The following is a 61,448-nucleotide window of genomic DNA, read 5'->3' as shown; positions in this document are numbered from 1 at the left end:
GGGAAAAGGTCCTACAACAAGACCGAATCAAAGCTATCCAAGAGACGATAGCAGGATTTCTCCGCGACCAAGTGATCAATCCAAACGGCGAGTTTCACTTCAACGGCAACGAAACTCTTATACCAAACAACGATGATCATTTGTATCGTTTGTAGACATTGGGAGAACAAACTCTATGTATATATGTGTTACGAATTTTGTACATATAAAACTATATATATATAAAGCTTTTTACATATCTATTTAATTTTTGATGTGGTCTATTCATTTTATTATAGGCAAAGCTTAACTATTAAGCTTAGCCTATAATTTTCATTTATATATGCTTAATATGCGTGTAATATAAATATATTATTGTATCAGCAAAACATGTGTTGAAAAACCTATTATTATATATTATATATAAACAATAAACAGAACCGAAGAAGTGAACTAAAAAAAAAGAAAAAGAAACCCTTTAACACCGGTTGGTAACACCAACCGGTGTTAAAGGGTCCTGCAACGTGGCAGCCCTGGCAGGACCCTTTAACACCGGTTGGTGTTACCAACCGGTGTTAAAGAGGGGGCCTTTAGCCCCGGTTGGCCGAACCGGGACTAAAGGGTGGGCCTTTAGTCCCGGAAGGGCAGCACCGGCTCGGGAACCGGGGCAACAGGCCCTTCCCGACCGGTGCTAATGCCCGATCATGCAGCAGTGACCATACTTTTCTCGTAGGACAACAGGCCTAGGGCGTGTTTTCTTTCATATTTCTTCGTGTGCTAGGCTTGTTCTTTATAGTGTCTTAGATTTCTTGAAAGTCTTCTAGATCTTCTAAGTAGCTTCTAATGTCTTGCTTGAGGTGTTGATCACTCTGATCTTCATTCTGCTTATGTCCATGCCAACCATGCATCCATTTGAACTTAACCTTGTATACTAGAAAATATCTTTAGTCCAAATAGTCATGTTGTTACACCAAAGTCACATAATGGCCTATGAGAGGTGCCATTTTTCTTACACTATACTGGTGGCTTATGGGAGGCCCAATGTTAATAATATGGCGGCATTGGTAATGATGACTGTTTTATGGATCACTGATTGACTCATTTTTCTGTAGCGGTTCTTGCCTTTGGGACCTAAACTACATTGCAGCGATGCCTTCATTTTGAGTTGCTTGAAAATTACTTGGCGTCAATGGGTAATAGTTATTGATGATGATAAATCCAAGTGAAACTCTTGCGTATTGGGATAATAAAATATTTGCTTTATTTTAACTAGTGATTGTTGAGGAATCATTACTACTATCTTTGTTTCCTGTTGTTCTTACTTGTATTATGTAAACAAAGGAATAACTATTTGTTGCTGACATTCTGTGTTGTCAAATAGAGATAATAACTAGTTGGCTCAAGTCGTGACATCATCATATAGGCACATTGAAGTATATAGAGTTGTCTCACACACAAATCTGAGCTCTTATTTCTTTAATAACTATTGCTTGGAGCATACTTACATTTATATGGCAAATAATAATATTTCATTGGTAACTACTTAATTTAAGACCTATATCTCATATGTTATCCCAACCTTTAGTAGTTGGCCGCGTGGAATTGATAGCATCTTCTCACCATTCCTTGAATTTTTCCTTAGGAAGCTATATATATAGTTCACGATTATCTTCTTTAATAGATTTGAGTGCGGCTTGGCTACAACTTCAGTCTCCCCAAGAATATAAACTACACCATTGTCTACCTCACGTTCGACCATGTTTTGGTCTTCTTCAATCTTTATCATCTCCTCCACATTTAGTTTTCCTGTCTGTTATGAAAATAGGTATATAATTAACATACTACAGACCATTGAACATATGAGACATAGAAATTATATAGTAACAATAACTAGTAAATGACAAAACCATTCATGTATCGATGAATCACCTGGAGATGTGTTAGGATATTGCTCATACCAACTGGATGCATTGTGAGCTCTGAAAAGGACTGAATCGGTGTAAGCATTTCTTCGGCATAGATAGCATGTCCAGAGGGCTTCTCCCTAGAAAAACTGTCAATTCGAGTGCTATAATTGCTAATCCTCAATGGATCACCTAATGCATAGAGGTTGATGTCCCTGATATAGTATTGGAGGTACTCAACTAAGATTTTGACAAATTCAGTGGCCATTTCAAGCGTGTCAAGGTACCCATATCGGGCCACACAACGGAACACCATGAGCTCTTTAGGTTCTACTTGTCGGAATAGGAAACGCTCAGAGACATCGACATGTGGAATTGGCAAATGCTTCACAGTGATGAAGACAATCACTGAATGAATGGTAGGGATTTTCTCTATGAGGTGAGGAAATATTGGTGGTATGCCTTGCACTAGCTCAGTGTAGATGAGCCCAAAACCTGGAACCCTCTTTAGATCCTGATGCTCAAGGATATCCTTCACCTTATCACGTGATACAGTATGCTCAAGCTCATATTTGTAACGCTTCACATGCACATAGTGCCACACAATCATAATTGTCATAAGAACTGCTGACATGGCTAATGACAGGTAAGGCCCATGGATGAACTTATATAGAACTGCAGCTGTGTAGACCAATTCTGTGGACATGAAGACCATGAAGAAGATGACAATCCACCAAATGTTTACCTTCCATACAAGGAGCATCACTATTGTCATCAAGAATGTTGTGATGACCATCACAAGGACCACACAAATTTCTGTGCAAATATCCACAGTAGAAACACTGTAAGCAATATGGTTATATATGTTTATGTCTATCGATATGTGTTTGAATACTACCATATATTCATTAATGGAGTAATGGAAAAAAAAGAAATAAGGTCCCTTTTTTTTAGAATTCTTACCATGTGCCCTTGCAATGAAACCAGTTGTCTTGAAGCTTATTGTCACTAGGCAAGCAGATATGCATAGGAAGATGTTTACTTCAGGGATATACATTTGGCCCCAATAATGCCCTGATGTACGCAATATCTTGACCCGTGGGAAACAGTTAAGTGCTTGTAAATGTGACATGGTTGCGAAGGCACACGAGATCATAGCTTGACTTCCAATGACTGACGCAATGAGTGCGAGGATGAAAGTTGGCCAAAACAAAGAGCCTGAATCATACAGGAGCACATTCAGTTATTAGTTTTTATGGAAAAAATAAAACATACAGGTACTTTTCTTTGGTTACATTACATACTTGGAACCGAATTGAAGAAAACATTAGATATGTCAGGCATGTCCATGTGTTTCCTCAGGTATGCTGCTTGCCCAATATAGGTGAGCAATACTGATGGTAATAAGCCGAAGGTGGAGCTCAGCTGAAAGACAAAACAAGATGTTTCATTATTTTACTCATAATGATATGGGAACAGTTAAGTTAGATTACATACACTGGTATTAATAGTAATGAAAACTGGATGCATATAGTATTCAATGGCGTAAATAATTTTTATATTTCCTTCCTTTCCCCTCATAACAGCTGCCAAGTTGAAGTAGATAAAATAATTTAATGGAAATACGTTAACATACACCAAAAAGGTTCCGGTTTGACAGCATAACAACGCTTCTAGTTTTCCCATGTTTGCACAAAAAAAAATATTGTCAAATTGTTTCTACCTGGATCGATCTGATGCTGAAGTACCCGAGATCAGCAAAAAGAGCTTCTGTGCCTGTCAAACAAGTAAAATTGATTCCAACATGTTTCACAAATGCAAAATATTCTAATTATCATGGATATTAATTTAGTTTGCAACTATTTTATTACATTCTTTCCATCCCACTTCATGGTGTGTTTACATAAAAGTTGAACTCTTGGACAGCTGATATAGTTATTAACAAATCAGTACAAGGAAATAGCTACTCGTTAATATAATTGCGTGCAGTGGCCAGGTATCTTTTCTTGTAGAAACATTTAGCCATCACGAGAAGTAGCTTGCTCATGCATGCTGCTCGGTTTAGGCAGATTTTCTGTGGATCCGCGTGGAGGAAAACTAACAACATGAACCCTATAGAGCGAGGCTTTGAGTGGTTGAGTCTGGTTGTTTTGTTGTAAAAAACAAAGTACGCGTTTGTTTCAGCAACAAGCGCCATATGTTCAAGAGATTCTCTTGATAGCATTTGGGATTTTGCTCCAAGCATATATATATTGCATCGAGAAGTGACAAGATAATGTTTTGTTATTGCTCCTCAAAACAAAATTGAGCACAATTGCTGGTGTCTGTACCTGTGACGCAAAGTAGAATTTCACCCAATGAGACCCATCCTTTCTTTTTATTCCTCTGAAAATAGTCGACGATATATTTCGGGTTGAAAGCCCTCAAGGTACCAATATCATACATGATGACGTTGTAGATCCCAATACCTCCGATGAGGATAAGCCACACGGTAACGACTGGTGCAAATGTGTAGCCAATTTTGTCTGTCCCAAAGCGCTGGACAGAAAAGAGAGCTACTAGGATCCCAACTGTGATCCATACCTCAGCATCTGTTGACAATATCAGGAATTATATGTAGAGGTTAATAAGCCAATTTGCCAATGTACCGGGTAGATGATGTCAATATTTAGATGCATATATATTTTTCTTTTATATATTATACGTACTTCTTGTACAGTAGTGACTCAAGATCATGTGAACATATATTTAGATGCATGTTTTTCTTTTATATATTAATTTTATTAGAGTCTGTACATAACAATAGCAACAAAAGATACATACTGCATGTAAAACAGGCTTCTTGTTCAAAGTAAGAACAAAATAAAGAGAACAAGCTTTGTGGTTAAATAAGTCAGAGAGCTTATCTTGTGGACTAGTTTGATGGGCAATTAAATAAGTCAGAGCTTTATTACTTTGCTTGTGGTTAACTGACTGTGGGTGAAGTAGACATGCTGAAATTGGTGGTGCAAGACCGTACATATGTACATATAGAGGGATGACTATTTGGATCACTTGAATATCTAAGCCAATTGCGCATTCTATTATGACTTTTTTCTTCTGTTTTACTCCTAGTTAGCTATTTTACCTTTTGTGAGACGATGAGGTGCTTTCAACTTGAGACCATTGACCGCCGCTAGAACTGTGTGAAGCATGCATGCATGCAAACTCATGTTACGTTATGATGAAATAAACTATAAACAGAGAGACGACAGATGTTATAGATACAAAATAATATATATACCACGCTTACCTGAGATTGGAGGGTTTAGCATGCAGTCGCTGATGGCCAGCGCAGTGGCAAGGATGGTAAGGGAGAAGAGCAAAACCTTTGCTGCCTTGCTCGTCTCCAGGAGGTTCTTCATCCACTGAGCTCTCCTTCGCGTCGCTGACGGCTTTGCTTGATTCTTGTATCTTAGCACGAGCTCGTCCTCGTCCTGTTGATTTGGGATCAGGCAGATCTTGGCGTACCGCGAGATCAACGAGTACAGAGCAAACGTTCCACCTGGCGCAAATAACGTATGTAATTTGTGCAGCTTATAATTAGCTCCGTTTAATTTGCATGTGGAAGAAACTCATATATATATCACGATCACAAGATCATGGTTAATTAATGCAGTAGCTAGTAGCTATATTAGCTAGCATCGCACCATCACCCTCGTCGTTGGCGTAGAGCGCGATGAAGACGATCTTGATCATGGTGAAGAGGACGAAGCTGTAGATGACGATGGACAGCACGCCGAGGACGTCGTCCTCATGCTTGACGCCATACTTGAAGGTGTTGGCGTAGACGTAGAGCGGCGACGTGCCGAGGTCGGCGTACATGATGCCCACGCACTGGAATGCCAGCCGCAGCGTCCGAGCCCAGCTCTCCTGCCGTCCATGGTGATGGCCGGCGGCGTGGGCTGGCTTCGTGGCGTCGCGGTAGAGCGAGTCCTGCCGTAGCGGCCAGTTCACCGGCGGCAGCTCCAGCTCCAGGTCGCCGCTGTGTGCCACCATCTCTAGGCCACCTCCACCTCCGGCACCGGCTTGTTGTGCCATCTTTCCGCCGGCAGCGGCTTCCTCTTCCTATACTGCAGTAGTCAAGGGCAGTACAGGTACCTTTGTACGGCGGGGGAAAAAGGGCTAACCACTCTGCAGCGATCCTCAACCTAGCAGCACTACCCTGTAGCTGATTTAGGCTTTCCAGCTGCTCATGGATGTCACCTCGGGACACCTTTTATAGCCCAACTATGGTACGTATAGCCTGTGCAATTTGTGCTCTCTGTTTTTTTTTTCCTATCTTTGCGGCGTCGTCGTACGTAGCTTGGGAACTTTTCAATTTTCTGAAAGCTGGTCAAAAGGTTAACATTGTGTGAGTGGTAGAGACTAGAGAGAGAGAAAGGGTAATGTACGTACACCTGCGGTAAGGGTGTGTGAGAGTACAGTGGTGTATTTATCTAAGTATGACTTATTTTCAGAAAGTCAATGGTAAGCGGATAGAACTACTGGTCAACTATAAAAGGAAGTTTCGTTTTGTTGTTTTCAGTGATGCCACTGCCACATCATCAAGAGTGGTTTCATGTCCATGAAGAAAATCACATCTTCAAATGCATACTTTCAACTCAATTGTTTTATGTTACGGTCATATAGACATGGGATTGGAGGATTGTTGGATGAAATGAAAAGTTTGCTTTCAATGTTAGTGTGGAATAGTTTCCATATGTCGCAAAGAGTGTGTACATCCAATTGCATCCAGATGATGAATTCCCTCTCGCCTCTCTCATAAGGCCAGTCTCAATGTATGTTTCATGAGAGTGTCATGCACATTAAATAGGATGCCACATAAGCAAAATTGCTGACTTGGCAGGGTCATTAAATGAAGGAGTTTCATCAGATGAGAGAAGAGTTTCATCCCTATGAAACTCCTGTGGCTCGGTTACCTAGTTTATAGTCTTGGTAACTGTGTCATGAAACTATGCATTGAGACTGGCCTAAGTCTAGGATGCCTCTAGTTGAAGGAGCCGCTGCATTCACGAGCATGGGCCAGGGAGGAATGTGAGAGGTCCGTAGCGGACGGTATAGATTGTGAGAGAAGGGATAAGGATAATGTTCCTGAAAAAAAATGAAAGAAGAGAGATTTTGAAAGGTTGTTTTGGCTTCCAAGGCATGAACCAAAAAAAATAATGCATGCACAACGAAATTTTTGGCGCCACACAAATTACCGTGTCGAATTTGACGGAAAAAAATCATATATAGGACAACCTTGAGCCATTTTTCCTATGTGTTCTCCACCAAATTCTACAAGGATAGTTTTTTCCCTATGAGGTAAGTGAACTCACAGGTTAAAAACTGTGTTCCTTGTGAGTTCTTCTGCACTCCACACGAAAAATGTTCAGCATACAGGAAAAATGCAGTTTCTTGTATAGTGAGTCATGTCATATTGTCATTAGTTGCGTATATATCACCTCATTTAATGAGAATAAAAGCCTCCATTTTAGTGAACTTTCTTAAAGTAGCACTTAATCTTTATTTGTTTTGACATCAATTTTAGTGGTTAATTTAAAGAACTTGATTTTTTAAAAGATGTTTTAAATTTACAAGTGCAGAAACAACTTTGTCATGGCAGGCAGCGACGAAGCCAGCAGTGGGGCTAGGGGGGCTCCAGCCCCCCCCCCCACTACTGGAAACTCGTTCTTTGCTGAGGGCCTGAGGCTTTGCCGAGGGCCAAATCTCGGGCACTCGGCAAAGACCTTCTTTGCCGAGGGCCAGCCTTTGCCGAGGGCCTGACCCTCGGCAAAGAAAGGCCCTCGGGGTCGTGGCCCTCGGCAAAGACGCCCTCGGCAATTTTAGTGTGTTGGCTAACGGCAGCCGAGCCCCGTCAGCCTTTGCCGAGGGCCAACCGTCAGGCTCTCGGCAAAGGTTTTTAATTTTTTTTTTACAAAATTCTTTGCCGAGGGCCTTTCCTCTGGCCCTCGGCAAAGACCCCCTTTGCCGAGGGCCAAGCTTAGCCCTCGGCAAAGAATTTTTTTTTTGATTTTTGAGTCCAATTTTTTTTGGGCACAAATCACATTATTTTAAACACAAATTTAAAAATTGGCACAAATTTCACTTTTTTATATATATTTCTTGAATTTGTTTTAATTCGTCGTAATTTTCCCGCTGTTATAAATTTGAACTGCAGGTGCATGATATAATAAACTGTAGTCTTTCAAAAAATGTTATTCATGTTATTTGATGTGTGTGGAGTCCCTGCGCACAAACTGGAATCAAATTCCGCGCATCTTTTACGTGTGACATGATTAGCCACTTCTGAGAAAATTGATTTAAAATTATATTAAATCTATACGAGGTCTAAAAATCACGAAACTTTACGAGGTTTCATATTAACACATGTGTAGGCTATGGTAAAAAATTCAATCGTTTTCGAGTAAGTTGCGACGCCAGATGTCCAAAACCCAGACATCTCCACATTCATCAAGACACCCTTGTTTCATCAAGGTGGAGCCATTCATCAAGGAATTTGTTCTTGAATTCTGGCATCAATCAAGGGATCCTACCTCGCATGAACAAGACACCCTTGTTTCGGCAGGTGCAGGAGCAGGGAGGCCTGATTTCATTTCTTGGTTCATGTTGGGGAACAGCTGCATCCTTCCCCCTGGTAGCGTCGAAGGTTATCCTTCACCCAAGGAACCTCCGACGCCTGAAGCGTCGAAGGATATCCTTCACTGGAAAATACTAATGTTGACGACTCATCTGGTCGTGCTAAGTGTGTGCAGGGACTGAGACACCGGCGGAGGCCCACAAGCAAGGAAAGGGGGGAACCTCCGACCTTTCCGGGTCCGAGGATGGCGAGAACGCGGCCAGGCCGAAGACCTCCGACTCGACTAGGCTAAGGAGGAACCCCCGGGGTGGCCGGGACGAGCAACCTCCGGCCCGGCCAGGCTGAGGAACCTCCGACACCGAAGTGTCGGAGGATCCGCGATTGGGCGGAGGATCCAAGCCTCCGACCGACTGAAGCCCCAGACAGAGGATAAACGAAGGGCTTGCAATGTGAAATTACACAGGTGACTTAGGGTCAGTAGACTGTGATGTAAGAATATGCTGGAATATCCTCCCACCGTCACGGGGTATTTATGTAAATGTCGTTATGTCGGTTTCCGGGCCCTATATAAGGGGCGCGATGCCGTCGTTAATGGAGAGAGGGAGCATTCACTGTTTTCACCTACCGTTGAGCCTACTGTCCGTTGGAGCTCAAACCTCTCACGGCACCGAGTGAGAAGGTTCACGTTTCACCGTACTGCTGGGGAGTGCGGAGAGCATTTTCCCAACATTGGCGCCCACCGTGGGGCTCCGAAGTACAACCTGCGATGGCTGGAAAGAGAACAAGCACCACAAGACCTCGGGCAGAGCCCTCCAGGAGAGGAAGGCCGAGGAGGGCCGCGCGGAGCACGTACGCGACCATGGAGGGAGAAGGTTCTGAGAACGAGCAGCCGGAAACACGCCGGGAACCTCCTCCCGCCGCAGACCCGGCGCAACCCACGGCCGCGCAAGAGCTCCAGCAGCTGCAAACACAATTGCAGAACCTTCAGCAAGAGCGAGACCGGATCGCTGCTGCCTACGCCGCCAGCCAAGAGGCAGCGGTAGCCGCGACGCAAGCGGCCGAGATCAGGCAGCAGCTTTCACTCCTGCAGGCAGAAATCCTTAGCATGCAACCTCCAGCTCAGCCGACAATTCAGCCCGCTGTTCCGAACAGCGCCGGCCCAACATTAGATGTGCAACCGGCAAACTACGGTGGCATGCTGCGGGGCACGTTGGACCTTCGTTCCCCTTTGTCCGAAGGATTGCAGACCTCGCCTTGGCCGACAACCTACAAACCTATCACGCTCCCTAAATTCAGCGGAAAGGCCGATCCGCGCCAATTCCTGATGAGTTTCGAGGCAGCCGTGGCCTCAGCTGGAGGGAACGAGACTGTGATGGCAAAATCCTTCGTGATCGCAGCCGAGGGAGATGCCTTGGCATGGTATTCGATGCTGAGACCCGGGTCGATCTATTCATGGGAGAACCTTCGAGACAAGATTTTAGCGAATTTCCAGGGATTCGCAGTTGAATCACTAACCTCCACGGACCTGTTCCAGTGTCGCCAAAGTCAGGGAGAGGCACTGCGGGAGTACTTCCAAAGGTTCGTCCAGACTAAGGCGAGAGCACCCGGCGTGCCGGAGGAGGTTGCCATTGAAGCAGCCATCAAGGGTCTTCGCATAGGGCCCTTCGCGGCTCATTTGGCCAGAGAAAAGCCAGCATCCATGCACGAGCTGTACCACGAGTTTGAGAAGTATTGCAGGTCAGACAACGACTACCGCAAAAGGTTGGAAGACCAAAACTCTCAGAAGAGGCAGAGCAATGATAGAAACTCACAGAAGAAGAACCTCAGCCAGGATGAACGCCGGCCACAGCGAGAGGCTGGTGGACAGATGATGAATATCGAGCAACCGAAAAATGACAGGTCGGAAAATAACCGTCCACCAGCGGAAGCGCGAAGCTCGGAACGCATACCCAATCAAGCCGGAAGAGGGGGTCGAAATGCGGGATGGCGAAAAAATCAAAGTCAGCGACCACGGAAACAATATTGTTTCTTCCATGGAGAGGAGAAGGGTCACTCCACCAGAGATTGCCCAGATGCAAAAGAAACTCAGGAGAGGATCAAGAGCAGGTCGGCTCCGCAACCTCCGATACCAGTTGCCCAACCACGGGAAGTAAATCACACATTCCCTCAAACCTTCTACCATTCATACGTCGGAGGTTTAAGCCAGCAGCACCCAACTCCACTTCAGCCCAGCGCGCTAGCCTCCGCTTACTATCCCAGCTTCCTACCAGCTTGGCGCCCAGCCCAGCAAACCGCGGACCACAACCTTCCACCAAACTATGTTCCTCCACGACCTCCACATATCACGTACATCGAAACCCCGCAACCCCACCAGCAGTCACTACCTCCTCCCCCAAACCAGCTACAGCTACTCCAAGCCCCACCACCACCAAAAACCGAACCCCACCCTGATAATCAGATCGGCCCTCATACACCCCTGCCCACGATTGGAATGATCTTACCAATAGCTGGAGGGTCCTCAATGGAGTTCCAGACAAAGAAACAGAAGAAGGATCACCTCCGGCTCGTCAACAACGTTGCAGTTCAAGGGCCAGTGAGATGCACTGATTGGTCCAGAACCCCAATAACCTTCACCGAGGAAGATCTAAGATTGGAAAGCTACCCTCACACAGACGCCTTGGTCATAACAACAAATGTCGCGGGTTGGGGAGTAAGCAGGATCTTAGTGGATTCAGGGAGTTCCGCAGACATAATATTTGCTGGAACTTTTGACCAAATGAAGCTCAGTAGAAGCCAACTCCAACCCTCGGAGTCACCTTTGATCGGGTTCGGAGGAAAGCAGATACATGCTCTGGGGAAGGTCGCCTTGCCCGTATCCTTCGGCACAACGGAGAACGCAAGAACAGAGTACGTCACCTTCGATGTGGTAGACTTGCACTACCCATATAATGCCATATTCGGGCGAGGATTCTTGAACAAGTTCAATGCGGCCGCTCATATGGGATACCTGTGCATGAAAATCCCGGCTCTGCACAGAGTGATAACGGTTCACGGAAGTCAAAAGGAGGCAAGGAACATAGAGAAAGCAATCTACAAGTCCTTCCGGAACATAAACTCCGTAGACTCTACGCAGCATGAAGCTTCCCAGCCACCAGACATGCCAAGGGGGAAAACAGACCTGGCTGATCAGGAGGAAACGAAATGTGTCCCTCTGTAGGAAGCTGTTCCAGATAAGAAGGTCACCATCTCCGCCACCCTCGGTAGAGAGGAGGAACTCGAATTGCTAGACGTGTTGCAAAAGAACCAAGATATCTTCGCTTGGAGTGCCGCTGACCTACAAGGAGTCAGCAGAGACATAATAGAGCATTCGCTGGACATTGATCCGAGGATGAGGCCGAAGAAGGAGAGACAGAGAAAAATGTCTGAAGAAAGAACCTTAGCCGCGAAGGCAGAGGTACAAAGACTCCTGGACGCAAAGGTCATCAGAGAAGTCATATACCCAGAATGGTTGGCAAATGTGGTCTTGGTCCCCAAGAAAAATGGCAAAATGAGAATGTGCATAGATTTTACGGATCTCAACAAGGCTTGTGTCAAAGACTCCTTCCCCTTGCCAAGAATAGATACCTCTGTGGACAAAGCAGCTGGTTGTCAGAGATTCTCACTGCTGGACTGTTTCTCTGGTTACCACCAAATTTGGCTCAAAAAAGAAGACGAAGGAAAGGCAAGCTTCACAACCCCATTCGGCACGTATTGCTACACCAGAATGCCAGAAGGTCTCAAAAACGCTGGAGCAACCTTCTCCAGAATGATGGGGAAGGTTCTAGGAAGTCAGCTACAGAGAAACATCATAGCCTACGTCGACGATGTTGTCGTCATGAGCAAGCGCAAGGAAGATCATATCAAGGACCTGTAGGAAACCTTCGTCAATCTTAGATCTGCCGGGCTGAAACTTAACCCGGAGAAGTGTGTGTTCGGGGTCAGCAAGGGAAAAATGCTGGGATATATCATCAGCTCCGAAGGAATTAGAGCTAACCCAGACAAAACAAAAGCAATCATGTCAATGGCAGAACCTTCAAACAAGAAAGAAGTGCAAAGGCTGACTGGCCGAATAGCAGCCCTCAACAGATTCATCTCAAGATCGGCAGAACGGAGCCTCCCATTCTTCAAAGTGTTGAGAGGAGAAGGTAAAACAGAATGGGGTCCGGAACAATCAGAGGCCTTCAGGCATCTCAAAAATTACATTGCAACCAACCTGGTGATGACAGTGCCTGAGCCAGACACCCCACTACTACTGTATGTGGCTGCCTCCGATCACGCTGTCAGTGGTGTCCTGGTGCACGAGACAAGCGACAGTAAGGGAACGGTGCAAAGACCCGTTTACTACGTATCTGAAGCTCTGTCAGGAGCAAAGCTGAACTACACGGAGATAGAAAAAATCGCGTACGCGGTCCTGTGTGCATCGAGGAAGCTCAAGCATTACTTCCAAAGCCATGAGATTAAAGTGCCCACTTCACAGCCATTGGGTGATATCCTTAGGAACAAAGAGGCTTCCAGACGTATAGGAAAATGGGCGGCCGAACTATCACAGTTTGATATCACCTATGTCCCCAGAACCTCCATCAAATCTCAAGCCCTGGCTGACTTCATGGCAGATTGGACACCTTCGAACAAAAACGAGGAGAAGGTAATCGATCAGCCGTGGACGCTGTATACAGATGGCGCCTGGGGTCAAGCGGGAGCAGGAGCAGCAGCCGTTCTAATCGCACCATCTGGACTCAAACTAAAGTTTGCTATACGACTCGAATTCAAAGCAACAAACAACATAGCCGAGTATGAAGGTCTCATCCTCGGGCTGAACAAAGCTAAGGCTTCGGGAGCAAAAACCCTACTCATCAAAACAGACTCCCAGGTGGTGGCAGGGCAAGTGGAGAAGGAATACCTAGCACACAACCCGGAGCTAGCAAGGTATCTGGCCGTCGTAAGAGGCCTGGAGAGAAGGTTCAAGGGATTCACTCTGCAGTACATTCCAAGAGCCGAAAACTACGAGGCAGACGAGCTAGCGAAAGCAGCAGCCAACAACACCCCCTTGCCAGAAGGAACCTTCCACCAGATTGTTGCAACACCCGCAACCGAATCGTTGCCAAAAGCCTTTCGCTCAGTCCTGCTGACAGAAAGCGAAGATTGGAGGCAGGCAATAGCTGATTGCCTCAAAGGCGAGACAACTGTAGATGACGAAGCAACAGCCAAGAGGATGGAGGCAAGAGCAAGGAATTACATCTCCATTGACGGGATCCTGTACAAGAAAGGCGTAGTCCAACCTTTGCTGAGATGCATATCACAAAGCGAGGGCAGAGAACTCCTACAAGAGATACACTCCGGGATGTGCGGGTCTCACATTGGACCTCGCGCGTTGTCTGCTAAAGCATTAAGACAAGGCTTCTACTGGCCAACTCACATTAAAGATGCTGAAGAAATAGTGAAGACATGCAAAGCCTGCCAAACCTTCTCACCAATTCAGTCAGGACCTTCAGCACTAACTCAGCTCATACCAGCATCATGGCCGTTGCAGAGATGGGGAATGGACCTGGTAGGACCAATGCCAACTGCCCAGGGGGGAAACAAATTCGCAGTCGTGGCCATCGAATACTTCACAAGATGGATCGAAGCTAAGCCACTGGCAACCATAACCTCTGAAACAATCAGAAAATTTTTCTGGCAGAACATAGTCTGCAGATTCGGAGTTCCACGCTTGCTCACAGTTGACAACGGGAAGCAGTTTGATTCAGACAGTTTCAAGGAATTCTGCCATCACATAGGAACCAAAATTGCTTTCGCATCTGTTTATCACCCAGAGTCAAACGGGGCCGTGGAGAGAGCAAACAGAACAATATTCTCCGCAATCTCCAAGACCTTACTCAACCTACGCAAGGGGAAATGGGTTGAAGAACTACCAAGAGTTGTATGGTCACATAACACAACAGTTTCAAGAACAACTGGGTTCACTCCATTCAAGCTCTTGTATGGGGAAGAGGCAATGTTGCCCGAAGAAATCAAACACCAAAGCCTGCGTTCCATGAAGCAGCAGCTGGCTGAAGATGAAGAGTACTGCAAGGAAACCTTAGAATCAATAAGACTTGAGGCAGTGGAGAACATTACCAGGTATCAACAAGAAACCAAGAATTGGAGAGACCGCAAGGTAGTACGAAAAGACATACAAAATGGGGACCTGGTGCTCAGGAAAAAAGGAGATCACCCAAACGCTGGTAAATTGCAACCCAAGTGGGAAGGACCTTATACAGCAATACAAGCGGGAAGGTCGGGATCCTTCTACCTGAAAGACCTCGAAGGAAGAACCTCCACCCACACGTGGAACGTCGACAATCTACGTAGATTTTACATTTGAGTGTAAGGATGACCCCTGCAAAATAAGCGGCGGCATCCACATCCCTAAATACGCTTGTTTTCTTTTTCTCTACTTTTTCGCATTCCAAGGTCTGCACTCTTTTCCTCACAGGGGTACTCCTACCAGGAGGTGAGATTTTTAACGAGGCAGAACCTATGTAAAAACCTCTGAAATATAAAGAGGAATCCACCCCAGAACCAAAGCCCAAAAAGTCGAAAAACAGCCAGCAACGAGGCTGTAGCATTCGACAAAACATCACGTGATCACAAGGACCCTCCGCAGCTTTCATCCAAAAGCTAAGAAAGCTCGGAACGTTCTCAAAGGTGAAAAAACACCAAATCCTTAGCAAAAGACCTAGCCAAGAGCCGGGCAGCAAGGATAACATGGCCAAAAAGTGAAAAAGTCCTGTCCTTCTCAGGCATCACAACATGGCCAGAAGGAACAAAACCTTCAAACCTGACAAAGACCTGAGGAGAATCAGGCATCAGGAACTATATTATTTTTGCCAAAAGGCAGCGAAGGTTTAACATTCACAAGACAGACCTCAACCAAATTCACGTAACCTTCACCAAAATAAGGTCGAAGGTATCCTGCTACTCTAAGCAGACCCCCAACAAACAAAGTGTGAAATTAAAACGAAACTACAATAACCCTCAGTCAGGTACAGCAAAACCAACTACCACAACAACCATCAATAACCCGACAATAAATTTTAACCTAACTAAGTACATAAAATAAATGCATGAAAGCCTATAAAACCAGGCTCACCCTGCCCCCACCCTCAATCAGGATCAGTATACAAAGACCCGAGCATCGAGTGCAAACCTAGCAGTCAAAAAGCAAAAATCCTAGGCCACCATGGAAGCAGGAGTTAGCCTCACAACAGCAACAAAAGTTTGTATCGCACGAAGCTTCGTAATACTAGAACTGCGGCGTTGTGATGAACATCGACCACAAAGTCGTGTTCAGCCACAACAGAAACAGTGGAAGTCAGACTCAGAGGTCTCTGAAGGGTATCGCACGAAGTCTCGTAACGTCCCTTCAGAACCTCCGACTCAGATACCCGAAGGTTATCCTCGACAGCACTCCACGGGAGTCGAGCAAAGGAAAAAAAATAGCACAATTCAGCCGAGGCTCCTTCGCACCAATAAAGTCGAAGGTTCTAAGGCCAAGAAGCGACGATCCTCCGCACAAGGAAAAATCAACAACACCTTCGCAACATCGAGCATCAAGCACAAGCAGGCCAAAGCAACACAAAGATCCTTAGGATCAACACCACCGTGACGTTGCAATGCATAAATGCTGTAGCGCGAAGGTTGTAATAAAAATGAGATCGAAGGTTGCAGCAAACTTAAAAACTTTATTATTGATGAAGAAATCATTACAAAAGAACAGTTACAAGGAAAGAATAAAATTATCCTTCGACCCATAAAAAGTCGAAGGTTATAGGTAGCTTGTACAAATCCAACATACAAATCCTCCGTCGACTAAACAACCGAAGGATCTATGAGTCACGTACAAATCTCACGCACGAGTCACCAAAAACCCTAAAATCACTACAATAATCCCGTGCGAGATAATCAACCAAATCGTCAACATTAAGCGAAGGACGCGTAGCTCTCCACCAGTCTATCAACCAACCACTTGCATACAAGTCGCCACGCTTGAACGTCAATGGCGTCACATAGCTTCCTTCGACAAAACGCGGAGAAAGAACACATCCAGGAGTGGAACGAACAACCTGCGCAGAAAATCCAAGTCAAAAAAAAACTGAACCAAGCGAAGGACTCAAACTTGTCAAAAAACCAAAGTCTCGAACCTCCACACGCCCAGGCAGGTAACGCTCATACACATCAGGCCCCTCCAGCCAAAAAGATTCCTCAATCTCCTCTCGAAATATGCGAAGGATAGGATACTTCAACTGCATAAACACATCAAACCAAGTCATAAAAAAAAGAAAAACACAAATAGCCTACGGCAAGGTAGAAACAAAACAAAAACCACCACCTAAGCCGGAGGCCATGAACCTCGGCGCGCAAGCGACTGGATAAATCCAGATCCTTCGCCATCAATATCATATCCAACAAACTCGAACATATCCACCAATCTCATGTTAGGGAAGGCAACTCGCCAGTACTCCCACAATTCGCCAGAAACATAAATCCCTTTGTAAAAAATCGAAAGGGGAGTAATGAAATGATCCTGCGCAGGTCCTCCGCCAGAGACCTGCGCAGGATCAAAGTGTAAAACAAAGGCTTATCTGAAAACAACTTAATATATTACATCCTCAACAGTCTGTACAAAATAAGCAAAACCTCCGGCCTTATTTACAAAAAGCGTCACATGCTTGGACGCAAAAAAGACTAGGAAAAACCTAAAAACTAACAAGCCTCACACCTGAGGCGGAGGAGGAGCAGAAGTCTCGGGCAACTCTGAAACCTTGGCACCAGATCCCTCCGGAGCTTTGGCACCAGCATCACGAGCCTCCGCTTCAGCCTGGGTCGGAGGACGCGCCTCGCTTGGTGGACGCGAAGGACCAGCCTTGTCAACCTTAGCCTTCTTCTTCGCAATCTCCTACAAAATACCCATCTTAAGTAACATTGCAAAGCAGCAAAGCAAAATACAAAAAGAAAAAACCAAATCAAGAATACCTCAGCGCGACGAGCCTCCGCCATCTTCTTCGCCTCAGCCCGCCCAAACCTAATCCAGAACGAACTGATAAAGTTCCGGACAGATTTGCGCAGGCCGGGGGTGCCCTCGCCAACGTCCTCCGCCGTGGCAAACTCCACCTTATCAACCCCCTCGGCGTGGGAGCAACCTCCGCGCCGCAAAAGCCGAGCGAAGGAGCTAACCGCAGCCAAAGCCCCAAAATCAACAGCTCCTCCGACAAAGTCAGGGAGCATGCGAATATGGGACTTCAACCACGCGAGGCTAGCCCCAACGTCGCCGCTGGGCGGAGGAGCAGAGGTGCTACCTCCGAACTGTGCCAGCGAGTGGGTGTAGAGCCCAACAACAGCCGCAGCCTCCACCTCCGCCTTCTGCAGACGGGACTGCAACGCAGCAGCAGACGTCCTTTCAGCATCCAACTCCTTGCGCAGCCGGTCAGCAACGTCTTCGGCCTTCTCAGCGCGCTGCACAGCCAGGTCCTTCGTCCGTTCATGCTGGGAAGCACTCTCGCGAAGGACAGCCGCAGCAGCTTCAGCCTCCTCCTTCTCCTTCTTAAGAACCTCCGACGCAGTCTTAAACTCTTCCTTCTCCTTCCTTAGCACCTCAACCGCCTGCCGAATAGAAGCAAATCCCTTAACTTCCTCCGACAGGCGAGCCTTCTCAGCCTCCAAAGTTTCATTTTCCTTTTTAAGAGCCTCAATTGCTTCATCACGGCAAATAACCTCTCGGGAGCACCGCTCCTCCAAGGCAGCAGCCATGTGATGACCCTGCCCAAAAACAACACACATGAAACCTCCGAATAAAAAACGGCGAAGGAAAATACAACACATCACAAACATACAAGGCTATGGTGCTCATATTGCACGCGGAGGAGCGTGTCAAAGTCCATGCCGCGGAGCTTCTGACGAAAACGATCTGTAAAGCAAAAACAAGTAAGAAAAAACATCGTAAGAACCATAAAACCTTTGGCGGAGGCCAGACAACGAACCTCCGACCAAGGAATGAACCTCGCGCAATGCACCAGTCCAACCTGTGATCGAAGGATCAGAAGCACCTGCGCAAAACCACAACCAACCTTAGAATAAAATACCAAAAAACAAACCAATGGATAGAACAAAAAATAAGAAACTTACCGGGGCCAAGTACATCAGCAGGCGAAGGCCTGTTGGCCAACGCAGAAGGCGCAGGCTCACACCGCGGAGGAACGACAAGTCCTTCCTGCGCAACGCTGGCGCCTTTAGCCATCTCCTCCGCGGTAGCCAGCCCAGCAAAAAGATCCGCTGAAAGATATACAAAAAACATGAGACCAAGTCAATCAAAATATGCATAAAAACACATAATCAACAAAAAATCATTACCCATGTACAACGAATTAATACCGTCACCAGCCGGACGAAGGGGAGCCTCCGCCCTCCTGATCCTCCGAACAGAGGCGGACTCAGCTTCATCGCTGGACTCCACCTGAACCTCCTTAGGCGGGGAACCTCCTCCAGCAGATACCTCACGTGCAGGACTCGCTTGCCGTGCAGGACTCGCCTCCCGTGCAGGACTCCCCCTAGGGGCCTCCGCGTCGGAGGAATCCTCACCAAGAAGCGACGCAAAAGGCGCCCGCACAGACGAGGCCGCACGGGAAGCTTGAACCTCAGGACCTCCGCCAGCAGCGACGGTCTCCGCAGGAGTAGAAGCCACCGAGTTCGACTCGGCAGCAGAAGATCGCGCGGAAGAAGACTCCACAGGAGTCTCCAGCACAACACCCGCCTTGCGCTTCTTCGCAAGCTGCTTGACTGCGCCGCCCCCTTTCCTCTTCTTTGACTCCGCCAAAGCAACAGCCTTGGAAGAGTCCTTCTTCTTCTCCAATCCAAGCAACACATCCGGAGGAATAACATAATCCTCATACTCGATCCCCAATTCCTCAAAAACACGGTTGAAGCGGGGCATCGTCCCGAGCGCAGACCTCCGCTGGAGATATTCCTTCTCCGAGATCTTCCCGACGATCCTCCGAGCAGAAACCTCCACGCGATCAAGGAAGGACTCCTTGGTCTCATCCTCCGGAAGACCCGCGCCAAACCGGGGAAACGGTAACCCCTCCGGAGGACCAAACACAGGGACTTGCACCATCTCAATGGTGAACTCATCGGTCCTGCGGCCAAGGGGCCTGTAGTCAGCAGCGACCATCTCCTCAACCAAATCCTGGCCTCCGGAATATCGGCATGCCAGCGCAAATGCCTTATCACAGGCCAGTCGTTCCTTCAACATTTCCTGCAAAGGATCAACCTTCGAGAAAGGCTTCAGCTCCTTCATCAACGACGCGTAAGGATAAACCTTATCAACGCTGCCGTCATCTAAAGTCCTCGACGCAGCGGGGGTCTTCACGTAGAACCAGGCTCTCATCCAATCCTTCTCCCACTTGCCCTTTTGGCAGTAGGAGATCTCGCACCTTGGCCCAGGCATTGTGCGGCGCGGCATGAACGCGCAGCTTCCAAACTGCGCAATGCACTCAACACCTTCAGCATCCTTCACCTTCTTAGGTTGACGCTGAAGTTCAAAATACGAGCAGAAAGTATCAATGTGGGGCACGGCTCCGTAGGATTCACACGCCCAGGCAAATTTGCTAAGGGTTAGTATCCCATTGGGGCTGAAATGCTGTAGCTCCACGTTGAAACTCTCCATCACTTCACGAAGGAAATGATACGGAGGCATCCGAAGCCCGCAGGTGAAGAAATCCCTAAAAACCACCGCATAACCTTCCCCAGGCGCAGGCACCGTTTGACCCGCAGGAGGAGCCTCCGCCCGACCATCCTTGAAAAATCTAGCCTCAACCATATCGGCGATATCCTCCGTCCTCACAGTCGACTGCCCAAACTCAAAGGTAATCGCCGCCATCTCCTCAAACTCCTTCGCACTGATCAAGTCACCAACAGAAGCTTCGACGTCAGATAACGTCTCCTCCAGATCTTGAGCTGCGGCCACCTCAAGCATCCACTCCTCAAACCTCCGCAGCCAACCTCCAGACCTCACACTAAGGAAATTGCGCAAAGGACCAGAAAAATCTGACCTCGAAGGACGCGGCGGAGGAAGATGAGCCACCGTATATCCTCCGATAACACTTCAGAACTAAACACAACAAAAACGCACGCGAGCAGCTCAGAGAGAAAGATGTGGCGAAGGAAAGTGTGCAGGCAATGAGCAGCAGGGGTGAGAGCTCAAAGCTCCCCAGCATCCCCTTTTATAGGGGGGGGTCTGCGACCGCGCGGCCGTTGCGATTCCCCGCGCCCAACGGCTAAAAGCGGAGGATTCGGCCCGACCGTTGCGATTCTCCATCACCAACGGCTAACTCCAACGACTATAATAACCTCCGAAATATAAATCGCGAAGGATAACAAGGTATCAGAACAGTAATGACCATAGGATCCTTGCAAAACAAACAAACCAAGGAAATTATGACTAAGTAAAAGAAACATTTTTCCAACAATGCTAACAAGCACATCCTGCGCACCAGGGGGGAAGGCAGCAACCGTGCTCGTAGCCTCCGCAGCGCGGCGTGTTTTTGAGCACATGGACCGCAGGAGTGCCATTAGCCCAAAAAGGGGGGAACTGTTGGGGAACAGCTGCATCCTTCCCCCTGGTAGCGTCGAAGGTTATCCTTCACCCAAGGAACCTCCGACGCCTGAAGCGTCGAAGGATATCCTTCACTGGAAAATACTAATGTTGACGACTCATCTGGTCGTGCTAAGAGTGTGCAGGGACTGAGACACCGGCGGAGGCCCACAAGCAAGGAAAGGGGGGAACCTCCGACCTTCCCGGGTCCGAGGATGGCGAGAACGCGGCCAGGCCGAAGACCTCCGACTCGACTAGGCTAAGGAGGAACCCCCGGGGTGGCCGGGACGAGCAACCTCCGGCCCGGCCAGGCTGAGGAACCTCCGACACCGAAGTGTCGGAGGATCCGCGATTGGGCGGAGGATCCAAGCCTCCGACCGACTGAAGCCCCAGACAGAGGATAAACGAAGGGCTTGCAATGTGAAATTACACAGGTGACTTAGGGTCAGTAGACTGTGATGTAAGAATATGCTGGAATATCCTCCCACCGTCACGGGGTATTTATGTAAATGTCGTTATGTCGGTTTCCGGGCCCTATATAAGGGGCGCGATGCCGTCGTTAATGGAGAGAGAGAGCATTCACTGTTTTCACCTACCGTTGAGCCTACTGTCCGTTGGAGCTCAAACCTCTCACGGCACCGAGTGAGAAGGTTCACGTTTCACCGTACTGCTGGGGAGTGCGGAGAGCATTTTCCCAACAGTTCAAAAAAAGGTAATGTTGAATTTAGGTCGTACATTCGATCATCCAAGCTGATCGTTAGTTTGATTAATATAACAATCTATCATGCTTCACCTTGTAGGCCCAGACCGGTTCGTCCATGAGTGACCAGTTGAAACAAGTTGCAAATGGCTGTGATGTTAGGGTCAAGTCATTTGTTGGCTATGACGTGAATGGATATCGTTTCCACACAACCGGTTATGAGCAGATTCGACCCAAACGAAAAACCACAAATAGTGGAGTTTGTACGCCTGGCACGGATGGCCTCGACTATCATGGTAGAATTGAGGAAATCATTGAGCTCTTGTTTCATAGAGACAAACCTCTTAAACCTGTCATGTTCAAATGTCACTGGTTCGATCCACAATCAACAAGACGAACCCCTCATCTTGGGCTAGTCGAGATTCGGGAAGATTCCATCTATCCTGGAAAAGATGTATACATTGTGGCTCAACAGGCCGTCCAGGTGTATTATACTCGATACGCCAACCAAGACAAAGAGGATCTTAAGGGTTGGGCTATTGTGCACCAAGTATCTCCACATGGTAAACTACCTGCACCAAATGATGATGATTACAACTTCAATGCAAACACATATGATGGACAGTTCTATCAAGAAGATGGGCTACCAGGGACATTTGAGATCGTCTTACCGAGCCCAATTGAAATGGAAGTGGACAACGAAATGGTTGATGGCGAGGTCGATGGAGATGTGGTGGTAAATGTGAAGGACATAGCAATGCTTGAGCAATTACTTCTAGGCAATGATGATGATGACAACATAGAACCTTCGGATAGTGTTATCCATTTGGACAATTTTGACAGTGATGATGAGACCTATGATCCCAATCATGAAGATTATTCCTAATACCTGTAATACTATATTTCTTTATTTTGTGTTTTGTTTATATATTCTGAATCTATTTCTAATATATGTACTAATTAATCTTGTTCATTCTTTGTGATTGCAGGTGATCGAACCAAGATGGCGAGCAGACGTCCACGCCGTGAGACGCCCTCGGTTTACGGGAGAGACCGCCCGCGCCTTCGAGGTGAGGGGTCCTCGTCTGGGGCAGCGTCCAGGGGAGGTGACGAGAGGAGGACCAGGGGCAGCCGTCGTAGGAGGCAGCGGTCTCCTCTAGCACCACGCGAGCTTGTGCTAGAGGAGGAGCACGTGACGGCCACGACCACAGACACGTCGGGGGACGAGGCAGGTCAGCAGACGGGCGAGGAATGTGAGGGAGCCTTGGTGCCCGATTGCGAGGGAGGCGAGGCGCCCGAGGACGAGGGAGGCGAGGCGCTTGAGTGTGAGGGAGGCGAGGCGCTCGAGGGCGAGGGAGGGGGTACCACTGCTCGGACTCCCTACGAGCGAGGTCCTGCGAGCCTGCCTCCGGTACCGCTTCCTCACAACCGCGCAGTGATTCGGCCTGTGGCAAAGAGGTAACTAACTATAGATGTCATCACAGCTACTTCATAAGATATGTTGGAAATCATAAGAGAAACTAATAAATTTTCTTAATCACTTGTGCAGGACTTGGTTGGTTTTGTCGGGTACTACAACACGCACCCCTACGAGCGTCCTCGGTGTTTTGTGCAGGAAATGGTACCCCGGCATTGTGAAACTGTCCGAGGAGCCGGTGGTGCGGGAGCCGGCCTCCAACTGGGATAGGTACGCGCTGGCCACGGATGACACTTACCGCAACAAGCAGGAGCGGGTATTAGCGGAGTTTTGGGTAAGTCTCTCTCGCAGAACATTGCTTAATACATCATATTCGTTGGTTAAAACTTTTATTGAAATAATGAATGGATACATTGGTTTTGTATGTAGAAATTTTTCAAGGCCGAAGAAGGACTTGAGGCCCAGGCGAATCGGGCGGCTACTACAGCTTGTAGGAAGTACGTCACCGAGATGCACCACAATGCGCGCATCCAGTCCCACATAGACTACTACAGGTCGGTACTTCACCAGTCCCTCCCCAAGCCTCATGCAAGACAGGTTACGCTGACCCGAGACCAGTACCTTGAGGTAGGTGAATAACATTCACAATGATTCGTTTTGATATTAAGTGGGTTCAATTTTATCTTCTAATGTGTCAAATACTCTGTTGATGATTTGTAGGTGATTCCCTGGTGGTGTCGATCGTTTCCCGAGTGCTGGGCCATGATCGTGGACAAATGGTTGTCACAGGACTATGTTGACACGCACGAGAGGCAGCGGGAACAACGTCTGATGAGGCAAGGTCCGACTCACCATCAAGGCAGCCGCAGCCTCCCTGCATACAAACAAGCATATGTAAGTGATTTTTTCATTTCTTTTGAGACTCAATTATGCTAGATTTCTCACCATCCTCCCGCCTTTCTTGCAGGAGGCTGCGCACCCGGGCGAGGAGGTCTCAGAGTTCTCTGCGTGGGCTATGTCCCACATGGGCAGGGCGTCGTCCTCTGTCTCCTTCGATCCAGCTGCCCCCCCAGAGGTGTACTCCGACCCGAACGTGTACACTAAAGTTCAAGAGTACACGTCAGCGGTAAGGGAGATCCATGGGGAAGATTACAATGTGCGCACCGAGCCAATTGATGCAGAGGCAATCATGAGGCTCGGAGGAGGCAAGAAGCACGGGCGACTGTGGATTGCAGATGGTGCCATTGACCCCTCCACTGTTCGAAACCTCGACGCTATCCGAGCACGGAGCACGAGCTCTAGCCAGGCCATACGCCCACGCCCTACTCCAGCACTGCAGCAGGTTGAAGCACTCCAGGTAATGGATATCGTATGTTCATTTTTACACACCAAAATTACAAGCAGATTACTGATATATTGGAGTGAAATATTGTAGGCTGAGCTGCAAGAAACAAAAAGGCAAAGCCAAGAGCAGACCGCGGCACTAACCGCACAGCTAGAGGCACAGAAGGCCGCGTTCGAGGGAGCGCAGAAGCAGATGGCGGAGATGATGGCGATCATGCAAAGTCTTGGGCAAGCATCGGGTGTACCTGTGCTGTTTTCAGCTCCTCCACCTCCTACTCCTGCAGCTACTCCTGTAAGTATAAAAGTCCGCTTTTCACTTGTCTTTGCATGTATGTTGGCCTTCGTGCCGTTGTGGATGTCGGCCTTCGTGCCGTTCTGGATGTCGGCCTTCGTGCCGTTGTTTTTGCAGGTTTTGTAAACCTCCCTGTTCAGGAGAGGTGCTGCCAAAATTTTTAATATTGTTTTCCCATATTACTCAAACATGCAATCTCTACTTCTTTGTGCAGCCTCCGTCCGCGGGTTCGAATCATCCTGCAAATGCGTCACCAGGTGATCAGGCCTTTCCTTCACCATCTTCTCATAGGCTACCTTGATGAGGACTCGTGGTAGGTGATGTGGTTGGACTTTAGCGTGATTTGTGGTTTATAGTTGTGACTTGTGTTTGGATTTGATGAACTTGTTGTAATAAACATGTGAATGATGATGAACATGCTGAGACTTGTAATATGGTTGTGATATTATGATTTGTGGTTTCATAATTATGGTTGTGATATATTGTGAGAAATTGGATTGTGCATGATATACATATGTGATGGTTGATATATATATATGAAATGTTTATGTGGATGGAATGTAAAAAACAAATTAGAAATAAAATTTTCTGTCTCTTTGCCGAGGGCCTTGACCATAGCCCTCGGCAAAGATTGGGTCTTTGCCGAGGGCCTTTGCCAGAGCCCTCGGCAAAGAAATTTACAAAAAAAATTTCTGCGTGCATTCTTTGCCGAGGGCCTCCTTGCGGCCCTCGGCAAAGAAGGGGTCTTTGCCGAGGGCCCTCGGCAAAGATTTTTTTAAAAAAAAACTGGCCATTTTCTTTGCCGAGGGACGAGATCTTTGCCGAGGGCCTCCCTGTAGCCCTCGGCAAAGAGTTTTTTGGAAAAAAATTCTGCTCAATTTCTTTGCCGAGGGCCGGTGGTAGAGGCCCTCGGCAAAGACTCCATCCCGAGAAACGGCGCCGTTATGGTTACTTTTCTTTGCCGAGGGCCTAGCTTTGCCGAGTGCCCGACAAACGGCCCTCGGCAAAGGCCATCTTTGCCGTCTAAAAATTCCCCGAGAGCCCTTTGCCGAGGGCCGCCCTCGGCAAAGCCTTTGCCGAGGGCATTTGGGCCTTTGCCGAGGGCTTCTAGCCCTCGGCAAAGAGGCAGTTTCCAGTAGTGCCCTACCGCTGCTGGCCCAGTGAAATTTTTAGTGTTTTTCTTCTAATTTTAGACACAAAATTATATGGTAGGGTGGGCTGAACACTTTATTTTTTAGATATATTTTGTGAATTTCATTATTAATCTATATTTATAAGGAGTAATAGTAGAGCTAAGTTGATGTAAAACTATTGTTCAGCCCCTCCTAAATTTTTTTCTGGCTTCGTCCCTGATGGCAGGCTTTCTATAACAACTTCCTCGAATTTCAAATCAGTGATAGTTTGGGTTATCCCTAGCTATGAGTTCAATAACAAGGCCATAGAGTCAATAATTAGTATAAAAAATTACAAATTACTTTTTACACGTTAGTTTTCTGAAAACAATAGGAACATATATATTTTTAATGAAAATTAAATCGCTTCATAGTAACATATGTTTCCCATGTGTTATAGTGACCTTTACTGTAACAACAATGCAATAATGTCTCTACGTTCGCTGTAGCAGCTGTTACTGTTGGTACAGTAATATATGAAACTTTCACAGCTTCCATGCATGCTTCAACCGTTACAAATTTCCATACTAGTCAACAACGTAATCTTGACCCCTCAAAGGCGTCGAGCGTTGAGGAATCGATCGGAACCCAGCAGGAAGTCGCCCAAGGGCAGTATAGGTGACGACAGATCATGGCGACGTCGTGCCGGTCGTGGGCGTCGTTCCATGGTGTGTCGAGTAGGTTTGTTAGTTTTTTACCAGCTGGTGATGATGGCACCTGATCCGTATGAACATTGTTAAGTGCCGTGCCGATATGGTTCAACAAAGTGTACGTTTTTAGAGCCCATCTTTTCAAAACTACAGTAATCGTTTAATTGTCTGCTTTAGGAGTTATTATGGTCGTCAGTGTGGCTGCCGTAGGTACTAGGACTTTTTAGCGGCCCACATGCGTATTTGCTTGCGTGCCGGTGCCGCGCTCAAAAGTCTACGGTTTTGCTGGATTGAAACTTGGTATTCTAGCCGAGACAATTTGTGCACAAGTACAGGACGTACAAAATCTGAGTTAGTCAAATGTTCTCACCTTTTTTTTTCATAATAATATGATAATATTTAAATGAACAAATTGTACGTGAGCTATTTAGATTTATTAGGTGATCGCATTCGATGAATTTGGCGATGTGATTTATGAGGTCATAGAGGCAGAGTGTGTGCATGAGTTCGTATTAGTCAGAGTACTTGTGTCCGTACTATGATTAAAAAAGTATTATACTTTTTTAAAATTTTAACTAAATGCTAATATATTAGGTTAAAATACGTATGTGTGCGCACTCGTAGAGGTGACTATGGACACATATATGTAACTATTTATATCTATACGGTTATATTCATAAAAAATAATAATATCACTTATTCAAATTATAAAAAGTTTTGTCTTTTTTAGATTTATAGTTTTTGTTTTGCACTTAGATGTATACTATGTCTAAATACATAATAAAAATAACTGCTAAATACATTGGCGGTCTTTGAACTTGTGGCCTTAGAGCAACTACAGCCCAAGTCCCTAAATTAAGCCTTTAAATTTTTATTTACATGCTATGATAAAAAAAATAGAGGCTCAAATTAAGACCCAACTCCAACCCACCTCCTAAATAAGTAGGATAAGGGGTTCTAGATGTGAGGGGCTGAAACTATAATTTAGGAGGGCATGGAAAATGGGAGCCTAATAGGAGGTGGGTTGGAGTTGATTTTTTGGATCAAGTCCCTAGATTTAGAATAGGGACTTGTTTAGGAGGTGGGTTGGAGTTGCTCTTATGCCACTTGGATCCATTAACTCTCAAAATCGAAATATGGGTCCCTAAACTTGTTAAGCTGTCCACCACATGTCTATATACCCCCTCGAAAGCACCCTTCAACTGACGTGGCAGCGCTAGTGCAATGCTGGCAAGGATAGAATTTTACAAAGAATATCCTACTGAAAGGGATAGGACCCACTCAATGAAGGACAAGGGCGAGTGCTGGACGCGATGGCCTTGCGGCTGCTCATGATCTCTAGCAGCATAATTCTAAAGCTGAAGATGTACATCCATCTTGATGTTAACTGCTGAGACCCTCTAGTGTGACTTAGGCTTGGTAGAGGTAGCCCACTAGCCCAATGTGTCCGCTAGCGTTGGCGTTATAGTGGCAAAATTGGCACTGGTGGTCTTAGCAAAATTGGTGCTGCGGAGAGCAAGGCCAAAGTCGCCGAGGCTCTCTACCTGACACCTAGCTCAAGATAGTCCAAAGGTATGTGTTTCTTTCTCGGATCTAGTCTTAGCTACACGACAAGCCTCCGGTTCATAGATCAGGCCTTGACAAAACAAATACTCAGCTAGAACATTATCATAGTTAGCCTTCTCATGCAATCCTATCTTAGCGTTATTTTCAACTATCTTCGACTACAAAGTGGGACACAACTTGCACACACCCAACAAGCTAGCCCTATACTTCACTTCATTAGCTCATAGAGCAAACATGCATTTTTCAGTTTGCGGTGTGGCAATTTTTGACATGTGTACCATGCATCTATCGCACTCTATCTCCTCAAACACAACTCGAGCTCTAGCAAACTCAAGGTCCTTAACTGCTTTTGCTCTAGATTAGCCTTGAACTCTGTCTCTGCTCTTTCACCACACATTTAAGTAGCTTGTATCGTGACTAAGAAAAGCTACGTTCATGGTATTCAACTCAGCACCAAGCTTGTTAGCGGAACATGATACCTTAGAGTTAAGAGTTTTTGCCATTGTCGCTATCACACCTGTCTTCTTGTCATCAAGCGCCATGATGCAGAATCCCTTCTTGGTGGTGTTCGCGTGGAAACAATGTCCATTACACTTGTCCTTGATCTTGTGCTCGAACTTATCATCACTAGAGGTGGAGGTGTTGTTAGCGGTGGAGTCCTTCTCGAGTTCATTGAGAGAGTCAAGGAAGGCGCGCCCTTGTGCCTTGGTAGTCTTGTGGAACAGCTTCTTGAGCGCCTTCTTGTACAACTTTATCCCCTTGAACTTGTGCTTACTAGAGGTGTACTTGCACTTATCTTTATGTTTGTTGTAGTCCTCCTTACCCTTCTTCTTGGTGTAGTTGGCCATGCGGTGGTCGGGGTCTCCGCAATTCAAGCAGCCCTCCTTGTGTCCACACCTCGCCGCCAGTTCTTGCAGTTGTCGGGGAACCACTTGAACTGGTTGATAATGACCAACGCCAGCTCATCGTCTCCAAGTACCTCAACTTTCTCCTTAGTGATAGACATCAAAGAAAACAAGGCAAACAAAGTGGGTAAGGGGTTAGCTGAAGGTCCTCGTAAACTAGACACTAGAGCCATGGATGAGTTTGTTAGGTTCTCAATTTTGGCTCTAGATTACTGGTCTATCTCTTTAGACTTGAGCTTGTTGAAAAGCTAATTGAATGTGAGAGTCTTGTAGTTTGGAGACTCAATGATTGCAACTTTGATTTCCCAAACCCTATGATCTAAGCTTATAGCAGTTTCATGCCCTCTCATGATTATCATAGGGTAGCTGTGGCCTCTTAGCACACATCTTGTACACAATCAATTGAGATTGTTAAAACATCAAATCAATTGACTCTCTAGAAAGTTGCACAATGTTCTCATACTCTTAATGTTGGGTCTCAAAGAGTTTGGTCTTAACATAAGATGTTTACTCATGATACTTCTCAAGAGTGGACCATATCTCATGATGAGCCATCTCAAGATTGGAAACACAAACGTACTAAGGCAGAGAGAGATTCATGAATTTTAGGCCTTACTATTGCCCTTGTGCTCATCAATTTGGAGCTTATCAACTCGAGCCACTAAGACCACATAGTCCTGAGCCAAGCAAAACTCCCAAACTTTCGAATTGATGCTAGTAAGGAAATATTTGAACCTTCCCACATTAAAGAAGGGAGTGTTACTACTATCTCACTACATATCGCCTTCGCGGATCAGGAACCACTTAAGATAGAATGTCCCTACCTACTCCAATGTCAATTGAAAGACCATGAAAGGTAACTAGAGTAGGAGCGAATGGAGCTAAATCCAATTTTATCTTCTGATTTTGGTCTCTATCCCAGATTCAACACCAAATATCTGAAAATTGCTCGAGAATCTCACACAAGTCCAATATGAACCTGGCAACACGTGTTACTTAGGGTGAAAAGCAAATGGTGTCCAAAAATTATGAAATTTTAGATACAAGCTCACAATGACTTAATAAAGATCTCCACTGTAACATCCCGATTCAGGGCTTAATAGGATTATTAGAATACTCATACCAACAAACTGCAACTTCTTTTTTGGAAGCCTGTCTCTAAAGGTTAAGCGTGTTTGGCCTAGCAAAATTTAGGGATGGGTGGCCGACCGGGAAGATCTTCTCGGTTGTGCACGAGTGAAAGCCTTAGTTTGGTTTTGGATAATTGATGAAACCCTTGTACTAACCTCTATACTAAGTGTGTGTAGACTTAATGAGGTTGGTACATGCCAAGTGATGGAGCAAGTGATGATCATGGTGATGATGGTGATAACCACAAGATGATCAAGTGCTCAACTTGGAAAAGAAGAAAGAGAAAAACAAAACCCTATGGAGATCAAGGCAAAGGTATTGCTTAGGGTTTTGGTTTTGGTGATCAAGACACCATAGAGGGTGTGATCACATTTAGGATAGATAGCCGTACTATAAAGAGGGGAATTCTTTGGCTAAGCGGTTATCAAGTGCCACTAGGTGTCATTGTTCAGGTGCATGCATTTAGAACCTAGTGAGCTAACTTAACTCCTTCGAAGAAAATGATTGTGAAAATGCTAACACACGTGCACATGTTGGTTTACACATTGTGGTGTTGGCACACTTTGAGAAGGAGGTGGAGTTTGAAGGGTAGAGAGAGGTTGGGTTCCTCTCTCCCTCCCGCCGAGCTTGCGAGGCGGGATTCAGCGCTTTTCGAGAACTTGAAGTGCATATTTTCTATTACGCCGGTGGGAAGTTTGGAGAAGTCGTGGGAGTGTTCCTCGCAGAGAAACACTCACCGAACGCTGGCTGTTGAGGCACCGGACGCAGAGGCTGTGCGTCCGGTGTGCTGTGGTGCTAGGGTTAAGCACCGGACGGTGAACACCGGACGCTGGGGAGCTCCTGTTCATACGTCCGGTGCTATCTGACTTTGGCCAGAGTGCTTGACTGGAAGCACCGGACGGTGTGCGTCCGGTGACCTGCGCGGTTTGCTGTGCTCTCTGGGTTTAAGACCGGTGAGCACCGGACGCGTCCGGTGACCTCGCGCGCCTGCAGACCTCTCTGAGTTTAGGACCGGTGTGCACCGGACGCGTCCGGTGCTCTGCAGGTTACCGTTAGATTCTGACACGCGGCTGACGTTGGAGCACCGGACACATGTGTTGAGCGTCTGGTGCCCCTTTAAGAGCGTCCGGTGACCCCGTATTTCGCCCAGTGAAAGAGCCAACGGCTCTTTTTGTTTGAGGGGCTATAAATACGTGTTTGGCTGGCTTAGGGCTAACTCTCTTGGCATTCTTGACTACTAGACATCCTTGTGAGCCTAAGCAAACACCTCCCACTCATCTCCTTCATAGATTACACATCTTTGTGAGATTGGGAGTGATTCCAAGTGCATTTGCTTGAGTGATTGCATCTAGTGGCACTTGGGGATCGTTCTAGCTGCGGTTTTCTTGTTACTCTTGGTGGTTGCCGCCACCTAGACGGCTTGGAGCAGCGGAGGAGGATTGGCACGAGTTGGTGATTGTTCGTGGCCATCTCCCGGTGATTGTGAGGGGTCTTGTACCTTCCCCGGCGGAGAGCCGAAAGGTAACTCTAGTAAAGTGCTCGTGTCATTGAGTTACCTCACTTGTGGGTAGGTTCTTGTGGTGTCCTAGTGAGGACGAGGTTCGTGCTACACCTCTTAGCCACCGAACCACCCAGTGTTAGTCGACACAACAGGGACGTAGCGTGCCGGCAAGCACGTGAACCTCGGGAGAAAATCGTGTGTCTCCATTGTGATCGTGCTTTGGATTTCTTCCGGTGATTGGACTTCATATTATTGATTGGTTCATCCCCTCTACGCGCTGGTATAAAGATTAAACCTTCTCTCTTACTTTCTTGCAAACTAGAGTAGCTTACATACTTGTATAGAAACTTTAGGTAGCTCCCTAGTGTAAGTAGAGACATAGCTCTTGTGTGCCTAGTGATCATATCAACTAGAATTGTTGGATAGGTGGCTTGCAAACACCCCTTTAGAGCTAGAGCAAAAAACTTCGCTTTGTTATTTACTAACCTCTTGCTCTAGTGAATTTGTAGAATTTTTAAATAGGCTATTCACCCCCCCCTCTAGCCATATTAGGACCTTTCAACGAGTGAGGACAAAGCGCGCAAAATGGACTGGTGTTGGTCTATGGGTGTAGTTTATGTCTTAGAAAAGATACGTGATATATGTGGGCCTGGCTTGATTGAACTAAAACTTTGCAAGGAGGCCCAACATGATTGAACTAAAACTTTGCAATGATTGAACTAAAACTTTGCAAGGAGGCCCAACATGATTGAACTAAATTCTTCTCGGATGTGCATGAGTGAGTACGAGTGAGGACAAAGCGTGCATAAAATACTAGTGTTGAATATGCTTGATGTAAATGGGCCTGGCGAGCCTGGCCTGATTGAACTCAAACTGAAAATACTAGTGTTGGATATGCCTGATGTAAACGGGTCTGGCGGGCCTGGCCTGATTGAACTCAAACTTTGCAAGAGGATATCCTTGGTGTTGGTCTGTGAGGGTAGTTTATGTCCTAGAAAAGATGCCTGATGTAGATTGAACTCAAACTTTGCAAGGATGTTAAAGAGGGTATTGAGAGGATATCCTTGGAGTACCTAGGACGTTACATCCACCAAAAGTCAGCTCAATTTTTCCAATTGACTCTGATTGAACTCTTTTTCCAATCGACTCTGATTGAACTCAAACTTTGCACGGATGTTCCAAAGGGTATTGAGAGGATATCCTTGGAGCATCAATACCCAAAACTCACCAAACTCTCATGATCTCAAAATCCATCAAAGAGGTTGGGGTTTTCTCAATATTCCTCCCAAGGTGGATTTTTGTGCTCATGATGAATATAGACAAATCATTTGGTAGATAAGATTATTAGAGGTCCTAGCATGTATCCAAACCCTTAAAACAACTCTAAACTCGCTAGAACACAAGTGCCAACAAAAACTCATAAGAGAAGGTGAAAGGGAGAGGAATAACCAAACAAAACAACATAATCAAGAACTCAGATCTTTGAGCCATGAATTTTAGATGACAACTTGCTTTATTTTAGGCACCACCAAGATCTCGTTCTTATAGAGTCAAATTACATTGTAGAGGAATCACTCTATACACTACGGATCTCAAACATAGCAAAAACCAAGACTGGCTATATATTCTTGGAAACAACCTAGTGACTTAGACCAAAGCTAATGGAAGAGATGGCTAGTTAGGGCGGTCTCCTATCTTATTTATAGTGCTATTACACATTTTCCCAGCCCTTAGATATTTTGGCTCAACCATAAACTACGGGTGAAAATGGTTCAGCTTGATATTTATGCATATGATGGTCACAAGCTCTTCATGACTTTGCTTTGTCTCAATACAAGCTTCGCGATGACCCCTGCCGCCTCCAAGTCCATCTAGAACTCCAACCGAGTTTTGAGGACCAAACCCGAGAAACCATATGTTAGTGGTTTTGAGGCCCAAACCACCAAGCCCCCTAAAGAAGCGTATTCGCTATATGCCTCCTCCATAATCTCGACATATATTATTGTCATCCTCGAACACCTGATCACCAAGTGATCCACTGTGTTTGCTTGACTTGGTCAACATAGTCTACTCTTTTGCATATACTCTTAGTTGTTGATGTCCCCATGTGTCAGCCATGCACAGTCAGTCTTCTAGCCATTTTTGTCGCTTGGTCCAAGCCTTACGTCTATCCTTCACCGCTCACAATCAATTGGCACGACACATCTCTATTTGACTTTCTCCATGTCCATCGACTGTCTATGTGCTCCACACTTGCACACCAACATAGCTAAGAGACATATTGCCCGCACACTCACTCTAGGGTTAGTTTCAAACTCAACCGAACTCGATCATCTCTGAACAGTCACTCATCACAACTTGATGCACAAAGGCACATATCAACCTTGTGTTTGCATGAGCAAAAACATTAGTCGATTGGGATAATATAGTAGTTAGCTCACGTTATGTCATTGGAAGATTGTCATGTTGAAATATATATTTATCTTTCATACAGGCACATTGCGAGCTCTTATATTACATCCGAATATCAACATCAAAAGAAAAGAAATCATTCTAGTCAAATATATACTCTACATATGTGATCTAGATCTCATATGTTATTCCAACCTTTAGTAGTTGGCCTCTTGGAATGGATAGCATCTTCTCTCCATTCCTTGAGTTTTTCCTTAGGAAGCTATAGACGTAGTTGACAATAATCTTCTTGAACAAATTTGAATGAGGCTTGGCTACTACTTCACTCTCGCCAATTATATAAACAACACCATTGTCCACCTCGCGTTGGATTATCTTTTGATCCTCCTCAATCTTCAACATCTCCTCCAGGTTCATTTTCCCTGTCTGTTATCAGAAAAGAGTATGTATGATTAGCACACAAACAATGACAAAGTGAAATTTTGAATAATGTTGTTGTTAATTTCTAGAAAAACAAACCCATGTTGTATGAAGTTATCACCTGGAAATGTGCCAATCTACTGCTCATGGAGACTGGATGCATTGTGAGCTCCGAGAAGGATTGGGCCGGTGTAAGCATCTCTTCAGCATAGACGGCATGTCCTGAGGGCTTCCTCTCCCAAGAAAAGCTGTCCACCCGAGCACTATGGAAGATAATCTTCAATGGCTCATCACCACCAACTCCATAGAGATTTAAGTCCCTAACATAGTACTGGAGGTACTCAACAAGAATTTTAACAAAATCACCAGCCGTTTCGAGTGTGTCACGGTACCCATATCTTGCCACACAACGGAACACCATGAACTCTTTGGGCTCCACTTGGCGGAAGAGGAAGCGCTCCGTGACATCAACATGGGCTATCGGCAAATTCTTCACCGTGATGAAGACAATCACTGAGTGGATGGTAGGGATCTTCTCAATGAGGTGAGGGAAAATAGGTGGTATTCCCTGCACTAGTTCTGTGTAGAAAAGCCCTAGGCCTGGAACTCTCTTTAGGTCCCGGCGCTCAAGGAGATCTTTTGCCTCGTCTCGTGACACGGTGTGCTCAAGCTCATACTTGTACCGCTTGACATGCACGTAGTGCCACACAATCATGATGAACATGAGAACTGCTGACATGGCCACTGGCACATAGGGTCCATGGGTGAACTTATATAGGACTGCAGCTGTGTAGATGGACTCCGTTGACATGAAGACAACGAAGAATATGGCTATCCACCAGATGTTTACCTTCCACACGAGGAGCATCACTATTGTCATCAAGAGAGTTGTGATCACCATCACAAGGACCACACAAATTTCTGTTTGTACATGTAGAAACATATATAGTAAGTGATGTGTATAAATGAAGCCATTCAGTGTGCTGAAAATGTTTAGACTTTTGCTTCAAAAAAAAAGTTTAGACTTGTTACCATGTGCTTTGGCTATGAAACCAGTTGTCCTGAAGCTTATGGTTACAATACAAGCTGCAATGCAGAGGAAGATGTTCACTTCAGGGCTGTACAGCTGGCCTGAATATCGCCTAGATGTATGCAGTATCTTAACCCTTGGGAAACAGTTGAGCGCCTGTAAATGGGACATGGTTGCAAAGGCACACGAGACCATAGCCTGGCTTCCAATGACTGATGTAATGAGAGCTAGGATGAAAGTTGGCCAAAACAAAGACGCTGCATCACACAATACAATATCCATTATTTACTCCTTTTTGGTTGACCGAATAATGAAGAAATTAATAGCAGAAGCTACTATTTGCAGTCACATACTTGGAATCGATTCGAAGAAAACATTAGGTATGATCTCAGGCCTGTCCATGTGTTTCCTCAGGTACGCTGCTTGCCCAATATATGTGAAGAACACTGAAGGTAATAAGCCGAAGCTGAAGCTTAGCTGGAAGAGAAAAACAAGGTTCCTTATTTCCACCATAACGATATTGATGTTTGCAGTATATACCAGTTTAAATGGAAATGGTAGAACTTGCATAAGTTTAAGTATGAATCCATTAATTTTCATAGTAATGTATATTAACAGAATTAATGTACACTGCATGGTCTAGTTTTTTTTCCTTTTTACTTTATGAAATGATCAGAACAGAACAATTGTTTCTACTTCTTCATTACAGTGTGTAAATAAATAATAATGTGTACCTGTATAGATCTGATGCTGAAGTATCCCAGATCAGCAAAAAGAGCTTCAGTGCCTGTCAAAGAAGCACAGCAAACTTTTATAAACAAATGTACCTAGCATGAACAAAACTACAACAAGACATCATAAATGGTGCTACGATTTTGTTTTTGACAGTTGATATATAGTACACATAATACATACCTGTGAAACAAAGAAGAATTTCACCCAATGAGACCCATCCTTTCTTTTTGTTCCTTCGGAAATAGTCGATGATATATTTGGCATTGAAAGCCTTTAATGTGCTAATGTCGTACTTTACTGTGTTATAGATGCCGATGCCGGAGATGAGGAGGAGCCACACAAAAACCACCGGTGCAAATGTGTAACCAATTTTGTCGGTCCCAAAACGCTGGACCGAAAAGAAAACCACCAAAATGGCCACCGTGATCCACACCGTTGCATCTGTGTTTGTACAAGTAACCATATGTGTCAAACATTAATTAATTAATTAATTAATAGCTCTGCATGATGCTTGACACTTTTGGCCTTAATTTTCTGAACATATAAAGGATTTTCTAAAAGGAAAAAACAGAAACACGTTATCATGTGGACTAGGTTGATTGACCTATTCAATTAGTCAACTTCCGAGTTAAGTAGTTACTTTCTTGCGGTGCACTATCCGTGAGTTTTTCTTGGGAAATTGAAGACCAGGTCTTGACACTCAAAATTGTCGGACTCCATCACAAAGTAGTATATGTCTGTATTTAGCTAGTGAGGGGTGGGGGTGACTAATATTTGCCGCAATTAATGACACAAAGTCTTGTTGCCTGATTTTCCTTCGCATCTCTCTTCCAATACTCCATATAATACTAACATCATTAGACTATATATACTATATATGCGAGCAAAATATATGCATTCTACAATTATACGTACGTATATATACGTGGCTTTCAGCATTACTATACCTGTAGTCAGATGAGGTGCTCTCAACTTGAGTCCGTTGACAGCCGCAAGTACTGAACCATTAATAAACATGCAAAGAGTCATCATGTCAGGCCATCATCCAAACGCCAGGCGAGGCGAACACAATATATATTTCACATGAACACAGACATATATATGAGCTATATATATGGTACGTACGTACGTACGTACCTGATATCGGAGGGGTTAGCATGGAGTCGCTGATGGCCAGTGCCGTGGCAAGGATGGTGAGGAAGAAGAGTGAGATCTTTGCTGCCTTGCTCGTCTCCAGCAGGTTCTTCATCCACTGAGCTCTCCGGAGCGTCGCCGACGGCTTGCCGCGGTGCTTGTACCTCGACACGAGCTCATCTTCTGCCTGCTGGTTTGGGATGAGGCACACCTTGGCGTACCGCGAGATCAACGAGTAGAGCGCAAACGTACCACCTGATGGATCGACAGAATCAATCAAACGTGTCAATGTCGGCAGTCGTTGTTGTTACCAGCAGAAGGTATACACGTTTTTTCTACTAGGCTAGCTAGAGCTAGCTATATAGCTATTGACGATGAACACGTCTAGTAGCTTGATGGTGATGTTGCAACTAATGCAGGCTTGAGTTTAGTGGACTTGATCAAAGAAATCTCTGGTGGATCTAATGTGTCAAAGAGGCCGCGCGTTTAATTTGCACGCTTGCGCGACGTACCGTCACCGTCATCGTTGGCGTAGAGCGCGACGAAGACGATCTTGATCATGGTGAAGAGGATGAAGCTGTAGATGATGATGGACAGCACGCCGAGGACGTCGTCCTCGTGGTGGACGCCGTCCTTGAAGGTGTTGGCGTACACGTAGAGCGGCGACGTGCCGAGGTCGGCGTACAGGATGCCCACGCACTGGAACGCCAGCCGTAGCGTCCGAACCCAGCTCTCCTGTACAAGTACGTGTAGCAGTGTATGTACCCAATGCAATCATCAGATTATACGTAGGCCGGCGGGACAAGTTGCTGCTCTTATTAATTCTAGAATCAAGTACGCGATCGAGTATGATATATACTAGCTAGCTTATTTGTGTGGTGAAGGAGTGAGCAGCGCGGCAAGATGAGCTGCCAATCTGCCATGCGTGCATCCAGGCCAATATGCTGAAATGCTTGCAGCGTGTATAGTACCTGTCCGTGGTGGGCGGCGTGCGCTGGCATGGTGGCGTCGCGGTAGAGCGAGTCCTGGCGCTTCACGTCAAACGGCGGCAGCTCCAGCTCCAGGTCGCGGCCGCTGCTGAAGCTGTAGGGAACGATCTCCATGCTACCACCACCCCGGCCGCCGGCGGCAGAACCATGCTGATGTGCCATCTTCGTCCCGGGCGCCGGCGCCGGCGTCTTAGCTTGCTCTGCTGCGAAAGAAGAGCCTCCTCCCTCCTCCCTCGAAATTATAGGCCGGCAGCCGGCTCGATCGATCACCACCTCACGCTGCGGTTGTGCAGCAGTGCGTGTACAGCGTTTGGCTGTTTGCTTCCCCGGCCGGCCGGCTGCTCATATGTCAGTGTAGCTATGAGGTTCCTTTTATAACCATCCAACCAACCTATCTAGCATGTGGAGCTTCCTGCTCCCAGTTTTCAGCGTCGTCGCAGCATGGGAACCGGTTAATAACTCTAGAAAAAAATGACTTTTTAACCTCTTATTATTACCTACATATATATAATTTCTACAACTACTAGTAGTAGTTACGTGCCTTGCCAGCCTTGGTAACTAGCCAGGGGTACTGTATCTGTATGTATCTTGCTCTGACGACGACGCCGCCGTAGGACGTGGCTAGTACGCGCGCGCGTACTACTAATCTTGTCCTAGACTCCTAGCTAATTTCGTTTCTATATGAAGTTACTTAGTCTGTCTGCTGAGCCTGCAGTGTGGTCGTCAGCCTTGACTCGATCCACTAATCTAAAACGGGTTCGCAGAAGTCGTGGATGCGCTGCCAATGACGGCGCTAGCTGCCTTGAGGCGACGTACGTGGCGTGTCTACGATGGGGTGACCGAGTGATCCAAAATGGAGAAGGGACCAGTCGTGCTTTGTGCTTGTGCTTGGGATCCAATATATATGTATATCCATCGTTGTCAATACAGCTCTGATCTGACGTTTCACATAGACTACGCGTCATCAGCTAAAGTTCAACAAACTGTAAAAAAGTATACTAATCTATTGTTTTGGGAGATACTCCTACTATCTTTGGAAGACGCCGTAGCTGGACTTTTGGCTAATATAATACCACCTATATATTTGGCTTCTACATGCATGCATGCGTATTAGCATGCGTAGTACGCACTGTCGTCTGTCGACCAAGATTAGTTTGGTCACCACGATTTCAGATCGATAAGCCGTGTTGGATCTCAACTGTATTGTATTCCGATCCATGCATCCTTTTCGTTATGTTATATTATATTACATACGTGATCATGGTCAATTCAACAAATTAGACTGTAAGTAATTAATCCACCTTATAATCTATTGTATCCCATTTAGCTGTGGGTGCTGCCGTACTACCTGAACTTTCGGTACTTGGCTACATGCATGCGAATGTGGTATATATTACTATGTACACGTGATGTTGACCAAGATTTGTGTCAGATAAATGGTATTTTTTTTATAACTGCCAGATAAGTGGTACAGTGTTGGATTTCAACTGATGATACATCCAACCAGCACATTACTTTGGAATTATTGATCGATGAAAATTAAATAACGTAATCCTTCTTGTCTACCAAGCATCATATAGTTTTTTAAAACACGCACGAAATCCTTCTATAAATGCTGGTCTCGTTCAAATTAAGATAGAGTACGTGGCCCTAATCAAGATTATCAGTTAATCAAAGTTTTTTTCCTTCCAACAAGCGTCATTTGGGTCTGTCTGGATCCACTTAACTAAAATAATTAAGTTATGATCCAAATAGATAAGGTGGATTATTATAATGAAAATAAATACATTACAATAATCCTATATTCCACTAGATCTGATATTTTGTGATTATGAGCATTTTTTACTTGAATTAAGAATAATTCACCACGATAATTCAGCAATCCAAACAATCGTTCATAATTCAGATTACAATATTCCTACGTGTAATTTAGATTATAATAGTTTAGTTGTGATCCAAATAGGCGGAAGGTACACATAATCCAAAAAAATAGTTACATATAGGCCCATTTGGCATAAATCCACTAGCAGTATCAAGAACTATTTGAAGCTGTTTTGACCAAACGTGGTAAAATGAAACAAACTCCACCCGAGAAACCACTAAAAATATGCCCTCACAAGAGTATAATATTTTAGTTGGGATCCAAATAGGCGGAAGGTACACATAATCCAAAAAAATAGTTACATATAGGCCCATTTGGCACAACTCCACCAGCAGCTCCAAGAACTATTTGAAGCTGTTTTGTGCATAACGTGATAAAATGAAACAAACTCCACCCCAAAAAACCGCTAAAAATATGCCCTCACAAGAGATGGATGGTAGATGAAGCTAAAAGGTACTAGCTTCTCTTACCTCTATCTTGCACCATGCATGGGCCCATCATCTGTTGGTGTCAGATTTGTTGCCTCCGGTAGCGACGAAGGCATGACGTGGGGAGGGCATGGACATGACCACCAAGGCGTTTGTGTGAGCCGCTAGGCGCGGCTGCGCGGGCATGGGACAGTGAGGGTGCAGCCACCGGGCTCACACGAACCAACGTGGAAGAAGAAGATCGGGGAAGAAGATATTGAATTGAAGGATTGAGAGGATAAACCAGAAAAAAATAGATAGGAGAAAAAAATAAAGTCATTATAATAGTCTTTCCATTTTCTCTATCATAAGAAGTTGTTTTGTCAAATGATTCATAGAAACAACTTTAGCTCTACCAATAGAAGAGACAAATCAAAAAATGGTTTAACTAGTGAAGTACGTACAGCTATGTCAAACAGAGTTGTTATAATCTTTATGGGTTAGATACCATGTGATCCCTGCCTCTACAACTAGAATCGTATACTTTCGGGCAAGAGCTCTGACGATTGCATTGCTTTCTACAGCTTAACGGCCGGCGCTCGCGGCTCTCGTGTGACCTGTCCTATCTAGACATGCAATTTTCTTTGCAGGTAATGCTATTAGATAGATTAAATGTCCAGTTTTTTGATTTTTTTCAAAACGTGACCTATTCCTGAAAGTGACGACAAATATGGAGTTTAATTTGTCAAATGATTTGTTAAACGAGGGGAAATGCAGCACCCAACAACGCGCAGCAAACAAGCCATGGCATCCTACCCATCAATTAATTTACAGAAAATGAAGTGTCCTCCCGCAAAAATTTCAACGAAATTTTCAGAACACAGATCAGTTCTTACGGTAGTTACGACCTGGCCTACGTGAGCAAAGAAGTCAAGTAAATAATAAGTCGGTCTAGTCATCACTTCTGGCAACAAATGAACACCACACATGTCTTACTTTGCTGAACTTTCGCCGTGACCGAGTAAGGTTGTGATTGCAATGTTTCTGTGCGTCGATGAGAAATCGTGATGTGTATATAATCTTAACAAATTTCATGTTTCCATATATAGTGATACGTACACCTTAGGAATAAGGTTCTGATTGCAATGTTTTTTTGGCTCCATGAGAAATGGTGTGTATATGTTCTTATTAACAAATTTCATGTGTTCATATACAATTATACACACCTACTAGGAAGACAGGCATTTAAAAATCTAAAAGATTCTCTAGAAATTCACAGTTGGAAATTCAAAATGAGACTATACATACGTAAGAATCATTCTGAAAGTATATGTCCATATATTTTGAAATGCAGAAAAGTTAACGAGAATATTATTCTACATTTTAATGTCGTCATGACTATACCATTCAATGACGAAGGATATATCCCTAAATTGTAAAAATTATGAAAAAAGGGTAGTGGACGATGAAGTATATGCTTTGCAAATTTGATGCAGCTAATTCATTTACTAGGCGTGCATTGTGTGCATCGATCACATGGGTGAGTCATCCAAAGCAACTGGTCAACATCCCGTATCTGAACTTGTGTGAAGCCATCACTAGCTAGACAGGCAGTACTGCTTTGCATTTTTTTAGCATATTCATGGCCACAATAATTAGCTTAAGCCAGGATATCAATATATATGCAGAAAGTACAGGCAGCAGTCAGTCTGTAACCAAAAACATTTGTGCCAATCAGAAGATAACTGATGTGAGGTGATTTAAGTGACAAATCAGGAGTAATCACTTAGGGAACTAGACACCCCGTATGTGAACTTGTGTGAAGCCATCACTGGACATTCAGTACTCTGCTTTGCATTTTCTTTTAGCATATTCATGGCCACAATATAATTACCTTGAGCTAGGGGAGCAGTATATATGCAGGAAGTACAGGCAGCAGTTAGTCTTTGTAACCAAAAAACTTTTGTGCCAATCAGAAGATAAGTGAGGAGATTTAAGTGACAAATCAGAAGTAATAATCACTCAGGAAACTTAATAAATATGTAAATTGTCATTGTCAAATTGGTATTTAAAAGGAATTGATGCGTCAATCCCCTAAGACTTATTCAAGAAACTGAATTTCCATCTTAATAACTAAATGCTATATGTGGTTCACATCACATCCAGCAGGAAGCCGCTGCTTTTGAAAAGTAGGTACACTAGGACGTAGGACTTCCTTTAGGGACAAAGTTCAATATAGAACAGTCTGATATTTTGTTTGAAATATGAGAGTTGACTCGCAGAGTCAATGTGAATCCGGACAATTGGATCGGCCTGCACGTCAAGATATACCATATGGAGTTACGTTCTCTAGGTGCCTAGGGCAAAGAAAATAGGGGCGTTCTTCAAGGGAGAGGATCCCTTGTTCAATGTTCAAGGCGCCAAGTGGTTGCAGTGGTGGCGGCACCTGCTCCTGCTGTATTTCCTCCGGTTGTACGTAGTCTATCGAGGTTGTTGTGGTGGGGATGTTCGGTGCTGCTGGTCGTCCATGTTGTAGATGCTTGTATTGTCCCTATGTAGTTGACGGTGAAGTTGTCCCATTTGGAACTCATCTCCCTTGTGTTAAAGTTTCAACAGATTGGCTCAAGTGTGTCGAACCATGTAGTGTCGATGATGTAGTTGATGATGATGTTGTGGTTGTTGTTGATGTAGTCATATAGTGCTAGTGGAGATGCAACGCACTATGTGCTCTCACGATGTTGAGATAGGGGAGCGTGGGATGCCATGATCCATACAAATTAGTTGTATAGGCTAAGGGTGTTTATTATAGTTTTGTATATGTACCTTTCTTTCTGGCGTCACATCATATTCTGGTAGATTCCAAGTGCTGAAAGTTGACGGAGAGGGGTACGAGAGGCCAAATTCCCTGCCTATGTTGGTGATGATGTTTTCACCGGCGAGGATAATGGCATTACACTACAAGGATTGGTGCTTTACATGACAGGTTGCATTGGTCACCGATAGTCGAAAACACGTCATGATTAACTTATGATGACGATCAACGAATCCGTCATGTATCTCACGTCATAGATTTACTAGAGCAATTATACCCGTCATCGATTGACATGTTTTTTTCGTCATGGGTCACTAGCTAGGAACAATAGAAACAGGCTCATTGTGATGAATTGGACCGTCATAGAAATTGACAAGTCATCATTTGCCATGTCACCATGAATTTAAATTTAAATTTAACGTATTCAAATTTAAATTGACACAAATTAAAATTTATTTTTTTATCAAGCATTCAAATTCGAATTTGAATCAACCACATTCAGATCATCACAAATGGTTACTGGAACTCACGGCAGGTCATCACCAACACAACTCAAGATACATATAAATAGAGGTCCAATGCCATAACATAACATAATTCAGTTACATAGTCTGCCATAGAACTGCAGATGCATACACCATGATCATAGATGTTGCCACTACTGTCAAAAGAAAATAAACAGTATTGCTGCTGCAGCTGACAGATCATGGTCACAAATTACAACAAAAGTTCACAGACCATGCAATGGAGCATTCACAGAACATTGCATCATTTCACGCTGACTATCACAATTGTCACCAACAACATTGGTTTTCATCCACAAATTTACCAAGAAACTGTTCTTCTTCTTTGTTTTCTTAACAAGAACCTCACAGACAGCCTGCTCCACGTTCTTTGGCTGCTCACCATCATCTACAGCAGCATTTAGCTTTTCCTCCATTTCGACCTAGCATTGGATGAGACACTTAAATCAAGGTTCATGACATATCTGAACTTAATGTATTAAAATTTTCGCTTTACTTACAATAACTGATTGAACTTCAGGAGTAAAGCCTTTCTTTTTTGCTATAGTGGCAGTCCTTAAACACATCCAGTGCATTAGGTGGTTCGTTTTTGTACTTCTCTGCCTGAAAATAAATTGAATCAAAGGATAGTTTCAAAACTAAGCAATTTGACAAGAACAATTCACAAATAATGCACTGAAGGAATTCACAGAAAATGCACAGAACCATTTCATATAAGTTGAGCACAACCATTGGAAATATGACATACTAGTTCCCAGATCATGATAGTCAAGTTAACAGAAGCACCATTTCACATAACTTGACACAGAAATATTATAGAAGTTGACATAGAAATAGAACTAGAGCCCTCATACATCATAAGAGACTAAGAGTTAGAACTAGAAATCACATACATGAGTACAGACAGTCATTGATTTGAACTCACCAGTTTTGCAATGTGCATTTCATAGCTGCAAGATCCAGTTGTCAGGTTTAACTACGCTACTGCTGGTACTGCTAGGTTCATTGATTCTAAATTAATTAAAAGATGAAGAACTGCTACTACCAATAGGCTAATTGCTAGAGGAATCCCATAATTTTGCAAAATGCAGTAAGAAATCATGGGCGATAGCCTACCTCCCTTCACCCAAGTCGCTTCCTCGCCTACAGCGTAATCCGCGAGGTGCGAAGGAGACCCTGCCGGAGCCAGACGGGAGCCCCTGGTGCGACCGCATCCACGCTAGGTGCCGCCGCTTCTGCGGCTGCACCGCGTCGACCTCGCCGCGCGACGTCGAGCCGGAGTCGACACTCGAGCCGCCGTCGCCGCCGCCGCAAGCGCGCTTCCTTTTAGCGCCAGGCGAGGAGAGGAGGGGCGCGACGGTGCCCGCGCATCCACAGCTGCAGCCGCTCCCCTCCTGCTGGTGGCGAGCACCAGGTGCCGGGGGGCGCCCGCCGTCGACGTCCATGTCCTCTTCCGTGGCGGCGGCCCGGGCGGTGTCGAGGCTGAGCACCCTGACGAACATGTCGAGGTCGCCTCCTGGCCCAAGTGAACCGCCGCAGTGGCTGCCGGATGGCTTCGAGCGGCGGCGGCGGCGGCGTGTGGTCTGGGAGGAATTGGACAGGGCTTGGCTGGCGGTCTCTATTTATATGGTCGTTGCACATTACGAAATGTCCTCAGGGTTTCCACTGCGGGAGGCAGTAGATTTTTGGCGAGTAGGGCAACAAGGTAATTTCACAGGAAGTGAAATTTTTAGATAGGGCGCCAAATCGGCCTGGACAGGTTTGGGTCGATCCATTTTTGGTTTTTTTTATTGAAATCAGCCTTTTTTTCTTTACATATATAAAATGGCACTTGTTATTATGTATTAGATTTAGTTAACTTTATTTGCTACCTATTTTCTTTGTTCTGATTAACTAGGCAGCGGCGGCGGCGGCGGTCGCAAATGCTGTTGGCGTGAGTGTCCCGTGAATCCTGAACGAACAAGTCAAAATCCTCCTTAATCTGAAAGCACTAAACTTTAATACAAATAAAATAATATATCACAAATGTTTGAAAAGTACTTGATAGCCCAGTGGTAAGCCGTAACCTATGCAATCCAGTGGTCCCAGGGTCGAGTCCTCCATTTTTTTGCCAATTAAACTCACCGATAGGTCAATTAAACTCACTGACAGGCGGGCCATGTCCACGTCAGCGCCTTGTTCGCCATGTCAGCGCACGCTGGAGAAAAGTTGGATGATCCATGACGAAACTAAATCATCCGTCATCGATAAACCACTGAGTAGCCCAAAATGATTCGTGACGGTCGACTGTCATACATGTAATACCCCAATGGTAACCAATGCAAGTCTATGATGGTTTCTCTAAACGTCACCGGTAACCCGTCATGGAAAGACCCATTCCTTGTAGTGTTAGGCATGACATTGTGGTGAAACTGGCGCCTATGTGCATGTATCTTTGTTGGGCATATTTTGCTGCTCTAGTGTCGTGCCAATTGAGTTCTCTAGTGTCACGTTGTTGTTGGTTTGATTATTGACAGTGAGAGTACCTTTTTTTGCTTTCCATTGAAATCATGGTGAGGGTGGGGTTGTCTGCCAATTGGATGGCCATGGAGGATCCTGGTGCTGCAGCTATGATTGACGTGTCGACTAGTGTGGTCGAAGTTGGTGGTGTTGCAGAGGGTATTGATGTTGTTGTCGATGGTGTCGACGTGGGCACTATGGTGATTCCAATTGTAGGCGCCTTTGGATTCTCTATTGGATGAATTGTTTCTTTTGAAAGAACAGGAGAGGTCGTAGGGACATCTACTGAAAAACTTTATTGATATAACAAGAGTAAAGTACAAAGTGCAGGAGGTAAGTAAGTACAATAAAAGGAGCAAATGGACAGGCCCAGTGCTCAAGAAACAAAGAAAGAAATAAAGAAAATCAGGCTTAAAACACAACTTGATCTAGCCTAGCCATGACTCAATTCTAGGGAAATAACGCTTCTTGGCTCTCCATAAGAGTTGCCTGAAAACAGATTTGAAGGCTTCTAAGCATCTTAAACAATCAGGTTGGATGCCTCTAAATATAGCATCATTTTTGGCTGACCAAATACACTAGCACATGAGGATTATAACTTCTATGAAGAAAACTTCCTGGATCTGGTCTTTAAAAGTCTAGAACCTTTGGAAAGAGCTGGGGGAGCTAATAATCGAGAGGCCAATTAGGCCCCAACGGGCCGTTGCGAAGGCACAGTCCACGAAGAGATGATCAACAGTTTTTTCACAATCTGAAGCGCATAGAACACAGCTGAAAGAGAGCAGGTCATAAATTTTCTTCTTAGGATGTTCCGGGTGGTTAACCTATCCTAGATGAGGAGCAAGAAGAAAACTTTGTGCTTGGGCTGATAAGAGGATTTCCAAATCCAGTTGAAGATTGGCTCCACCTGACCAGAACCGAGTAGCTGACAATATGCTTTTTTGAGGTGAAGAGAGAATTGTCCTAAATATACGACCAAGTATCATTTTCATCAATCGGAGCCAGGCTTTCCAAAGTGTTCTGAAAAATTATCATTTGCCCATAAACCTCCACAAAGAGGTGCAAATTGAAGAGCGAGGTGAAAGAATCAAAAGATCTTGCAATCTTGAGAGTGAGGTTTGGGTTTTTAGCAAAGGAGTGAAGTTCAGGAAATTTAAGTTTCAAAGGTTGCCATGCCCAGCAATCATTCCAGAGAAGGCAAGAGGCTCCATCAGCCGCAGAGACCGATGGCATACCTTTAAATTTATCCAGAAGCTTTAGCACATCTCTCCACCAAAAGGACCCTTTCTTAGACTGATTAGGAAGCTTGTCGTTAGAGTAGTGCTTTTCCCAAACAAGTTGAACCTGGGGAATGTCAGCTCTATTGAAAAACTTGTCAAGCTGCTTTAGAAGGAGAGCCTCATTATGTGTCTTCAGGTCAATAACACCCGACCCTCCATTGATCTTTGGTCTAGCAACTAAGGGCCAAGCAGCTTTAGCATTGATTCTATCATTTTCATCATTACCACACCATAGATAATGCTTTCTGTATTTATCCACTTGCTCTCTAATAGTGACATGAAGTTGGAAGGTTCCCATAATGAAGGTGGGTAGGGATGAGAAGACAGAGTTAACCATTTGGAGCTTTCTAGCCTGAGAGAGAAAGAGTGAAGTGCTCACCAGTCTTCTTTCACATCTATTAACCATGGGAAGAAAGTCAGCAATTTTGGTTTTAGTGAGCCCAAGGGGGAGGCCAAGATAAGAAGGGAAAGCTTCCAACAGATCATCCAAAAGTGGCAGCAAGATGAGCAGTCCTGGCCTCAGATAGATTGATAGGAATAATGTAACATCCCTTATGTTACGAACACTAAAACTGGATCATGTCATCATAAGCATTGCAAAGCATATTTGTTAAGCACATCATTATGCATCAACTTAAAATAAGTTTATTTTGGTTGAATGTGCTTAGGGAATTAAAGTGTGCTTATGTTGTGAAGTGATGCTTGTGTTGGTTGTATAATTCCTAGGGTGGAAGATTTTCGAGAAAATGGGGGGGAAAAACCCTGATTTTAAAAGCCTTGTTTTGCCCCCTTTTGTGAAATTTAAAAACTAAGCAAAATTTAAAGTTGAGTTCAAAAGAAAAGTTGTAGATCTTGTCAAGATGTACAACTTTGGTGTTTTGAGTTTTTGAAGTTTCAATACAAAATTCAAAGTAATTTTGAAAATACAGATTTTCAGAAATTGTCCCCTTTTCCAATTTGAATCCCTAATTCAAAATCTGTTTGGAATCTTGAAAAGTGGCCAACATGAAAGTTGTAGAGCTCAAAAAGTTGAACAACTTTATTGTTGGAAATTTTTCAAGTTGTTATGGGAAATCAAAAGTAATTTTGGAAATTCAGATCTGCCCCAATTCAAAATTGGAATTCTTCCAATTTGAGATTTGAAATTCAAACTGTTTTGTCAAATTCACCCTTTTCCACTTGGAATCAGCTTTGGACACCAAAATATGTTTTGTAGCTTGTAAAATTCTGCACAACTTTCATTTTGGTGAAAATTTGGCTCCAGTTCAACTTTTGGTCGAATTTCGCAAAAAGACAGAAAGGGGGAGAGATATGGACGGCTACAGTGATCCGATAGGGATCACGGCGCCCCTGTCCAGCGCAGCCGCCGCGCGTGCAGCGCCGCACGCATGCATGCGAGCACGCAGCTGCTTGCCTGCCAGTGTCGCCAGGCGACGTGGAAGCTTGGCGTCTCCTCCGTTCGCGATATAAGTCACTCCATCGGCCGACGCACTCGTTTCTTTCTCTTGCGTCCGACGCCGACGAGCTCACTGCGCCCACCAATTCGCCCTCCTCATTCCCTTCCAAGCCACCAGAGACCCCCCAGCAGCTCCGCCCTGAGCTCCGCCACCGATTGCGCCCCCTAGCGCAAGCTCTAATCCCCCATAAGCCACAAACGAGCCGTTCTCCTCCGACTCCGGCCGGGACCGCCGCCGTGCGCCTCCTCCGTGGTCACGCCGTACTAGGAGGTTATACGCCTTGTACATAGTCGTTTCCGGTTCCTCTCTTTCGCCCGGAGCTGATGCGCTTGCCCTTTTCCTTCGGACGCGAGCAGGTTCGTCGGAACAAGCTCGCTGAGCTCAGAGCGCCGCCCGACTACATGGCCACCGTCGCCAAAGCCTTCCTCTGCTTCTCCCGACGTGGTGAGGTGATCACCGTGCTCCCTAATCCTCCCCGAACCTCCCTGTCTTGTTCATTTGCGCTCTACCGAGCCCTAGTGGCCGGTCTGTGATCGGCTATGGCGGCCGCCCGCCATTCGCGCGGCCGAGATGGGAAGAAGGGGGTAGAGCGTGAGTAGGAGATGGCAGTGGAGTCGCGAAGGCGAGGCGAGGCTGGTGCGCACGCGCGCGTGGGCCAAGACCCTCGCCAACGGCGGCTGGAGCCGTGGCCGAGCCGCCGTGCGTGGTGAAGAAGAAGCTGACGGGTGGGACCTCCCCGTCAGCGACCTTCAGAGAGAGGAGGGGAGCAGCGCGCGCGTGGGCCAGATTGGGCCGAGGCTAAATGGGCCGGCCGCAGTAACACAGTGCTGTTGTCCTTTTTCTTTTGATTAAAAAATGCTTGATGTTTAATTTTATATAGAAAAACATGTACTGATTCAAAAATCATGGAAATTTTTGTATAGGTTCCATAAAATGAATAGGACACAGAAAAAATATTGGATTCTTTTTCTGGTAGTTTACATGTATATAAAAAAATTGCCTCTTTTAATTAATAAATAAAACTTCCAGGAATTTTAATAATTTAATTGTATGTCCAAAAATCACCAAACTTTGTGGGATGCCTCTGAATATTATTCCCTGGCTTCACCCAAAATTTGGTGGCATTTGGATAATGTTTGGATAAAATATCATTAAACCCTTAATTAGTAATTAAATAATAATTCTAGAATAATTAGATGATAATTAGTTTAAATTCTCAAAATTAGGGTTTGAGTGATTTTGGGATTGTGTGATGACCTGAGGTCATTAACCTTAATGACCTTTGGCATTTAATTATTGTTTGGCATTAATGTTTAATTACTGTTATTAATACTTAATTAAAAATTAATTAAGGTAAAAATGTTTAATAGTCAGTTAATTAAGAATAATTATGAATTAAGAGAAATTTTAATTTCCTGATGCAACCTCTTGGGTAAGAACACTAAAGTGTCAAACAACTTTAGTGTCCTTGCACCGAGAAGGAAAGTTGTAATCAACTCGGTTCTTCTTAAATAGTTGTCATAAGCATATCATAAGCATACATCATTTTACGTGTAGTACACGTGACCGAAGGAGCGACCATTGAACCGAACCCCGAGGTTGGTGTTCCGCTCGAGTAAGTTGGAACCGAGACTTGGAAAGTCTCCGAGGGTCCCTATGAGCTCTGCAACCAAGGCAAGCCCCGGATGCATTAACTCCTCCTTGAATGTTTTAAATCTTTTATCACTTATGAATTGAAAATGCTGCATTAGGTAGTTGAGAATTGGGTTAACCTACTTGCTGCATTTACTACTTTGATATTTGTTATCTTGTCCTTGACACCTATTTTATTTTGAAACTGCATAGTGATGCTTAGCCCTGCTACTAGATAGGTTTTCAAATTAGAAAGTTTGAAGGGTTGTTGTGGAATACACTTACGCTCAGTGATGTTTCAATTTGAGACCGGTCGGTGGACTTGCTTTAAGAATAGAGTCTTAAAGTAGTGTCTCCAACTGTGTCGATTAAGGACCGTTCCGTTGATGGCCTGCTGGGTTGAGAATTTATAGTACTAGCCACTTGCCCTCGGTAAGCCCGGTCTTGTGATCCCTCGACGCGAACAGCTACTCGCGCACTGGGCGTGGAGCGATGGCGAGAGTAGCGTGTACCCACCTTACGGATCTGAGATGACCGGAAACATCTAGATCGGCTGTAGGATAGTGGAGTACTGTGCTCTCAGGTGCCGCGAACCTAGTCAAATTTGGGGAGAGCTCGATTTGGGTTGACATATGCAAGATTTGGTTCTACATATGTCGGGTGGTTAGGAACTCTAGCTAGATTGCTAAGCGATTCGAATCGTCGTTGCTCCCCGATTGGGAGACTCAATTCCTTCGACCCTCATCGTAGTTAAATATGCAACTAAGTTGAAAAATGAAAAAGGGGGAAATGTCTCATGAGGTTCGGATCCCAATTCCCGAACTCAGAGTGACATGAAGCTATGGCCGTTGGATGGATACTACTTTAGTTAAGGACTAGGAACTTACAGACTTGTCTGTGAGAAGCAACTAGATAGACTGTCCTCGAACTCCTCGACCTCTTAAGGAGAGGAATTCGTGGATAAAACTTGAAAGTAAGGATGCACTATTAGTAAGCTTTTTGGCAAAACAATCTGGCTCCTTGCTCAGCCACTCCTTGTCTACCCTAAGCCTGCATTCCTAAGTTCTCCTCTTTTTCTGCCGGGTAAGTCTTGTTGAGTACTCCCGTACTCAGGGTTTTATAACCCCTGTTGCAGGTGCTGACTTATGCTGCTAATGGAAGTCATGTCGGTGGGCGCGACATGATTTATCCACCTCTTCTACCTTAGAAGCTTCACCTAAGATGCTTCCGCTACTCTACACACCTTTTGGAAATTTAGTTGTTTATATTCCATCATATGTTGTAAATTGAGTTATAAATCTTCCACACTCCAATGTAAGTTATTTTTTTGTAACAAATGATGTAATGTTGTGGTAACTCCATGTTGATCCTGTATGAGTTAAAATGTGGATGATTCGGGGTCCTCCGAGGGCACCCGACAGACTATCCAAGTTATATGACTCTCATGTGCAGTAGTCAGAGGTCTTAAGGACGATGTCAAGTGCATGTGGGCCATATAATTAGGGTGGTTCTGCCATAAATAAGCATGGATTTGGAAAAGTTGACTTTAAAGCCAATAGAAATAGCAAAGCTATTAAGGAGAGCTTTAAGCAAAAAAAGTTGTCGTCCACATCCCTCCATGATAATTAAAGTATCATCAGCATATTGGAGGATGGGGAAATCATTAGAGTAGATGAGGGGGATGGGTAGACTAAGAAGTCCAAGATCTTTAGCTCTGTTGACGTTTGATTGAAGCAAATCAGCAGCTGAAACAAAGAGAAGAGGGGAGAGAGGATCCCCTAGCCTGACACCTCTCTTACAGTGGAAGACTTTTCTAGGTGGCCTTTAAGAAGGACAAAAGAAGTACCAGAACCAAAGATCATTTCCATCCAAGCAATCCATTTGTTTCCAAAACCCATTTGCCTCATAAGAAGAATCGTTGCTTTGTGTTCAATTTTATCGAAGTCCTTTTCAAAATCCAGCTTAAGGATTATGATCTCTTTTTTAGAGACATGACAGAGATGCAGGTATTCAAAAGACCAAGCCAGACAATCTTGGATGGTACGTGATTTGATAAAACTGTATTGATTCTTGTGGACTAATTATGTAATCAGAGGCTATAGTCTATTAGCAAGAAGCTTGGTAATGACTTTTACAAAGGAGTTGAGCAAAGAAATGGGTCTGAAGTCATTGAATCTTTGTTGGGACATCAATCTTGGGGATGAGAGTTATATAGGAACCATTGATGCTCCTGAGTGAAACGCATTGTAGAGGTCATAAAAGTTGGATTTGATGATGCTCCAACATTTTTCAAGAACTCATTGTTGAAACCATCAGGTCCAAGAGATTTATCGAGAGGGAGCAACTTGATGATATTATCAATTTCAGTATGGCTGAAGGGGGTAACAAGGGAGCTCAGGTCAATAGATGGCTGGATCAAGGAGTCTAGAGAGAAAAGCATATGTTCAAAACTGGTAGAACCAAATCTATCCTTGAAATCCTACCAGATTAAATCAGCCTTAGTAGCATGATCTGTGAGAAGATCACCACCAGGAGATTCCAAGCAAGCTATCTGATTTCTTCTATTTTTATAGTTGCATTTGCATGAAAGAATTTTGAGTTTTCATCACCCAATTTAATCCACTTAATGACACCTCTCTGTCTCCAGTAAATCTACTGTTGATGAAGGAGGCTAGAAAGTTTTCCACAGAGAATATCTCTGAAATTCCATTCTTGAACCGATAGGTCTCTCCATTCTTTAATTGTATCGACAAAGGATAGGACAAGCTTTATATTGACAATTATTTTCTTGAGGTTGAAGTTGGGATTGCCAAGCTCTGAGGTTACTTTTGAGAGTTTTGAATTTGGCAGTAATCTTCTTAGCAGCATCCAACTGAGGAAAGTTACCATTCCAGGTTGTTGCAACAAGGGGAAGAAAACTTTCATGTTGCAACCAACAATTCTCAAATCTGAAGACATTTCCTTTTGGAATGAAAGTTTTGATTTAAATTACACATGGCCAATGGTCAGAGACCTCCATTACCAGGGAGTGGGCAAGAGTACTGGGGTATTTCACAGTCCATTTTGGAGGTGAAGAACCAGTCAAGCCTTTCCAAAAGGGGAGGCTGTTGTTTGTTTGTCCAGGTGAATTATCTCCTATTTAAAGGAATTTAGACAATCCCCAAGGCACTAATGACATTATTGAACAAAAGCATATCAACAAAATTAGCACCTGATTTGTTTCTATTTTTTGGCCTTCTATACATGTTGATATCGCCTAGAATTAACCAGGAGACATCATCAGGCATCTCGATGTTTTCGAACCAATTCATGAAGGTCTCCTTACCAAGACTATCACAAGGCCCATATACTGAGGTAAGGATCCAAGAGTCATTGCTCCAAACATAGGTGAATTCAACTAATAAAGCAAAGCTATTCTGAAAGATTTGAGCCCTAGAGAAGACAGAGCTTTTCCATGCCACAAGAATACCCCCTGAAGCACCAGCCAAGGGAAGAAAGCAGAAGCCATGAAAACAGGTTGGGCAGAACTTCTTGATATAGGAGGGATCAAAAGTTTCCCTCTTAGTTTCCTTAATACTCACAATATCACATTTACTTTCCAGAATTTTATTTCTGATGGAGTCCCATTTGACCTCAGCATTGATTCTCCTGATGTTCCAACATAGAACATTCCAAGATTTCTGAGAGGGGTTGCTATCCATTGGAGACCGGGAGGGAGTAGACCGCAGAAAAGTACTGCAGTGTATAACACGAGTACTGGAGAAAAAACAACGACAAAATGACTAAAACCATGGAAGATTTATGAGACATTACATATGGCATTACATAGTTCCACCACATAAGTCTTAGAGGGGCACATGGACTAGAAACACAAAAGACAAAAAAACCAAAGACAAAAGAGGAGTGAAGGGCCACCAAAAAGACATAAAGGAAAGTGGGGTAGAGAACCACCATAGAGACTTTCAAAGTCAGCTTCAAACATCAGCATCCTTGTCCTTACGAGGAGCTCCAGCTTTCTTCAGAGTCCCCAGTGCCTTATCGGAAATGCAGGAGGCATCAATATCACAAAGAGAGGAGCAGATGCTTTTGATTGCCTTGTTGGAGAGGGTGGAGGGTTTGGAGTTACATCCCACACAGTGTTTGCTTTTGCAAACCTGGCCTTTAAACCCCATTCTGCTGGCCTTGAGTCTTGGACTTCTTCTGACTTCACTTTCAACAAGGAAAGTCTTCTTTTTGTTGTCTCTCTTCACTGTAACCTTCTTTTTCCCATTATCTGTATCTTCATCAAGGGGTGTGGCTTCAGTCGAATCAAAGGTCGATTCCTCAGGTTGAACCTGAAGAAGAGTGCAGCTTGGGGCTTTCTTGGAGGGGCACTTGTTGGGCAGAGAGAATTCTAAGCCCCTGCCATTATCGAGGCAGGAAAGGAGTGCATCTGATTGCAGGATCTCTTTGGCACGACTGAAGTGGCCCAGAGAAAGTAGAAGAGCAGCGAAAAATTTAGCCCATTCAAAAAGGATAACACAACTTGGAGCAGCGTCAAGACTCACAGGCTTAAAGAGCTTGGCCCATGGGCTATAAAGATTGTGAGCAGCATCAGTCTTATTTGAGAGAGGCCCAAGCAAACAGTCAATGTCTGCAAATTTCTTTGGGTAAGGGAGATTCGGTGGGGGTGTATTATCCACGAGAGCAAGGCCCACTTGCATGTTCTGCTGCACAATTGCATTTTTCTGAGCAGCCTCATCAGCTATCTGTTGTTGAATCTCTTCCTCATTCATAAGATCATCCTCCTGGATTTCCGAAGGGAAAACATTAACAGCCGGCTCATGAAGGGCCGGGATATTCACTTCCAGATCAGCTAGGTTGATAGCAAAATTAGGCACATTTTCCTGCAAGAGGCCGGCTTCATTCTCAGCAGGCTGAGCATCTTCTTCATCCTCGTTAACTTGATTTAGAAGATCATTGAGCTCAATGAACATCTCCTGTTGGAGAGGAGGGATTTGAGGGTCAATGACCATATCTTCTAATTCAGCATGGGCATTGAGGTCAAGGATGGGAGGGTTCTCTGGCTCAGCATTCAGATTCAGGCTAGGGATTCCATCAACAGGATTTTGATCAAGGCCTCGGAATTTCAAAGTTGAGAAAATTTAATTTCAGCTAAATCATCAACTTCTTCAGCCTCAGCTGGTTCATCAGCAGCATCAACAAAACCATGCCCTGGGATACCCCCTCTTGCATTGCCATGTCCTTCAATGTTGTTTTGATGAAAAGCAGGGCCATTTCCAGGCTGCCCAAAGCCAAAAAGATCGAAAGGCCCACCGGGTGGAAAATCATTGTCGCCTAGAGAAGGGTCCTCATCGTGGGGCAACCCTCCAAGCAGGTGCCCTTGCAGGATTTCGCATTGAACAGTCCAGGATTCACCCGAGAAACCCACACCATCCGTGATGACCAGAAATTGGGGGACTGGCTCATAATCAATAACCCGCGCTCTGAAATTTAGTTACTATGAAGTTTAGTTACTTATTTTGGATCATATATATGTTGACTTAGCTATTTTTATTATAGAGGCTATTTTAGAATTTATATATAGCCAAAAGTAGACTCTAACATATATGTTACCTAATTTTGTAAAATAGGTTATCCATTGATTTTTGGTGACCATATATAGCCAACCTGATGCACTGACTTTATAAAATAGCAAGATTGTTGTAGATCTCTTTGTTTTAAGAAATTTTCTAATTTATCAAATGTGCTAAAAAATAGAATTTGACAACTAATTTTAGCCAAGTTATTGGAGTTGCTCTAGTTGTTTAATTTTATTTTGTAAATTTTAAAAATTTGTGGCTACAATTTATTTGAGCTAACAAGAGTATCGAAGCAACACCTAGTTTTAAGTCACACAAATTGAGAACTATGTATAAAAATATTTTAAAACTACTCTAGATCGGCGCCTGATGATGGCATGCGTGGATTAGATCCTCAGTCTCCATGGAACTGGCGTAGGTAACAGACTCGTAACCGAACTCGATCTTCTAGTAGTAGTAAAAAAGAGCCGGGTCCGAGACTTGGTGGTGGACCGTGGACGTGGTCAGCTTGGACACGACCTGACCACGGATAGCAACAGCCAACTTCCATATACATATATATATATATATAGCAGAAGAAATTAAAGGTGATCTCCGGCCAGATCCTATCTGTCTCGCACGGTGACTACTGCAGCAGGCGGCTCAATTCAATTCTGCGAACAATCCAACGCGCGCCGATCAGGATCGGAACTCTCCGCACGTACATGGAACCGCAGGAGGAGGACCGGACGCGGCTGCTCCCGGACGACGTGCTGGCAGACGTACTGAGCCGCCTCGCGCCGCGCGGCCTGGCCACGTCCCGCTGCGTCTGCGCGGCGTGGCGCGCGGTCATCGACGGCCGCGGCCTGCTGCGCGCGGACCTCCTCCCGCCGAGCTCGCTGGCCGGCCTCTTCATCAACTACGGCGGCGACTGCCGGTTTTCATGCACGGGGATCCTGTTCTCACGCCCGTCGTCCGCGACGACGTCGACGGAGGTCACCACCAGCTACCGCATGCCTTACACTTACGTACAAGACCACTGCAACGGCCTCCTCCTCCTACACGGCGCCGTGGTCAACCCGGCGACGGGGCGGCGCGCGCCGCTGCCCGAGTGCCCGCCTCTTCCGACGGCGATGGAGCGTTTTTACCGAGAAATGTACCTTGTCTTCGACCCGGCAGCGGCCACGCCATCGGCGGAGCAGTACGAGGTGGTGTCGATCCCCCGTCCTCCTGATCCTGACAGGGACGACGACGACGAGCTCGAAAAGAAGATCATCATCAGACCTAGGTGGCCCGTCCGTGGTCCCACGACCAGGCGCCTGGAGAGATCCTTGCTGCGATCGGAGTGGCCGCCGTCGCCATACGTTCTGGATGTCTTCTCGTCCACAACGGGGAGATGGGAGAAGAGATCCTTCACCCGGGACGGCGAGGCTGCTGGAACCACCCTCGCTGACCTGCAGCTGGAATATAGGTGGGTGCCATGTCGCCGGAGCGTGTATTGGCGGGGGGCGCTATACGTTCATTGCGAAAATGACTTCGTTATGAGGTAACTATATACTATCTATCATGTCAGCGCTACTTTTTAATTAATTTGATCTTAAAAAACTATATATTCATCTAGCTGATCTGGCGTGTTTTTTTTCCTACTAGGATATCTATGTCAAATAATACGTACCATATAATCAAACCGCCAAGGGAAGTATCTGATAGATGTGGAGAGATTTATCTTCATCTAGGAAGGTCTGAAAAAGGAGTCTACTCTGCACTATATGATTCTGATGAGAGCAAGCTTCAGGTCTGGATCCTTGAGGAGTCGTCGCGCGGTGTGATGGAGTGGATATTGAGGCACGAAAGTAGTCCAGGGCTTTTGCAAGCAAGTTTAAACTGTAGAAGACAGAAGCACGGGCCATGGATTTTACGTGGCCTTTACAATCGTCAACGCAAGGAACCAGTACAACATAGTACGTTCGATGAGTGGAATTCTGATGACGACGACAGTGTTCTCAACGTTGGAGATGGTAGCACCAACCAGTACTGCTCTGGATGTCTAGACATCCTCGGATTCCATCCGTACAAAGAGATTGTCTTCTTGCACACATCGCGATTGGACAGAGGATTGGCGTATCATTTGAAGACATCCAAACTCGAGGATTTGGGTGACTTGTACCCTCCTCGTTCAAATGCTTCTAGGATAGATTCGTGTGTTCCGTATACACCTTGCTTGGCAGGAGAACTGCCTGAAAGTTTATAAAGTGAATACTAATGATAATGGAATAAATATAAATATAAATATAAATATAAATATAAATATAAATATAAATATAAATATAAATATAAATATAAATATAAATATAAATATAAATATAAATATAAATATAAATATAAATATAAATATAAATATAAATATAAATATAAATATAAATATAAATATAAATATAAATATAAATATAAATATAAATATAAATATAAATATAAATATAAATATAAATATAAATATAAATATAAATATAAATATAAATATAAATATAAATATAAATATAAATATAAATATAAATATAAATATAAATATAAAGTCTAAGTCGTTCTTATATTGAGGTACACGATGACATTTGTAATTCTGCCATCATTTCGATCTGTAACTGATCCACGCTCCGCATTGCCTTGCTATATATAGTACTCAATCCATCCCAAATTGTAAGTCGTTTGACTTTTTTAATATCAAGTTTGACCACTCGTCTTATTCAAAGTTTTGTACAAAATATTACTTTTTTTTTGTTGTGTATTGGTTTATTAATAAAAGTTCTTCAAGAATAACTTAAAATTTGACTATATTTGCATAAATTTTTTAAATAAGACGAGTGGTCAAACTTGGCGTAAAAAAAGTCAAACGACTTACAATTTGGGCATGGAGGGAGTAACTAGGACGTCTAGGAGCAAGATTGTTACAATCGTTAGGCGCGTGATCAACTAACCACACAACTACCTAATATACGGAAGCTAATTCACGAGGTATCTGCCAACCAGAGTGCAAACTCAACTTTAGGAATAATGCACGCATGTAGGTATCTACTCTTTTTTTTATAAAGACACTCGAACAAGCAAGGCAAAGAAAAGCTGATAGAAAAGAGCAAAAATAAGACATAAAATGACTTATGTAAAAAATAGGTGTACATCAAATACTAAATTGGTCGTCTTTTTTTTGTATAGACGACAGTGCATATTACAAGCAATGAATATGGACCAGTTGATATTTGTGATTAGAAACGGATAACATTAAATAGGGGAAAAAATTACCTGTACTGATAGATCATGATACAATGACTTGGAAAGGAAGATGATTGAAAAACAAAAAAAAGAATGGGGCATGACTCCAAGCAGGCTCCGTTGCACGGTGGTTGCTCGTAGAACTTGTTCGATGCGATTGGTACCAACGATTTTGGAATCGTCTTTGCGTTAAATGTACACTACTATATGTTTCATTTTGCGCAGCTATATTAGAGCTCCGAGGCGGACGTTAGTTTTGCGTGTCATGGTTATTCAGGGCCGGCTGAAGCTGTCCAGCCCACCGAACAACTGCCATGGTTAATAATTAACCATAAAGGGCAGTTTAAAGTAACCACCACGATTAATATCTATTAACCGTGGCGAACATTGTAAGATAACTGTCACGGTTAATAGTATTAACTGTGGCGGTTGCTTATAATACCCATCACGGTTAATAGCTTATTAACCGTGGCAGTTACGTTACAATGCCACCTCAGTTAATGGTTACAACAAAAAATAATTTATAACTTTTTTATATTAATTTAGATGAAGATAAATTTTATATCAAAATTGTAGCCCTCGAGGAGATCTACAACACTGTAGTTGAAAAGTTTATGAATTGAAACTGTTTAGGGTCAAAAATATCATTTTAAGTTTGTAGATTTCGAAATTTAAAATTTAAAGTTATCAAACAATCTCAGATGTTGACATGGTCTATACAAAAGTTATAGTTCTAGATAAAATCTACAACTTTGTAGTTGAAATGTTTTAAATTTGAATATGTTTAGAGTCTCAAACATGTGTTCGAAGATTATAAAATTTGAAATTTAAAATTTTGAATTCCTAAATAATCTCTAATGTTTACATAGTTATTACCAAAGTTCTAGTGGTCCACCTGATCTACATATTTGATATTGACAAGTTTAAGGCTCAATTTTGAAATTTTTTCAAACTATCTCTGATGGCGATACATTATATACCAAAGTTACAGTACTCGATAAGATTTAAAAATTTGTAGTTAAAAGTTTTTTTTATTTGAGTTTATTTAGTAGCCAAAATACCCAATGTAAAATTACAAAATATTGATATTAAAAGATAGCGTATTATATAGATACGCAAATAATTGTGTGGTGTAGTAGTAGAAGGTGATAGTGTTGAATGAGAGGTTGGTTTAATTCTCTAGAGGCGCAAGTTTTTAGACTTTTGAGTTTTTTCGCGAACATTAACCGAGGCGGGCATTTTAAGGTAACCGCCAGTCACCCGCCACGGTAAATAGATTAACCGAGGCGGTTCTTAGAACCGCCGCAGTTAAACCATGATTAACCGAAACCTTATGGCCGTTGCGGTTGAGAAAACCGCCACGGTAAATACAAAACGCCCATCACAGTTAAGTTTTTTTTAGTAGTGGTACTCGATGATTTGTGCCTGCAACTTAATTAGAATGGGGAACACAAGAACGTGAAACAACCAGATTCATCTAGGACGCTATATAGCACACAAAATCATAAAAGTATGTCTTTAAAGAATCATAAAAGAATTTTTTTTTACCTCTGTATTGGA

General features: G+C 44.4%; 4 protein-coding genes across 5 annotated transcripts; 1 reads left to right on the top strand and 3 right to left on the bottom strand.

Annotated features, from left to right (window-relative positions):
• LOC8065636 (probable potassium transporter 16) lies at positions 1,418-6,101 on the bottom strand. Of its 2 annotated transcripts, none has more exons than XM_021460746.1 (9): positions 5,573-6,101; positions 5,176-5,427; positions 5,011-5,064; positions 4,214-4,474; positions 3,607-3,659; positions 3,188-3,308; positions 2,847-3,101; positions 1,909-2,699; positions 1,418-1,789 (listed from the first exon to the last, which is right to left on the bottom strand). In XM_021460746.1, the coding sequence occupies exons 1-9, from the start codon at positions 5,961-5,963 to the stop codon at positions 1,535-1,537; spliced, it is 2,433 nt and encodes an 810-aa protein (XP_021316421.1). In that variant the 5' UTR covers positions 5,964-6,101; the 3' UTR covers positions 1,418-1,534. The 2 variants fall into 2 exon arrangements, with proteins under 2 accessions (XP_021316421.1, XP_021316426.1); XM_021460751.1 differs by having other exon boundaries at positions 1,695-1,785.
• Positions 34,296-38,930, bottom strand: LOC8063025 (probable potassium transporter 16). The gene is made up of 10 exons (XM_002464267.2): positions 38,553-38,930; positions 38,094-38,316; positions 37,585-37,836; positions 37,395-37,445; positions 36,628-36,888; positions 36,447-36,499; positions 36,066-36,189; positions 35,715-35,969; positions 34,804-35,603; positions 34,296-34,688 (listed from the first exon to the last, which is right to left on the bottom strand). The coding sequence occupies exons 1-10, from the start codon at positions 38,730-38,732 to the stop codon at positions 34,434-34,436; spliced, it is 2,454 nt and encodes an 817-aa protein (XP_002464312.1). The 5' UTR covers positions 38,733-38,930; the 3' UTR covers positions 34,296-34,433.
• Positions 44,207-45,816, bottom strand: LOC110432000. The gene is made up of 3 exons (XM_021451915.1): positions 45,312-45,816; positions 44,696-44,798; positions 44,207-44,617 (listed from the first exon to the last, which is right to left on the bottom strand). Exons 1-3 carry the CDS (start codon positions 45,695-45,697, stop codon positions 44,402-44,404), a joined length of 705 nt encoding a protein of 234 aa, XP_021307590.1. The 5' UTR covers positions 45,698-45,816; the 3' UTR covers positions 44,207-44,401.
• LOC8065635 lies at positions 57,350-58,875 on the top strand. Its single transcript, XM_002466848.2, has 2 exons — positions 57,350-58,170; positions 58,275-58,875. Exons 1-2 carry the CDS (start codon positions 57,350-57,352, stop codon positions 58,873-58,875), a joined length of 1,422 nt encoding a protein of 473 aa, XP_002466893.2.

Source organism: Sorghum bicolor, chromosome 1, assembly GCF_000003195.3.
Source record: "Sorghum bicolor cultivar BTx623 chromosome 1, Sorghum_bicolor_NCBIv3, whole genome shotgun sequence".
NCBI lineage: Eukaryota > Viridiplantae > Streptophyta > Magnoliopsida > Poales > Poaceae > Sorghum > Sorghum bicolor.
This window is presented reverse-complemented; position numbering and strand designations above follow the sequence as displayed.

What these genes read in the sequence shown, in the direction of transcription:
- LOC8065635 (XM_002466848.2), top strand. Translation starts at nt 57,350, where the DNA reads ATGGAACCGCAGGAGGAGGACCGGACGCGGCTGCTCCCGGACGACGTG. An exon ending in GAAAATGACTTCGTTATGAG is followed by an intron (nt 58,171 to 58,274) that starts GTAACTATATAC and finishes TTTTCCTACTAG; the next exon opens with GATATCTATGTCAAATAATA.
- LOC110432000 (XM_021451915.1), bottom strand. Translation starts at nt 45,697, where the DNA reads ATGTTCGTCAGGGTGCTCAGCCTCGACACCGCCCGGGCCGCCGCCACG. An exon ending in AGCGACTTGGGTGAAGGGAG is followed by an intron (nt 44,799 to 45,311) that starts GTAGGCTATCGC and finishes ATTTATTTTCAG; the next exon opens with GCAGAGAAGTACAAAAACGA. An exon ending in CTGAAGTTCAATCAGTTATT is followed by an intron (nt 44,618 to 44,695) that starts GTAAGTAAAGCG and finishes ATCCAATGCTAG; the next exon opens with GTCGAAATGGAGGAAAAGCT.
- LOC8063025 (XM_002464267.2), bottom strand. Translation starts at nt 38,732, where the DNA reads ATGGCACATCAGCATGGTTCTGCCGCCGGCGGCCGGGGTGGTGGTAGC. An exon ending in TCAGCATCAGATCTATACAG is followed by an intron (nt 36,190 to 36,446) that starts GTACACATTATT and finishes TTTCTCTTCCAG; the next exon opens with CTAAGCTTCAGCTTCGGCTT. An exon ending in GTAGATTGGCACATTTCCAG is followed by an intron (nt 34,689 to 34,803) that starts GTGATAACTTCA and finishes TTCTGATAACAG; the next exon opens with ACAGGGAAAATGAACCTGGA.
- LOC8065636 (XM_021460746.1), bottom strand. Translation starts at nt 5,963, where the DNA reads ATGGCACAACAAGCCGGTGCCGGAGGTGGAGGTGGCCTAGAGATGGTG. An exon ending in GCTAAACCCTCCAATCTCAG is followed by an intron (nt 5,065 to 5,175) that starts GTAAGCGTGGTA and finishes TGCTTCACACAG; the next exon opens with TTCTAGCGGCGGTCAATGGT. An exon ending in TTTCATTGCAAGGGCACATG is followed by an intron (nt 2,700 to 2,846) that starts GTAAGAATTCTA and finishes ATATTTGCACAG; the next exon opens with AAATTTGTGTGGTCCTTGTG.